General features: G+C 40.9%; 4 protein-coding genes across 7 annotated transcripts; all 4 read left to right on the top strand.

Annotated features, from left to right (window-relative positions):
• The first annotated feature begins 3003 nt into the window (after positions 1-3003).
• On the top strand, positions 3004-7560 carry LOC133456379 (octapeptide-repeat protein T2-like). Its single transcript, XM_061734858.1, has 2 exons — positions 3004-3576; positions 7438-7560. Exons 1-2 carry the CDS (start codon positions 3004-3006, stop codon positions 7558-7560), a joined length of 696 nt encoding a protein of 231 aa, XP_061590842.1.
• A 6782-nt stretch (positions 7561-14342) lies between these two features.
• On the top strand, positions 14343-35636 carry ahcyl1 (adenosylhomocysteinase-like 1). Of its 2 annotated transcripts, none has more exons than XM_061736280.1 (17): positions 14343-14819; positions 24933-25047; positions 25244-25387; positions 26247-26347; positions 27193-27295; positions 27716-27810; positions 27900-28006; positions 29125-29241; positions 29394-29457; positions 29560-29648; positions 29813-29883; positions 30154-30248; positions 32953-33051; positions 33212-33280; positions 33367-33445; positions 33682-33802; positions 33886-35636. In XM_061736280.1, exons 1-17 carry the CDS (start codon positions 14628-14630, stop codon positions 33890-33892), a joined length of 1668 nt encoding a protein of 555 aa, XP_061592264.1. In that variant the 5' UTR covers positions 14343-14627; the 3' UTR covers positions 33893-35636. The 2 variants fall into 2 exon arrangements, with proteins under 2 accessions (XP_061592264.1, XP_061592265.1); XM_061736281.1 differs by lacking the exon at positions 14343-14819 and adding an exon at positions 20857-20985 and having other exon boundaries at positions 33886-35634.
• A 1432-nt stretch (positions 35637-37068) lies between these two features.
• hspa1b (heat shock protein family A (Hsp70) member 1B) lies at positions 37069-39706 on the top strand. Its single transcript, XM_061736277.1, has 2 exons — positions 37069-37200; positions 37557-39706. Exon 2 carries the CDS (start codon positions 37578-37580, stop codon positions 39495-39497), a length of 1920 nt encoding a protein of 639 aa, XP_061592261.1. The 5' UTR covers positions 37069-37200; positions 37557-37577; the 3' UTR covers positions 39498-39706.
• Positions 39707-42588: 2882 nt separating this feature from the next.
• Positions 42589-70111, top strand: kcnc4 (potassium voltage-gated channel, Shaw-related subfamily, member 4). 3 transcript variants are annotated; one of them, XR_009783852.1, is made up of 5 exons: positions 42589-43828; positions 63215-64151; positions 65627-65803; positions 69084-69236; positions 69472-70111. XR_009783852.1 is itself a non-coding variant. In XM_061736278.1 (4 exons), the coding sequence occupies exons 1-4, from the start codon at positions 43217-43219 to the stop codon at positions 69149-69151; spliced, it is 1794 nt and encodes a 597-aa protein (XP_061592262.1). In that variant the 5' UTR covers positions 42589-43216; the 3' UTR covers positions 69152-70111. The 3 variants fall into 3 exon arrangements, 2 of the variants coding, with proteins under 2 accessions (XP_061592262.1, XP_061592263.1); XM_061736278.1 differs by having other exon boundaries at positions 69084-70111; XM_061736279.1 differs by lacking the exons at positions 69084-69236; positions 69472-70111 and adding an exon at positions 67914-68156.
• The last annotated feature ends 1633 nt before the right edge of the window (positions 70112-71744 follow it).

Raw genomic sequence — 71744 nt, 5'->3', positions numbered from 1 at the left:
TCACAGGATTGCTTTTAACTCTTTTAAAGGACCATTACAACACAAAATAGGCATTTTCACCTGCCAAAGATTGATTGAAGGCAAAATACAGTTAATGAAAAGTTGTTTCTGCCTAAATATGACTTTATCTCATTCTTTTTTTTTTGTATAGATATCTTTATTGAGGGCATAAAAAAAAAAGAAATAATATTTACAATAACAATATAATTATCAATATTTCTCCCCCCTTTTTTTTTTTTTTTACGTTTCATAACATTAATTAAACCAAAATAAATAAAGTATAATAATAATAAAAAAAACTTTATCTCATTCTTGAGCTTCATAATCTGAAAATCTGACGTTTTAGCACTATCGCTCAACGGGCTGCTGTGCGCGCTCCCGCGGCCAGAAATCAGATTCTGGCAGGCAATCACTTTTTGGCACGACACCGGTACTAGCAAGGTGTACCTAATAAAGTGGCCGATGAGTGTATATACCGTATGTATAGATGTATAATGCTAACTTACAAGCCATATAATTCAGAATTGTCAACAGAACTTACTACACCAGAAAAATTATGTTTAAAATTGGGTTTATGTCAGAGACCGTTCCATATTGCTCATAAAACACTCTTGACACACACACACACACACACACACACACACACACAAACACACATATATATATATATATATATATATATATATATATATATACATACATACATACATACATACATACATACATACATACATACATACATACATACATACATACATACATACATACACATACATACATACATACATACATACATACATACATACAGGTACAGGTGTTGAACTCCAGTCCTCAAGGGCACATGTCCCACATTTTTTATGTTTCCTTGCATCAATACACTTGATTCAAATTATTGGATCATAATCAGCTTACTACCAAGGTCTGCACAAGTCTATTAATGACACGGTCATTTGTATGAGGGTGCGTTAAAGCACGACCTCTACTCTAACCAAACACACTCCATCAACATTGACGGCTCCTCCATCCTCCCCTCCCCTCAGGATGTGAGTCATCCCTGACAGCACGCTATCATTTCAAGCTCACGTCAACAGCATCACCCGATCTGCTTATTTCCACCTCAGAAACATCAACTGACTGCATTCATCCCTTACTCCTCAGCCTTAAATTATAACTCGCACCTCTTTCATTGAACACATCACCCCTATTCTTCAACAGCTCCACTGGCTCCCATCGAAACACAGTATTCAAGATATCGCTTCTCACTTTTAAATGCATCCATATTTTGCCCCCTCCTTATGTCTCCGATTTGCTCCACATCACCACTCCCTCCTGTACTCTCAAGTCATACTCCTCCATTCATTACCTCTGCACGTCTCACCATTATTGGAAGCAGAGCCTTCATTCACTCTGGATCTTACTCCCATCTGAGCTTCAGAACATAGACTCTCTTCCATCATTCAAATCTGAACTAAAATCCCAACTGTTATAACTGGCCTGTTCACTTTGACCCTGCTAGATATCTTTTTTTTTATTATTAATTCCTTTTACTGCGTAAAGGTGACCATGTAAGTATAAAGGCGCCAATAAATAAAATGTATTATTATCATTATCATTGTAGATTTGCAAAGTATCAGCGCCATGTGCAATATGATAAAGTGATGAGAAAACAGCAGGGTGATTTCTCTCCTGTTTCTACATTTAATTTAATCATTATTGTTTTATGAACTTTATTGTAGATTAATCATGGAAAATGAAACACCTTGAACTCATTTATTTGTAGCGTGCCTCTCTATGACTCTGTGGTGGCGTCGGCCATCTTTTATGGTGTGGTCTGCTGGAGCAGCAGCATCACAGCAGCAGAGAGGAAGAGACTGGACAAAGTGGTGAGGAAAGCCGGCTCTGTCCTGGGCTGCAGTCTCCATCCTGTGGAGGTGGTGGGGGAGAGGAGGATGGTGACAAAACTGTGATCCATCATGGACAATGTCTCCCACCCATGCTCCCACCCCCTTCATGTCAAAACCCTGGAGAGCTCCATCAGCGACCGGCTTCGTCACCCGCGATGCGTCACTGAGAGGCATTGCAGGTCCTTCCTCCCCGCTGCCATCAGACTCCACCACCAGGCTGATCACAGTAGCAACGGACAATAACAACAAGATGTGCAATATCTGTCTACCTCATAAACCTTACCTGCTTTTTTGCACTGTTTTTCTTTCTTTCCCGTACTGCACTACTTTTTACTTTTCATTCCAATGTATATACTTTGTATATACTTTTTATATTTTGTAATTATATATTTTTTATTTTTTTCACCCTTTCCCTGCATGTGTATGTTGAGTGTACTGCTGCTGCACAAAGTGAATTTCCCCATTGAGGGAGAAATAAAGGACAATCTTATCTTATCTTATCTTATCTTATGCAAGAGAAAAGTAGTATAATATAAATTGGAATTAAGCATCCCTACTTCTCAAGACAGATTATAAAATGTGCATATTACATACTGTACTTTACAGGAGCAATGCTAAAATTACAAATGATGGTGTCAAACTCAGTCCATGCGTATGCATGCATATGTGTGTGTGTGAGAGAGAGAGAGTTGGTCAATCCTTCTGTCTTAGCCTAAGCCTCATAACCAGGGTGTTCTCATCCATATTGATAGATTTTAGTGAAGAACTACTGATTTTATATTTTGACTAACATATAATTTTGCACCCTAAATGCCTATGCCCAACAATACCTAAAAAAAAATTAGTTCTTTATATGCTTATGTTTGTGAAGGTAAGATGACCTAAGACGCAATGTAGTTGTGAAAAAAATTACTTTTTTATTTTTAATATCAAGCATCTTCTTTTACTTGCACAGGTTGGACCCATAATTCCACTGCCAATGAGGCCATGGAAACAAAAAATAATTACACTGCAACTCGCAACCTGTGATTTGTTGGAGAATTACAACAGCCAAGATGGAGCAACAGCCATAAAGCAACAGGCTGCACAAGACAGCACCATGGAAGGCGAAGTGAAGGCCGACACCAGAGAGAACCAAGATGGAGCAACAGCCATAAAGCAGGGGGAGCATGCAAGCAGTGTTGAGAGTCCTGTGGAGAAGGAAAGGACAACAGAGGGTGAGGTGGAGAAAGAAAGGACAACAGAGGGTGAGGTGGAGAAAGAAAGGACAACAGAGGGTGAGGTGGAGAAAGAAAGGACAACAGAGGGTGAGGTGGAGAAGGAAAGGACAACAGAGGGCGAGGTGGAGAAGGAAAGGACAACAGAGGGGGAGGTGGAGAAGGAAAGGACAACAGAGGGCGAGGTGGAGAAGGAAAGGACAACAGAGGGCGAGGTGGAGAAGGAAAGGACAACAGAGGGGGAGGTGGAGAAGGAAAGGACAACAGAGGGGGAGGTGGAGAAGGAAAGGACAACAGAGGGTGAGGTGGAGAAGGAAAGGACAACAGAGGGCGAGGTGGAGAAGGAAAGGACAACAGAGGGCGAGGTGGAGAAGGAAAGGACAACAGAAGGTGAGGTGGAGAAGGAAAGGACAACAGAGGGTGAGGTGGAGCAGGCGAGGACCTCTGAGAGCCCAGTACAGCAGGAGTTACCAAGGCTAAGTAATTTATAATTATACCGCTTGACCAATTGGTTACCATGCCATACAATCTGATAGTTATTTTCTCTACAAAGATTAAGGTCACGGTTGCACATTAGATCATTAATAACAGTATATGCATTGCTATGTGGGCATATACTGTATATTAGTAATAATCTGCATGACAAGTAAGTCTCACTTTGTATAATTATATGGATGGTATTTCTCCCAAGATCACTTTGATGTGTGAAGTAAGGAGGTTGGGCATGAAGCCATCCACACACCCAGTTCACTTCCAATCACTCTACTTCCTGAGACGCGGCTGCACCATACAAACTTGTAGCCAGTGTGTTGGGGTTTTTTACACAATGTATAAATCTGATTCAGGGCGGACATAAAAGAGAAAACAAAACATTAAAATAAAACAATCCAGTTTTAATGCAGTGAGTACGTTTAGTAGTATAACAATCCAAGGAAAGAATCTGATTATAGGTCTGATGGTGCAGCAGAAACTTACTTTCAAACTTTGAAGATGGGAGCATGGAAGACGGGCTGTTGTCCATTTAAGATTTTTTGCCCCCTTTTGATCTTCCTTTAGGTTTCTTCAGAGACAACTCACCTCCGATGTTCATTCTTCATATTTTGCTATTCATTTTTCTTCTCAAAACCCACAGATGTTTCCAGAAAATCAGCCATAGGAGCAGTTTTTAGGAGTTTTTTAAAGGAGCATGAGGCTCCTTTTAAGAAATGAGACTCATCAGCGCCACCCTTCGCCACGACGGCCGTTGGGGGTACTGCAGCCAACAGCGAAGCCGGCACGGGAGAACGGGGAGAACGCGCATGCAGCTTCATTTGACTTCACATCCGCAGGACAGCGCGGGAAATTCCAGTCACGATTGCAGCACATTTTGCAGCACACAGCCTGTTCAAGGCAACGGAGAGATACACTAGAGCAGTGGTCCCCAACCTTTTCTGAACCGCGGACCGGTTTAATGTCTGACAATATTTTCACGGCCCAATCTAAAGGTGTAGTTGATAAAAACTAAATAAAATGACAAGATCAGCATTAAAAACTGTGGTATTTTCTCTATAGTAATAATAATAATAATGAATAATAATAAAACATAATTTTCGAAAAAATAGAATAAAATAATGGAAATTGTAAATTACCTTTAATATGAGTATTTCTATAAATGTGTTTTTATGTTTTTATGTCTCATTAACGTTATTTAAAGCCAGGCTTTTATTTTATTTATTAAGGAGACCGATATTTAGTGCTTTTATTTTGAAGGCGTCTCGCCCGAGACATTGTAAACATCCGGTGCTTCGGACTTTAATGGTAAAAGTTTAACGGCAGTAGAAACTGTGTCTGAACGACTAAACTAGTGTCGGGAATGCTAAAGTGGTGGCCAACTGACACAAAAAGCACCTGGCTGATAAGGATTTGTTTTCTTTGCAAATGTTATGCCGTATGTACATATTGAGTTTGGCTGTCATTGTTACTCATGTATTGTGGTTAGCGGTAGGCCTGATTTATGGTTATGCGTTAAATCGACGGCGTAGCCTACGGCGTAGGAGCGCGGCGACGCACACCCTACGCCGTAGGCTCTGCGTAGTTTGAACGCGGAACCATAAATCAGGCTCTAGCTGTTATTACCGAGCGAGCAGCAGCTGTCGGTCTGTATTTAAGTTAAATGGGTTGGGGGTTGGGGACCACTGCGCTAGAGGGCTCATTCATTTTGGTTTGGAACGCTTCATCTGACATTATTACTAGAAAACTTAAAACTTTTTTTTCATAAATCCTGCCTCAATCCTGCCTCATGCACCTTTAAGTAGTAGATTAATTATTTTGACAATAACTCTTTCCATTTACAGTAGCATATTGGTCCAACAGAAGCTCTTATAGAATTGAATTAATTGAAATGAATATCAAATTACTTAGACCCCGTCCACACGTAGCCGGGTATTTTTAAAAACGAATATTTCCCCCCTCCGTTTATAAAAAAATTTGCATCCACATTACATCGTTTTAAAAAAAAAAACCCTTCCACACATAACCGAAGATCTGCTTTTTCGACCACATTCATAAGCATTCTAACCCGTAGATCATCTGCGGCTCCCGGGGAAGCTGCACCTCTGCGGCTCCGCGGGCTGCTCCGCGGGCCCTACGCCGTAGCCTGTGTCGGTGTAACGCAGTAAGCGGTGGTTAAGACCAGAGACCATTTATTTAATAAATAGCTTGGAGAACAGATGCTGGATCATCTGTAGTTCTGTAGTGAACAAAAGTCGCACGTCAGAGCACATTTGTTGTTGTTTTGGCGCATAATGTGACGTTCGAAAACGCAAAACTCCGGTTGTGTGTGTCTACACGCATCTACATAAACGGAGTTTTCAAAAATCTTCACTTTGCCCGGAGTTTATTTGCGTTTTCGTGTGGATGACAGGTCCAAACGTAGGAAAATATCTCCGGTTTAGCAGATATCCGCAGATATCCGGCTACGTGTGGACGGGGTCTTAGTGCTTATTAATGACTAATCATCGAATACTTACTTATTTACTTACTCAGGCTTCTAACAGTTCTTACATGTTCTTTTTCATAGACACACCAAGGCATACAGTCAAAAGGAAAAGGTCACTTATGAGTAAGTTTCTCCAATGATTTTTTTTAAACAGTACTACACCACAGGTTTTAGGAAATAAGTAAATATATACAACTGATTGGAATATTGTGAGTAATAAGCTGACAACATGAAACTGGTTAACACTCAACTTGCTCTAAAACTATGCAATGAGATAAAGCCCCCAAACACTTTGCCAAACTTCTGAGGTCTCCCCCTGCCATAAATCATACCCTTTTTTACTATCTAGTTGAAAAAACCTAGATTATCCTCAAAATGTATTTCTTGCTGGAAAAAGGAATGCTGTAACTGACACGTTGAAAGTCATTCACAGCATTTTTACAAAGGTTTTTCAGTTTCTAACGGCCTTATTTACAGTTTTGTGCCCATGAAGAACTCTTATTTAAGGCACGTCCACACTGACATTACCAATGATTTAAATAGAAGCTGACCTAAATCTTTAATATCCACTCTAGTTCCTACTGGATGGGCATTTCTGAGATCAGACCATATTGATGTGAAAGGATTTGGTTTTTGTGGCTTTTGATGATCAGTTTTATCTTCCTTAGTCCTGATGTTGCCATGGTTGTATTTATTTTCCTCTACTAATGCAAAAATATGTTCAACATGTTTTGATTTTACCACAGTTGTTTGGATTTTTCCAATCAGGAGTTTGACCACTGAACGAGTAAGAAAGGTCAGACAGATTTACACCAAATATAATGTTGTATTAAGACCTCACTTTGTTTTAGCAGACTTTTGGCTAGTTAATTTTCTCCTCCTTTCTTTGTTTCAGAATTGCAACAACCCATCTCATCAACAATCAGTGTCCTTGCTTCAAAAAGCGTTTCTTATACCAATCAGTCTGAATGTTGCCCTCACACGAGAGGATGCCCACCCCACCACACACACACACACACACACACACACACACACACACACACACACACACACACACACACACACACACACACACACACACACACACACACACACACACACACACACACACACACACACACACACACTTGACCCCTATCAGTTTGCTTACCGAGCAAACAGATCCACAGAGGACGCCATTGCCATAGCTCTGCATGCTGTGCTGAAACATCTGGAGCAACAACACAGCAATGCCAGGATCCTCTTTGTGGATTATACAGTAGCTTGGCATTCAACACCGTAATCCCTGACATATTAACACCTATCCTCCACCCGCACACTAAGCACCGGGTCACCACAGGGCTGCGTGCTGAGCCCCCTCCTGTATTGTCTCTACACCCACGACTCCAGCCGAGGCCACAAGAAGAACATCATCGTCAAATTTGCTGACGACACCACCGTGGTTGGACGGACTGTAGGCTGACGAGAGCTGCACTGAGGCAGACAAAGTGAGGCTTCAGAGGACAATCAGCACAGCACAGAGGATTGTTGGTTGTCCTCTCCCCTCCCTGATGGACATCTATTCCACCCAGTGCCTCAGCAGAGCTCGCAACATTACCAAGGACCGCTCACATCCGTGCCGTCTGGCAGGCGCTACGGAAACTTAAAAGCAAGATCAAACAGACTGAGGAAAAGTTTCTTTCCAAAAGCCATCAACATCCAGAACAAATACAAGATGCAAGATGTACAGTTACAATAACTTTTTAAAAACGTTATACTTTTTATTCTTATATTATTAGTTTGCATATCTGCACTTTGTACTTACTTTTTACTTTAATTGTTTTGCACTGAGCACAGGAAAAGCTCTACAATTCTGTTATACAATGTAGAATGACAATAAAAGACATTCATTCATTCAGTCATTCATTGATGGCCATGTCCATCACAAAGGTCGTTAGGTTTTGTCCTCACAGTTACATTTGTTAGTTTTGTTTGTGGTTTGTCATAGGACAATAGATTTGTTTTGAGTTTAGCATTTGTTATACATTATGACATCACACTGTATTCTGAGTGAAGCGCGCACATTTAGTTTACACTGTCATGTCTAGATAAATGGTTCATTTTCTTTTGTTTTCAGTTATTTTCAGTGGCAGTGGCACTTCTCCTCCTGTGGAGCAAGCCTAGGGACTTCCATCAAAGTGGACCAAACCACCATCTGCCATGTCATGGGGGGAATGAGCTTGATTGTGTTAGTTTCTGCTTATTTCCTGTGCTCTTCACCCTCCTTGTGTTTGGTGGGCTGATCAGCCACTATTTAAGTTCCCCTTTGTTTCATTTTGTAAGTTGTTTAAGTTAGTTTCCTGTTATATTACTAATTAGCTTAAGTATAGTTGTATTGCTTTGACCTCTTTTAAGGGGGCATTTTTTCCTACAGAACATGGAATGGCTGTAGATTGCAGCACTGCAGCAGACACGGTAAATCATGGCCACTCTAGTCGATGAAAATGGGACCGCCAGAGATGTTGACACCACTCATACTTTTCATTTTGAAAAGTATAGTACTAGAAATGAACAAGCAAAAAAAGGTGCAGCTATCATGTTTTCACAAGGAATGGAGACAGAACGCTTGCAGACAGAGCCGGATTAAATAAACTACACTAGGCAGATTGTGATTTTTGGGCCCCCCTCCATCGATGTTATTTATGAATTGAAATCTTAAACTTACCAAAGTTACTAATAAAAGTTAATTCACATTTTACATAGCATAGTCATAGTCAAGTTGGTTCTTTGTATTCCAAAATAATTCATGTGTTGTATATTAAACAGTCTATCAGACTATTTTTTGATTTTAATTATTTATACGTTATTACACTGCTCTATTAAATGCTTTTAAATTATCCTTATCTTATCGATTGCGAGTGTCATTGTTAAGGTATTAGTACCAGTAAATCACCAATAGGTGTCAGCATTGCTATGTAAACAGAGTAAAATAAGATAAATGTTTTAAGTTATTGCATTTTGCAGAAAATCTTAATTAATTGTGTTGATTAAATTGAATAGTTAAATAAGACGTCAAATCTACAAAGACCAATAAAATTTGCAGTACGTGTGCCTCCCTGTGTTCCTGCTTCCTGGATTGGCAGTGGATGTCACAGACCCGTTTGTCCCCCCCTATGCGTGTGTATGTGTATGCGTATGTATGCGTAGATATATGTATATATACTAAATATAGTATGCCTTAGGTTTTTACCGGCATGGTATCAACCATTAATATGTGAGCAGACAAAAAAAAATAAAAAATTTGTCCCTCTGTCTGGGCCCCTCCCCTGTCAATCAGCCCAGAGTCAGACATGTTTGAGTGACAAGTGTCTACTAACGTCTACAGCACCCCGACTTTGTCCAAAATGGTCTAGTTTGTTTGTTCTGCGTTAGTGCTGGTTTGTGCAAAAGAAAATCGTTTGTGCTGCTTTAGTTTTGAAGATATAACGGGTTAATTATGACACGATGACGTCACCCAATCCCCCCACTTTGTTTCTGTCCAGGTGAAGCGGTGGAGTGAGTGTCGTTGTTGTAAAGAAATTGTGACGTTCCTGCTTTGGAGCTACTGGGCCACGACATTATATGTTGAAACAGTAGCAATATCAGCTAAAATGACACACATTACTCTCAACTAAAACAGGTGAACTTAGAAAACTTGCACAGTCTCAAAACTGGAAAAAACACCTGAAGCAGGAACGTCACGTGATTCCTTCCAAAAATATAATTTCTACAGTTGAACAGTGAAGAGCATCATGACAAACTGAAAAAGTGTACTATGTTAACTGTACAGGTCATGGATTGAGCACAATATCATTTTTGCATTCCTCCTACACAACCGAACCTGTTACTTTTGAGTTAGCTGTCTGAAATAAGGTTCATGGCCTACATCATCTTCATGTTAGATGTAGACTTAAAAAGTATGGACCTGATGACAGCAGTCTAGTGGCAGAGACAACATAAAGGATCACCAACAGCCTCTTTTTCAATCAAGCACTGTAAATGATATGGTCTTGTTTCCAAGATCAGTGTTAGTACAGACCTTCTAGGCGCAACAGTGTGGCACGATGCCAAGACAGAAGACAGCTTCTATTTATTTATTTTCTGAAAATAAAATAAAAACTTCTTAACAAGTATGATTAAAACAAGCAGTACCAATGGGTTGACTGATGTGTGAAATAGACTCCAAGAGATATTGACAATCAATGATTTGTGTCTTGGTCAGTATACTGATTAAAGGGGTATGCATCAGATTATCATTGCATTCATTTCTTTGGTCCTATTAAATATTTCAGTTAATAAAATAATTAATTTCCCTCTAGTGATAAGTAAAGTTTCTCTTTATTTTTTAAATTCTACTCAGTCCAAGTCATTGGAAATGTTATCTACGGCAACAAGATTGATGTTTTCTTTACATTTTGCTACAATTATTTGTAGCAAATATTTCAAAATTAACAGTACATTTCATTGCTTTAATTTATCAAGTGTAAGTTGTGTTCTGTAATTATGAAGATGTGTTGATTCAGATATTGACCTGTAGCTGATGCTTCCCATCGCCCTCCACGCCTGCCCGTCGGTTTGGCTCCTCCCACGTGGCCTTTGTTAGAGTCTCCTCCAGCGCGTGAGCGTTTCCTCTCCTCAGATGTTTTCTGTGTGGTGAAGTTGAAAACCGCGAAGAACAAAACTTGGTCCTTCAGTGGAAACATAAATATCAAATGGATAAAAAGAAAAACAACAGAAAAAAAAAACAAACCCCAGCATACAGTTACTCACACAGAACATCACACAGAAATATTTAAAAATAACTTAAAAAATATAAGAATATGTTGTTGTTTTTTGCTCAGGTTTCTGTGATATTGAGGTCAAATATTTATTTCTGGTGCCATCCATCTCCCGTCTTGTCAGTGGGGATATTCATGATAACAGGCATGAATCAATACATTAAATAATGTGAATGTTTTACATAATAGTGTGGGTTGGGTTGGAAAAACTGTTTTGTTATTTTACTAAAAAAAGGGAAAGTTTGATACAGGCTATTTATAAGTGATCTGACCGACCGACCGACCGACCATCCATCCATCCAGACAGACAACCAGACGTACTCACACTCACAGCTACGGGCAATTTCAAATCATCAATTTACCTAGTATGCATCTTTTTGGACTGTGTGAGGAAGCCGCAGTACCCGGAGAGAACCCACGCAAGCACAAAGAGAACATGCAAACTCCCTGTCTTGACTATTCTTTTTTAAAAGCTGGTTAATGACGGCTGTTTTTAGGCACTGAGGAAAGACACCTAAAAGCAGAGATGTATTTACAATGTCTAGCATATCTGAGGACATATGGTGTGGAACACTTAAAAAACCCTGTTGGCAGAGTATCAAGGCAGCAAGTGGTGGAATTCAGGTGATGATAACGTCATCCAGGTTCTTATGAGTGATTGGACAAAACTGTGTCAAGGTTTCTCTCAGTGGACACAGAGGCAGCACATATCCTGCGTTTAGCATAGGAGCACTGACTGACTGACTGTGTCTTTGGACTGGTGCTCTTTAATGATATCTTTGCAGCTGTGTATTACAGCTAAACTCAAAATGCACAGACACAAAACGGGTCTGAACTGAGTGTACTCATAATGACCTCACAGAATGGCTGAAAATTTCCATCACAACTCTCTTTTTTTAGCTCTGACCCGTGCAGCATTTCTCTAGGGAGGTATCTTTTTAGCAGTGATCCCCTTAACCTTGGTGGGGAAAAAGTCTCAATAATATTAATAATTAGGTGTCCAGGGCCAAGGAGCAGTGGCGATGCAAGTGGATCTCGGTTTCCAGCACTGCAGTAGTTCTGGCCCCCTATTGTGTTTGTTTTGTTTTTTATTAGGGGTCTAGGTCCGCGGAACAGCGCAGGAACCAGCGATGCGAGTGCATTTTGGTTCCCAGCACTGAAGTGGTGCTGGAACCCTGTTCTTTTTGTTTTGTCTTTTATTATGGCTCCAAGCCCTCGGAGCAGCGCAGGAACCAGCGAGTGCATTGCAGTTCCCACCACTGCAGCGGTGCTAACACCCCATTATTTTTGTTCTTTTTTTTTATTATTCTTTTTCTTTCGCCCTTAAAAGTCATTGGGCAGCACAAACCGTAACAGTAGGGACAAAGTTATTCGCAGGGCTATAGACCATACCTGGAAGGAATCGCAGCCAGAAAAACTACACCTGTCAAAGACAAGGTGGCGCCAATCTTGACCTCACGTTTAGAGCATATTACACCGGTCATGAAATCACTACACTGGCTTCCAGCGAGTCAAAAGATAAAGTTTAAAATCTTACTGCTGGACTGAATGGTCTTGGACCAAAATCCATGCTTGATCTGTTAGTTCCTATGAAGCTCCCAGACCCCTGAGGTTCATCTGGATCTGGTTTGTTGTGGTTCCCAAGAACAAGAACCAAGCAAGGTGAGGCAGCGTTCAGTTATTCTGCTCCTCACCGGTGGAACAAACTTCCTGTAGACCTGAGGTCTGCTCCAACTGTCAGCTCCTTTAAATCAGGGTTAAAAACATTACTGTTTACTGAAGCGTACTCCTAAATTAAATACTTACCTGCTAGACTCTACTGCCCTTACTTTTTAACAACTTGTGCTTTTTATTATTTTACCTCTTTTCTTATCATTTCATTTGTTATTTACGGTTTAATTCCCGTAGACCTGAGGTCTGCTCCAACTGTCAGCTCCTTTAAATCAGGGTTAAAAACATTACTGTTTACTGAAGCATACTCCTAAATTAAACTTACCTGCTGTACTCTACTGCCCTTATTTTTAACAGCTTGTGCTTTTTATTATTTTACTTCTTTTCTTATCATCTTATTCAATCTTCTTATTTGTTATTTACTGTTTAATTATGTCGAATTATTTACTGTTTAATTGTGTCTTGCCGCTTTTAATGTTGATGTAAAGCACTCTGAATTACCTTGTGTTGAATTGTGCTATACAAATAAACTTGCTTCGTTGGCTTGGACCCCACCGTTTGAAGTTGTACTTTACTTTTTATGTTTAAGGTGCTTTACAAATAAAGTTTGATTTGATTTGATTTGATTTGATTTGATTTGATTTGATTTGATTTGATTTATATGGTGCCTCCGTGTGGTGGGTTTTTGCAACAACATTGAATGTTTACAATTTATTTCGTTTTCCCAATATTTGCCACTGGTTATGTTGAGGTTTTACCAGATTATATACCTTATATGATACAATAAATAATTTTGGTTACTTATTATTCTATTAATCTTAAAGTGACTCAATGGACCAGCACATTTAATATATGAAACGCTGTAAAAACAAAATAAATAAAGAAAAGTATCGTCCTTGAACAGGACCTCCCAGGTGTAGCTCCGCGATTAGCGTGCTCCACCAATCAGAAGCGGCGGATTGTGAGCGCCGTCATCAAGATCAGCCAATCACAGAGGAGGAGGCGGGACTTGGCACAGCCTCCCCAGGCAGTTTAAAGGCTGATTTATTGTCCCGCGTTACACCAACGCAGAGCCTACGCCGTAGGGTACGCGGCTACGGCGTAGGCTCTGCGTCGATTTAACGCGGAACCATAATTCAGGCTTTAACCAGCAATATTTATCTACGCTCGCACCACCTGATAAATAAGTAATGCAAGTAATAAGGCACATACTTAAATTACTCTTCTCATGTTACTCCTCCGCTGTCCTCCTTGAAGGCCGGCGGTGAAGATCACCGCCTACACACTGCTCACCACTCAAGGCTGATTTATGGTTCCGCGTTACACCAACGCAGGGGCCGCGGCGTACGGTGCGCGTCGCCGCGTGCCCTACGCCGTAGGCTACGTGCGTCGATTAAACGCAGACCATAACTCATGCTGCGTTCCATTTACCTCGGAAGTCGGAACTCGGAACTGGGAATGACATCACAGCCGAGTTATCAGCGTTCCAGTTACAAAGTAGGTAAACAAGTTTGTAGTTCGCATATACCACATGAAAAATGTCAATTACACTATAGCAGCATATATATGCCGAACAATACTTGTATACGACTGATTTAGTGTGACCCAAACTAGAAAGAAGTGCTACGAATTTTTACAGAGCTCTCTTCTACTGTTTACAACCGGGGCAGCCATCTTGGAATGTGAACTCGGGGGTGGTGAAGACTCTCCCACTTTCCCAGTGGGAAATCCCACTTCGAGGGGCGTTCCAGTTGAAAATTCCGACTGGGAACTGGGAAATCCCCACTTCCGAGGACAAATGGAACGCGGCATCCGGCTTCAGGTGACAGACCCCCTCCCACCGGGAGATGTTGCTGTCTGTGTCTGACACAACTAAACCCGCACGACTGAAACAAACCGCTTTGACAAAGTAGAGGAACGGAATCCCGAGAAAAGCACATTAGTGAGCCAAGCGAGTTGCGTGTTGACGCTGCGCTGCTGAACCGGAGCTGCGTCCCAATAAACTCATCAGGGAGCGTCTTTTTCTGCACCGACACCTCACTCACTCACTCTCTCGGATGCAATGACAGACTCGGTGGTGGACAGCAAAGGAGAGGTCAAACAAGCCACCAAATATGTCAAAGAGACCGAAAACGTGGCGGAGAAATACTCGGCGTTGACCGTGAGCAAGAACAGCAGCGACGTGAACATGAACGTGGGGGAGATGCCGTCCGCAGCCTTCACCGCGGTGCCCACGCTCAAGTCCGTCAAAAAGGTAGGAAAAAAAAGATGATGCTCGCCATCACCGCTCACACCAGTCCACACCAGTCCCCACCAGTGCCCTGGCCGGCTGGCTGGCTGTCTCCCGCCTGCAGGACCAATGCACGTCCTGCTGCAGTGAAGGAGAAGTGCAGCTGGACGGCCAAGGCACTGCGCACTTCTGCCAAACAGCCATGCTCACACAGGCCACTCATCTATTTTCAATGCAAACTTGCCTTCCTCTAAACTGCCATCCTTATTTCCTCGTAACCTAGATTTAACTGAATAATTTCTGCAAAGCTGTGCCTTATCTTGTTGCAGCTTTGAATAAATGATCACTAAGGTACAGTAACAGCATCATGGAAACAGCTGCATGCCAAGTTGAGCTCTGAAACCTTTTAGTCCGTGGGCCAGAGCAGTGGCGTCAATTCAGTGGAAGCTAAGGTATGGCAAGGTTACGAGTCACAGAACTTAACTAGAGTATCAATCAACACGTCCAACAAATACTCATCACAGAAGTCTGCTATGCAGCTTATCTGTGTGGTCAAGAAAATTGGAACTTTTTCAAATGCAGTCTCGCTCACTGCAAAAACTCAAAATCTTACCAGGAATATTTGTCTTATTTCTAGTTAAAATGTCTAATTTTTAGTCAAAAAATATCATTACACTTAAAACAAGAGTCATCACCAGAAAAAAATAACTAATTTGACAATTTTCACCTGTTTCAAGTAAATTTTCACTTGAAATAAGTAGAAAAATCTGCCAGTGGAACAAGATTTATCTTCTCATTACAAGCAAAAAAATCTTGTTCCACTGGCAGATTTTTCCACTTATTTTAGACATTAGACATTTTAACTAGAAATAAGACAAATATTCTTAAGATTTTGAATTTTTGCAGTGTATAATAACCAGTGAAATCGATCATGTTGTTCTTATTTGCATTTGTAGTTATTCCATAAATGTATTTAAAAATACAAACATTTACATTTAACCCTTGAAGCAAAGGTGTGGCGGCTGCCATACCTTGCCATACCCAATTGACGCCCCTGACTCAAGGTGACAAAACTTACTTATGATTTTTTGAAAGATCCGTCTCTATAGATTATATTTGGGAATGATAACCCTTCCTGAGTGGCAGCGAAATGTAATTTTCTGAAGGGGCTAGGTGACTTCATGAGCTGATAACTATGATACAGCTGCCACTCAGGAAGGGTTATCATACCAAAATATCATCTACAGACATGGATATTTTCAAAAATTATAAGTAAGTTTTGTCACCTTGAGTGGTGCTGACATCTGGTCTGGCATGGACTATTTTAAGGCCTCATCAAAGTGGAGAAATGAGCAGGTGGGATACCAGCATAAACTGCGGTAGCACAGCTTTTCTTTACAGAGGCTCAGGAAATGAAACTTGTTGTGCTCCTTCCCTTCTGTATTTACTGAACTCATCCCTTGTTGGCAAGATCAGCTCTGAAGACATTGAGGTGTGCAGTCAGGCCAGGGAGACTTTTGGAGAACACAGTGTCCCTGGGAGAGAACACTTCGCATTTCTTGTCCTTAGCACAAAGACGGGAAAAAAACATTGGGCCTTAATAGTTGTTGTAGGCTATTTGGCAACTACATCTAAAGAAAATGTATTTGATCTCAAACTGGTCCTTTTTCCATGTTGCCTGCATTTCGTGCTTGTAAACTTTGATCTGGGTTCATCCACCTTGCAGTGAACGAAGCATGAGCTTTACTCCATTAAATACTTCCATTAAATGGATGCTTGCAAAAATGTATTTCAGAGGACATAGTAAATGTATATATCAGTACATTTATTTAAACAATAGTAAACTGTACTGCAGTCATGATTCAAACCCACCAAACAATTGGACTAAATGACACTTAACTGGCAGGTCTCCATGTTGAAAACTCAGATGTATAAGTTGTCCCTTACTCTTATTACTTTGTTTTTGATGTATTATTGCTTTTGTTGCTTTTTATCATACCTCATAGAGTAATAATAAAACTTGTGCTGCAGACCACCCACTTACATTTTAGGTTAAAATGACACACTTGTAATAATAAAAACACAACGATTCTTATTCTCTCACGGCTCTGCACTTAAAAAAAAAAATAGCATTTATTACAATCTGAAAATAGATGGTCTCACTGTACACTTGGTCTGGTTGACCTTTTGTCAGTATATTGTATTTGTGGTTTGACTCCATCAAAGTAAGCATTTTATTAAACTTAAATATGTCGGCATAAGCTGGAAAGCACGATCTGAGTAAAAGAAACATCTATTTTCCCAGCAGCAGTGCTCACAGACGTCATAATATTAGCTCAGACCCCTGTCTGTCAGATAATAATATGTGGACTGTCAGCCACCCCAGGGAGCCCGGTTCAAAAACATATTGGATGCTAGGAATGCACACTGCGCTTATGAAAACAAAGCAGTGGGTTACGAATAAACACGAGAACCGAGCATCAAACTGAGACACCAGTTTACAGGACAAAACGAATGAGCAGGGCGGCTACATTAATCGAACATAAATCTAATTAATACCTCGGAAAAGACTGGGGAATTAAAGGAAAAAAAAAGTAAAGCTGGGTGGTTATTGAGGATAGGAGGCATTTGTCACAGAATCAAAAATATGCATGAGTAAACACAATCAATGCTACGGATTAGATGTGAGGGTAATGAAAGGTGAGTCAAAGTAACACTACTCTGCCTCCTCCCTCTCTCTGAATCCATCCAGCAGTTATGCAACACGCCCCCCTGGGAATGAGACTCGCTCACTCTGGATTTGTCTCATGCATCATCATTTTTTTATCCATATCCGTCCGTGTGGGCTGCTGTGCATAAAGTTGTTCACTATTTCATCATGTTTGTATGTCGATCTAATGGCAGAGAATCACATCTGACGAAGTCAGAGTTTTTCTCTCTCTCTGTTTTTTCTCCTTGCAAGATTAAAAGATCGCCCAGGAGTTAAAACAATCCTACTGTAGGTCTATAATAAGATGGTAAACAAGTGCAAACTTTTGTTAAGAGTCAGAACCACATGGATTGAAGCAGTTCTGAGTGAGAACAAATTAATGTTTTGGGGGAATCAACTTGGAATAAAATAAATACATTTGAAGCCATCTGACAAGACTCAAGAATGCCATTACACCTAAGTGGTACTGGGGGAATGATCTCTCTACAGACAAACCAAAGTCATTTCACTAAAATAGACAAGTGTTAGAAGCAGAAGCTCTGGCTGAGTTTTTCCAAGTAGAAAGCTCTGTTTGTGGGCAAAGGTACTAGTCGTTTTGTTTTATTACCCGCCGGGCCGCCCAGGAGCTGGATGCATAACAATACATATTATTGCTAAAATAAGAAAGAATATTCACAGTTATGTCTATATTCATAGCTCAGAAGTCAAGACAGTGCTAAAGAAGTAGCTTTAGTGATGTCACTTTAAAGCTTTGATTAGGGCTGGGCGATATATCGAGATTTTAATATATATCGATATATTTTCAAACACGATATGGTACAAGACAATATCGTTTATATCGATTTAATTATTTTTTTTTAATTTAAATTTTTTTTTTTTTTTTTTTTTTACATTTTTTTTTTAAATGATTTTGATATAGCTTATTTTGTAACAAATTGACTTGAATGTTTTATTTGAGATTTGCACAAATGTTTTGTTATTTGCACAACTGTCAACCTCAGTGGAAAATTCTGCCTGTTACTGTCTACATTGTATTAATTTCACAGTGTATTTTAATTTAATTGTTATGCAGGAAAGGGATATTTGTTTTATTTTATTCAAGAAGCATTTTTATTCTATGCAGGCAGTTTATTTTTATTTCATTTGTTTTATACATTTTGATATTGTGCAGACCTCTGTTAATAAAGGAACCTGTGTGACATTTAGCACGTGGCTTTGTATTAAAACTGACTGTTTTTTTAAGGGTTTGATCAGAAAAAAATGAAGCTAACAGAGATGCTATGCTATAATGCTTTGGGGGAAACCCCAATTAAGGCACAGAAAAAATATCGAGATATATATCGAGTATCGTCATTTAGCTAGAAAATATCGAGATATGACTTTTGGTCCATATCGCCCAGCCCTAGCTTTGATATGATTTTACTTGACGACAGACAAACATTCACCCCCTGTACATGGGTCATGGAAGTGAAATTAAGCTGTGGAGACCAAAACTATTTTTTGAACAATGCTGAAATTTGGACATGACTTGCCCTTGGAGCCAACCCCTAGTGGCCATTCAGCGAACTACACGTTTGTATTACTGCCATGTAGGTGGGAGCTCTCAAAACTACATGTTGCCCCTTGGTTATCACTCAGAATTGCTTGGATTCACGTCACTTTGGTTCCGAATAAAAAGTTACATTAGCAAGCATCCAAACACAGACATAGGCTTGTTTTAACACCGGCATGTTCCTGTATCTGAAAATGTGGAAACTTGTAGAAAGTGAAACGGGAGTGGACCATTAAAACCCAAAACTAATCCAGAAACTCTTTGATCCAAAGGTGGAATTCGTAGCCCAAGCAATATGTGTGGTGTTGGATGAGGTTTGAGATAACAGATCACAAATGTTGTCGACACAGTAGAATCTGAGCTGCAGGAAATAAGAAAAGGTCATAATCTCAAACCATTTTATTGATAAGATAAACCCCCCACAATGCACTGTGGAAATATTAGTACTGTTATGCAAATATTTATTCTCATTTCATTTCACCCGTACATTATTAGCCTAACAACAATAATTTAATTATGCGTACATGATTGATAAACAAGTAATTGCTTGTTGAGCAGTACGACTAATGAACATGGAAGTATTGTGTACAAGTGAACGTCTGTGTCTGTACAGCAGTTATTATCACTGGTGGGAAAGTCACCTTACACGGAGAAATCTAAACACATCCACGCAGTTTTGTTTTGCCCTTTTTCTAACTTTTGTACATGATATTTACTCCCTGGTTAAAAACCTTTTAAGACCTTCCACATGTGCCATTATCAATCCTGTTTATTGAGCTGAATCTTCTCAAGATTAATAGTCACTCTTGATACTCTTGTATCATCTCTGAGTGGGGTAAATGCATGTTTTTTTTTGTATCGCTAATGGATAACTTGATTGATCTCATGTCTATGAGTCGGGGCTCGGGTTAGGCTGCGGGCAAATGCATTAGCTTTGCATTCCATCGTGTTTGTGTATGAAATCTGGTTGTACATTGCCTGTCACATTGTCCTTGGATTTACACGCAGTATGTTATTTTTCACAACATTGTAATCGCTCATACATGTGTTCATCTAAACAGGCACTTCTCCAGACTTGGAGGAATGCACTGACTTAAATGCTGCACCTTGATTTCACTTGCTCGACTCGGGTCCTGCTTTACGTGCACCAGCTACACTTCAGACTGTGTCTTTGACTTGTTGAATGCAGCCGCTGTGAGTCGGCGGTATCAATGATCTTTGTGGATTACAGTTAGGTGGTGCTGTAGAGCGCAAGCGGTGCCTGGTTAAGTAGTTAGTGTTGCCTTAAGTCGGGCCCACGCTGGGAGCTTACGCCACTGACCGTCAGTCACACTCTGCAGCTTAAGACTGTGACCTGGCCGAGTGTCTAAGAGAGAAAGGGTATTTTTAGCTGTAGAATGGCACCAGAGGGATGCCTATTGATGCAGCAGAAGGCTAACGAAGACAGGATTTACCTCCTCCTTTCAATCCCCTTGCATTTAGTGGTTCAAATTGGATGCGGGCGCAGAAACCTGCCATGTTTCTTGATTTTGTGCACACAATTTAAAAACATTTCTTGTCTGTATGGTCCTCAGCACTTCAAGCCTTAAAAATAAAATCCTCTGACATTAACAGTTGGTTGCCAAGGGCAAGACAGAGCCAGAGAGACTGAAAGGGCCAGAGGGAGCGACTGGGACGGAGTCAGCCTCCCCTCGCTGTCCAGGCCTCTCTTTTCCTGCCTTCCTCTGTGTCCAGGTTGGCCATTTGAAATCATAATAGGTGGGAACCTCCCCCTTGCTCTGTCTGGGAGTGTTCTGGGATAATAGCTTCAGGGACACCTGGTACCATCACACTGAGGACACAGAGGCTCAGGGAGGGAGGCTGGAAACCCGGAGAGCGGTTAGACACAGGCAGCTATGGCACACAATCATGGGCACGGGAGAGAACGGGTGAGTAGCTGCTTATGCATCACAGGAACTCATCATAGACACTTTTTTTTTAGTCCCAAGATCCTACTTTTATTACAGATGGATCATATCAAATTATTCATGGCAAGTTTTGTGTCTTCCTTGTTGGCATTATATTCAATTTCTTTGACAAGCATCAACATTTTCAGCTGGAGTGAGGCCAGAGACACGCAGCTCAACTTTCGGAGAAACTTCAGTGTTGCCCAGTCTTCAGTGAAACTGGGTTACTCATTATTAATTAGATTATCCTCGTGTTTTCCTGAGCGCCGTAACTACGAGGGAAGGACTCTCTGATTTGGATGTCTACAAAGTGAGAAAGAAGTAAAAAGCAGAAGTCTGAAATATCTGCCGAAGCCACAATTGCATGAACTGATGCAAAGCAAACATGAATGCACTCTCCTCTGAGCGCGTGAGCCGGGCCTCTCTCTCTCTCAGTTGTGGACAGGGAGACATGCAGAGATCTGCTCCGTTCACCCCGTCTCCCAAGCGTCTTCAGTTTCTCTTCACTCACATAATAGGTGTGAGAAGCCCAGGTGTTGCTGGTCATGCAAAGCGGGGTTGAGAGGTCTAAACATTTAGAGAATAAAGTTACTGCTGTTCCAGGAGTTTCTGCCTGAAGATCTTTTTTTTTTTTTTTTAAATACATCCTCCTGAAGACATGAACATTAATTAATTCCCCTGGTCATCATAACTGATGTCAGTTTCCTTCAGCTTTGCTTACTGCATGAGCAGGGAAGCAACTTCTACTCGTCTGTAATGATTGAAAGCTGTGTTATTACCGCTCAGTGCCAAAACCATTAAAGCCCCTTTCACTTTACAGTTCTAGGTCAGCGCATGTGCTGCTGTGCACATTAAACTCAAATGTTACCTGGTTGTTGTTGGTCCGGCGGCCTGGTGTTCTCTGATGCGTCCTCTGTGTGTTGTGTCAACTTTGTCGTCCCGTTTGTTTTTACTCCAAACAGATGGTTATGGACATTACAAATAGGCCACCCAGGGAACCCTGCAGCATTTTCACAATGAATGAAGACATTTGAAACTGAAGCGACTGTACTGTATCTGGAACTCTGCGAGTGTGAAGTCGTATTTCGGCGCCACTGTGAGATGACTCTGAGATGTCAAATGGTCAGAAACTGAAGAGGACACGGGGAAGGAGCTGCAGGGCTTCCTGTATGGAGAATAAGTGTGATGTCATAACATTGTATCATGTTATGACATCAAACATAACTGTCTGCAACACACGAGACACATCAAAGCGTGAGCAGGGATTTAGCCACAAGCTGCCAAGATCTGGGTAGGAATTCTTGGAAAGGGGCACGGAGAGATTGTACAAGTCTCTGCAGAATAGCTGAACTTTTAGCGGTGCTGAGATCTGTCGTTTTTAGTCTTTCTTTACAGAACATGGCTTTTAGGGCTGTGCGATTAATCGATTTTAAATCTAAATCGGATTTATTAATCAAAATCGATGTTAAAAAAGGAAAATCGGAAAATCGATTTTCCTTTTTTGCAGCTGGCTGCATTACAGACAGAGCTCGTCTAGTCATCTTTGGTCAAGAAAATTGTAAATGTTGTCACTTTACTAAACTCAAGGAGGATTTACAGTACCGTATTTTCGCGACCATATGGCGCACTGTGTGGAAAGGCGCACCCTCAGTTTTGTGTGTCATTTTTGGTTTTAAAACACACATACGGCGCACCGACCCAAAAGGCGCCGTCTACGGAGACGGACCTGCACACACACGCGCTGCAGAACACACACGCGCTAAAAATACAGCGGAAGCAAAACTTAGTTTGATATTTTATTTCACTTTTCACATCAATCAAACCCTTCAAAGGTTCATATTCTGTTTCTGCATTAAAGAATTTAAAAAAACCACCGGGTTGCTGCACATAAACCTGTCTCAGCCACTGATCATCTCCTCATCCATCCAGCCCTTCATTTCACTCTGGCTGGAAAAGTCTCTTTAGGGAACGCTTTTCTTTTAAAAATCCCGACCGCGGCGGTCCCGGGTCCCGCTCCCCGTCTGCTCCCTCGCGCTGGACCGGGTCCGCTCCCCGTCTGCTTCCTCGCGCTGGACCGGGTCCGCTCCCCGTCTGCTTCCTCGCGCTGGACCGGGTCCGCTCCCCGTCTGCTCCCTCGCGCTGGACCGGGTCCCGGGTCCCGGTCCGCCCCCCCCCCCGCGCTGGTAGACCCGCTCACACACGCGCTGTCGGGGAGCCGGTACCGGGGTTTGTATCCGACTGAGCTCCGTTAATTCAGCTGCGCCAGTCCGAATTTCCAAACCTGTCTCAGCTTGTTGATCATCATCCCTTCATGCAGCCCCCTCTTTTCATTCGTCCTTATAATGACTCCGGCTGGAAACGTCTTATGTAAAGTTTTTCTTTTAAAAATCACCATACAGTTTCTGTCCATCAGCTGCGCCAGGCCAGCACCACATAAACCAGTAAGTGTGTGTCGCGCCGCGCCGCGAACACACCCGCGCATGTCGGGATCCGGTACCGGGTTTGTAACCGACAGATTTGGCTGCAAATTTCGGAGGGTGAAGCTGATCCAACCTAAGACGTACTCCAGAAATCTCTGCTCCCAAAGCGGCCAGGAACCAGGTCGATCGGACCGCTTTGGGAACCAGGAAGTCGGCTGCAGCAGCGCCCATCACCGCGCTGCTCCAGCCGCTGCTTTAGAACACTCACACACAAGAACACTCACACACAAGTGTGCTTATTTAAATAGAGCGGAGCAAAACTTAGTTTGATTGTATTTTATTTCACTTTACACATCAAGCAAATCCTTAAAAGTCTTCATCATCTGTTTCGCATTAAACAGCTCAGTGGAGTCTCATTCACGTCGTAACTCACGGGGGCTTCACCCGCCCCCTTCTCCCTTTACCGTTCTCATGGTGGCCGGCCTGACATTACCGTAATTCAGGTAATAGACACGGCGCACCGTTTCTTAAGGCGCCCGGCACATTAAAGAAAAAAAAAAAAAAAAAAAGTTGCGCCTTATGGTCGCGAAAATACGGTATCTTTCAATTGCACTTCATTCCCAATAGGGAAATTTGTTTGCTATTTTTCTTTAAAAATAAAGATAAAATATTTTAAACAATTTATTCCATAGTCTTTTGTAGTTTTACCAAAAAAATCGAAATCGAAATCGAAAATCGGGTTTTCAGAGAGAAAAATCGGGATTTTATTTTTTTCCAAAATCGCCCAGCCCTAATGGCTTTATTTCATCATCTAAGTCTTCCTTATGGAAAGGTTCTGTTTATGAAAATAGGATTTAAAAGGAACCATCACAAGGTCGCTGATAGGCACCTGCAGCCTTACTGTTTCTCTAAAGCGCCGAGTAATTGAGTTATCGGTGTTCTGCTGTTCTTTTTGAAAGTTATAGATTCTTCTTTGGTTTGATGCGGTAACCCCACAGACTGAGCAGCTAGGTTTTTTATTAAATGCTAGGATAGCAAACCGTTTTCTGATCCAATTTATGTGTTCCCAGGTCTTTGATCGCGGGTGCTTTTGAAGGGTTGGGTTGACACGATGAATTACGACCAACAACAACTCAAGCCTGTGTGTTTGAACAAAGGATAAATCACAGAGCAGGAGAGAACATCTAAAAATAGGCCCACGGCTTCCTTCCTCCTGATCCACCTGTTATTTACTCCAACAAGCTGATTTCCTTTTATAAAAAGATAGTTTTGTGGCTGGAGAAGCACAGTGAGAGCAAATGTAAACAGCTGTTAGGGCAAGCATCACTGTTCATGAGTGATGATGGAGATGATGATGATGATGATGATGATGATGATGATATTTTTTTGTTCCGATTTCACTGTTGACACTTAAAACAGTTCCTACAGAGCAAAGTCCAAACAGTAAGTCGGTAACCGTCTGCATACTGTAGCTTTATGTTCCGCTCCCTTTCTCCCGGTTCTGTCCAGATTCAGTTTGCGAACGCAGAGGACAAGCAGGAGTTCAGCAAATTCCCGACCAAGGCCGGTCGGCGCTCCCTCTCCAGGTCCATCTCGCAGTCGTCCACAGACAGCTACAGCTCAGGTATCTGAACGTCTTTTCAAAGCGCACATGGGCCTTGGGTCCGTATCCAAGGTCACAAACACGCACAGGTACACCATGCTGGAAATGCACCGGCTTCAACCTCTCGCACACAATAGGTCTGAAGTATTTGTTTCAAGAATTGTCTCCTTTGTGTGCTTTGCCACAAAAGTGACCTTTTGTGCTCGCTGTTTCCCAGCTGCATCTTACACCGACAGCTCCGACGATGAAACCTCCCCCCGGGACAAAGCCCAGGTCAACACCCACGGCAGCAGCGACTTCTGCGTGAAGAACATCAAACAGGCTGAATTTGGCCGCCGAGAAATAGAGATAGCAGAGCAAGGTATTTGTGACCTCCCGTTTAGCGAGTGCACCTTCGGGACGATCACATTCCTGATTTTGAAGTAGTAGAGAAAATAAAAGCGCTGCATTTTGCTTAGATTGGGTCTGCAGTTTTAGTTTGATTTCTTGCAAGTGGTGGTTTTTGAGTAAATTGCAGCCTCACACTTTTTCTGTCATTGTACTGTGGCTCAGCGAGGATAATAATCGCTCTACCTTTACCATTTATGCAAAAAAGAGCTCCGAGCTACCTGTTGTGCCTGCGTTCCCAAATATGTATCCCACGGCATGAAATCTGCTCCTTGGACACGACTTGAGAAAAGTTGTCTCCTCCGTATTTCACAACAGTACTCCAAGTGGTGTCGGTGTTATTCTGGAAACATGATCACCGCTCTTTCTTTGAGCTTTGTTCGCTTTCCCCTCCGTTCTCTTCTTAAGAATGAGGGTTTTGGTGGAGTCTCGTTTCTCTGCTGTTTTTCTGCTCATTCTTGTTGACCGTGTGAGCGATAAGTGTTCTTCAGGTTAAAAACCCAGAGTGCGGCAGCTGTTACTGGAAGGGTTGTTAAATCAGTCTCCCGTTTTTACTGCCCTTTACTGCATAACCACCCTGAAGAGAGGGATTGTTTTTGTGAACCTTGAAAGGGTCTATCGCTCTTTTGCTCACCCGATGCAAAAGCCGACTCTTATCACGGGGCTTTCATTAGAAAGCTGGTTGGTTTTCAATCATGTACTCACTTTTTTTGTGTGCAAGTTCTGAGAATAGTATTTATTTCCCATTTATTTAAGTTTGTTTTGAATGAGGACCAAACTGAACATCTAATGTCTATTTACTGTTAATTGGTGTTCTGTCTGTCTCCCCCCAGACATGTCTGCACTGATTTCCTTGAGGAAGAGAGCCCAGGGGGAGAAACCGCTGGCGGGAGCAAAGATAGTGGGCTGTACTCACATCACTGCTCAGACAGCCGTACGTACGCTCATCCGTGCTGCTGTTATGTGTTTGAGGCGTTTCCCCTCATTCTGTTGTGTCTGCGTCTAGGGCTGGGGATCGATTCTATTCCGATTCTTAAGATTCAGAATCGATTATCAAGATTTGATTCGATCCGATCCGATTCGATTCCGATATTGATTTGGGTTAGTGTTATGAAAACTGTTTTTTGAGCTGTTGCATGAATTATATGACTGTAGTTATGCAAAATATTACTACTAGTATTATATTGAGATTAAACAGCAAGTATTGGCAGCTAATGTTGCTGTAAGGACCAATCAGCTCCCAGAATGCTGATAGAACTGCTTTCAGAAACATCATGTTGCAGAATTACCAAACAGATCCAGAGCAGCAAAGAGAGACGGATGAAATCGGTTTTATTTTTTCCCACATTCTGTTTTTATTTGTTCCATTTTCGGTCTATTTTGGTTTTTAATTTTTGAGCATTTGGTTTTTAGCATTTTTTGCAAATGTAACCCCAAGACAGTATATAAAGTAATGAAATATAGACAATTTATGCAATTATAACCTAACACTTTAACGTTTTCATACATATTTAAAGGCAAAAACATGGCACCAGTTATTCTCGTGTGCAACAAAACATTCCTTTTTTGGGGATAAACAAAAAAATAACCAAAAGTTGTAATGTAATGATGAAAAAAAAAAACGTAAATGAATAAATAACCCCCCCCCAAAAAAAAAAAATTAAAAAAAAAATCGATCTTTAGACATATGAATCGATTTTTTAGGAATTAATATGAGAATCGATTTAGAATTGGGAAATCGATTTTTTCAACACAGCGTCTACCACGGTCCCCTCTTAGGTCCTGATCGAAACCCTGGTGGCCCTCGGGGCCCAGTGTCGCTGGACTGCCTGCAACATCTACTCCACTCAGAACGAGGTGGCCGCTGCTCTCGCTGAAACGGGTGAGCTCCTCCCCCGTCTGCCACTCGGATCATTCGTGAGAGTTTTTGCTCTAACTTGGCTGCTTGAAACTAAATATCTTAAGAAAGTCCGCTCAGAACCTTGTGGTAATACAACACCAAGAACAAAGTGTAAAGTACACGACGTCAGATGAAAGAGGGTTAAGTGGAAAAACAAGACAACTTCACAATTTAGAGATTTCCATGTTTCCAACTTCCTAGTTTGTAGGCTTAAAGAATGATTTGCTCTTTGCAGTGTTTTGATTTGCAAATGAAACTTTATATAAAAAGTGCAATTTACATAGTTAAAACACTTTATATTAAGTAAACTACTACAAAACAAGTAGAGGATGGTGAATTAGCTTATATTTACCAATGTTTGTAACGATAACTAAAGCACCTGTTGTGTTTCGCTTCCTGCAGGCATTTCTGTGTTTGCTTGGAAAGGAGAATCGGAGGATGATTTCTGGTGGTGCATTGATCGCTGTGTCAACACTGCAGGGTGGCAGGCCAACATGGTATCTCCAGGATACTATACATTTAACACCAACCTCTGTATGTTGACATTTTTGAGACCGTCTTTCGGACTCTGATTTGTTTCTCTCAGATTTTGGATGACGGTGGAGATTTAACCCACTGGGTGTACAAGAAGTATCCCAGCGTCTTCAAAAAAGTCAGAGGCATTGTTGAGGAAAGTGTCACTGGTGTTCACAGGTGAATTAACACTGAGACTTCGGGGGGGGGGCACAACGATCATGTCTGATCCAGTAAAAAACCATGACCAAGACCCAGGTTGTGACCTATTCAACTGCTTATATTGACTCATGTTGTAGATTCTCAGTTTGTACACATTCATAATGTTTTCTGACATCATACAGATTTTGCAACTGTAGGGGTCATTTCATGCTTTTGGATATTACTGAGTCCTAATTCTGAAAACTCCACAACTGCTCCTTTAACACTAAAATAAGATAAAAACGGCCAAAATTTATAAAATACCAAGTACGTCTTGCATAAGGATGTAAGATTCTATCAAAATAAATGTGGATTATGGTAAATATACAGTAGAAAAAGACTTAATCTGCATTTAAATGACCTTGTCATAAAATCTGCCTTGTAATTAAAGGTTGTATTTGCTTAGAAAACAAATATCAAAACATACTAAACACAAACGAAATACCCAGCGGAAGTAAAACGGCTGCCACACTCAAATTAGTTGCTAAGTAGTTGGTGATTTGATTTTCTGGTTACTGTTGCTCTTCTATCTGTGAAGCTTTTACCTGCACTTTGATTATCTTTAAAATGTTTTACTTTACACGCTTTTGTGATGTCTTTGTTATGGGCTTGACGTAACATAATTGTGCTATTCACATGTCATCCAACAACTAGGTCACTTAAAGGCCGCCTTTTCAGAACGACATATTGAGCGAGATGTCTTTCAAAGTACTGCGCGGTGCTTTTCTTCACAGTAATTTGCCGTTTCGACGGAGCCGAATCTGAAGCAGACCGCGGTCACACTCATGCAGCAACTGGCCAACGACGGTCTGAGTGCTGTGCCGCTAGAGAAGCGGCCTGCAGCACGGTTCAATAAGTCATGTTAGGATTGATCCACATGGATGATGGGGATTGAAAGGAATAGTGCCGTCTGATTTGACTCGAGGCTGTTTGAGAAACATCCCCGAGCTCGTAACACCAGCCCTCAAAAGACTTAATTAGCCACATGGAAAGTGCAGGTCATGCAGGAGTACATGTCACTTTTCTTTCCTTTTTCCTGCACATGTGCATGTTCATGTGTGTGCTGATCTGCCCGAACATGTTCCACGTGCTCCCAGATTGTACCAGTTGTCTAAGGCTGGCAAGTTGTGTGTCCCTGCGATGAACGTGAACGACTCGGTTACCAAGCAGAAGTTTGACAACCTTTACTGCTGCCGTGAATCCATCCTGGATGGGTGAGGAGATCGAATCATTTTAATCACTGATATTTCTTGCAAACAATGACACTATTTCACATTTGTTGTAATTTTGTGATAAACTGAGTGTCACGGGAGTGTGAAGATGCTCCCCGTTGATCAGGATTTGTTATTTTGCTCGTCTCTGCCAGCTTGAAGAGGACCACAGATATTATGTTTGGAGGAAAACAGGTGGTTGTGTGTGGTTATGGGGAGGTGAGTCATTCCTTATTTTGAGAAATGTGTACTTTAAACGGAGTAAGTGGATTTTCACTGGTGCAGCAGGCCTTTTCATTGCACACTCTCGTGGCTCTGTAGGTGGGGAAGGGCTGCTGCACCGCTCTCAAAGCCCTTGGAGCCATTGTGTGCATCACAGAGATTGACCCCATCTGTGCCCTGCAGGCTTGGTGAGTCACCACCCATTAGCATTCAGTGCTACTCCATCAACAACAACAACCAAAAAAAGAAAAAGAAAAGAAGTGCTACTCTCGCTTCTGAGTATGTGTTGTGGATTGAATTGGCTGTGACAGTAAGTAAACAGATTAATCCAAATGTACGTGTGTCCACACAGCATGGACGGATTCCGAGTGGTCAAGCTGAGCGAGGTCATTCGGCAGATGGACGTGGTGATAACTTGCACTGGTAATGCGCTCCATGCCGTGACAGCCATTACTTCTGCTTTGATGATCGTCATATTCTCAGCTCACCAATATGTGTCTCATCTAAATACTTCTAGCGAGGTTTCTGGACGAAAACAGACCTTTTCATCTGAATGCTGAAACGGATTTAAGTCTTGGATGACTTGATTTAGATGCCGTTCTGAATTAGGATGTTAAAACCAAAACACGCTCACGCTCTACAGTCAGTGATAGTTTACGGCTCATCGCTGTTCTTTTCTCTTCTTAATTACAGGCAACAAGAACGTAATTACCAGAGAGCAACTTGACCGAATGAAAAATGGCTGCATCGTCTGCAATATGGGACATTCAAATACTGAGATAGATGTGGTAATGTAACTATGCATAACTGTGTGTGTGTGTGTATTAGGTCAAGGCCTTTGTCTTGGAATTTCTTATCATTTCTTTAGCTTCGAGGTTCTAAAAGAAAATTGAAAGACTTAAAATGGAAATGGTCTAAAAAAAAAACAGAAAAAAGTATGGTGAAAAACTCTTACATCTCAGAAAGGATAAAAGTTTTATATGCTTTATTGGAAACAAAGGCATGTATAACACACGAAAAAAGCTGGCACGCTCACACACATAAAGAAAATCCTGTTTTTGTTCTTTGTGATCACACCTAATCCTGTAAAATCCACAAAAATGCCTTCATGTCAAATTCTGAATTTAAACTTCTCAGGATTTAACTTCCTGACTTTACTAAGCCAGGGTGCCTTGGCCATTTAAGAGCAACTTCTTTCATCTTCCCCTCAAATACAAGAGGAAATATGTACAACTTGGCCATTAACTGGCCTATTTTTGTTTCTTTGCTCAATTTTATTTCATTTTTTTCTTATCTTCCAATCTTATACACAAATACGTTTAAAAGTTACCAAGCAATCATCCTGAATAACAGTCTCACAGATGAGTCATCCAGCCGTCACAGTGAATACTAAATGTTGCTTGTCTTGTGTTTCAGCCATTGCTTTACTTGCTGTCAGTCACTGAAAACATGTCACTCATAGACTAAATAGTGGAAAAAATACTCTCTGAACAATGGCGCCTCTTCCTCTCGTGTGCATCGTGAACTGAAACCCGTAACGTTAGAGGATACAGCAGTCTGGCTATCGTGACACCATCAGGGGCTGTCTAGGCATTTAGGGCACATGTCATTACGATAAAGTCACAGCTCTTGCTTTTCACTCACAATATTCTTAATTTGAATGTTTTAATTTATTTAAATGAAAGGTTTTGCACATTTAACAGTATCCATGTAATGTACAGTATATGCCAAATATTTTGAAAGAACAATATCTTTGATGTGGACACCAACCAGCAACAAACCCACTGATACATGAACATAATCTTGTACAAATGCAACGTTCTGCTTTGAAACCTCAGCTCCTGGCATTCATATGGATTTTACTTTTACACTTGACACCCCTCTGAACTGTTGTTGCAGACTCATTAAACCCTTTAATGGCCATGCTATTCTCTGACATTAGTGACCTCACCAATTAGGACGATGCTTATCACACTGCGAAATCTGGCTTGGTAGGGCTCAAAGATCACAAGAGTCCAGACTACTGGCCAGACTTTAATAGTCCCCAGATCTTAATCAGATTGAGTATGCGTGAGGGCGCTACTACGCCACCCTAAGGATCTGCTGTCCTGCGCCTCCCTGCACCAGGCCCCACAAGAGGTTTATCATCTGACTTGTGCCATTTGTTCTTTTGGCACAAGGTTAAAGGGGTACACTGATATTTTTGGCATTAGTTTAGTTGCCATCAATGCAAGAGTTTAATAAGAAGGTATACTACGTCTTCGTATCCGATAACCACGCCTAACAAAATCAAAATTAACGTTGTTGTTGTAAGTGACAAGATAGACTCCCTGGTAACTCCAAAATGTCCTTTACTGCATGTTGTAACTAGTACACTTATCTACAGGACTGTCTCAGAAAATTTGAATATTGTGATCAAGTTCTTTATTTTCTGTAATGCAATTTAAAAAAACAAAATTGTCATACATTCTGGATTCATTACAAATTAACTGAAATATTGCAAGCCTTTTATTACTTTAATATTGCTGATTACGGTTTACAGTTTAAGATTAAGATTCCCAGAATATTCAAATTTTTTGAGATAGGATATTTGAGTTTTCTTAAACTGTAAGCCATGATCAGCAATATTAAAATAATAAAAGGCTTGCAATATTTCAGTTGATTTGTAATGAATCCAGAATGTATGACATTTTTGTTTTTGTAATTGCATTACAGAAAATCACAATATTCTAATGTTCTGAGACAGTCCTGTAAAGTAGAAGTAACTACGTATGTTAAATTTTTGTGTCACACAACTCGAATATTTGTGAAGGACCACAACCTGGTTGCAGTCATCGCCTCCAGTAGCATTGTTAGACACAATATGTGAGCGCCGCATTTTTATGACCTGATTATAATCACTTTCTTGATAAGGTCTGATCAGCATTGGACCTTTTTTTGTTTTTATTATTATAGTTGATCACACAGCAATCCAGGATGCATATTTGAAAAGATTACTGTGGTTATGATGCAGAGTTTTTGCCCTGTCTTCTGCAGATATGTGTTTACTATATGGGAATAACCTTGCCAGTGAGGGCAGGGCTATTCCCATTATCTGCTGGAGCAAAGACGTGTGTTTGACAAATAGAATATATGTTTCACAAATCACTGACCGTGTTTTTTTTTACATATTAATTCAATCGAAAAGATAATTCAATCCAAGTTTGAGAAAAGGATCAAAAGCCAACTTTAGCATTGTGGTTTAAATGTTTCTCATCCTGACAGATTTTGATCACTTAGGCCACATTTATCAGCCCAGTTCCAGCGACTGTGCTAATCTATGGCAGTGGGGCCTTTTTTAAGACTATTAGATGCACAGAGATGGTTATGTTCTATTATCAAACTCTGCGGTTGACATATGGGGTTGTATCCCTGCAAGGTAGTTGTCGATCAATTTAAATGTTCCCTCTTATTTTAAGTCCTTTCATGGGTTTTTACCTCTTACCTTCTCAGGCAAGCCTGCGCAGCCCCGAGCTGACCTGGGAGAGGGTTCGCTCTCAGGTTGACCACATCATCTGGCCCGATGGAAAGAGAGTCATCCTGCTGGCGGAGGTACGGGCTTTTCACCTTTAGGAGGAATCCTAAAAAAAATCTTTTTCAATCCAAAAAAATAAGACACATGTAATTTGTGAGAAACCATATTTTAATCTCACCACAGTTTGAGTGCAAGATCTACAGTCCACTTAACGTACGTGCACTCTGGTTATTTCAGGGTCGCCTGTTAAACTTGAGCTGCTCCACAGTGCCTACGTTTGTGTTGTCCATCACTGCCACCACTCAGGTGAGTAGCTCTGGACTGCAGGAACATGTCGTTTAAGGCCCCACTTGTGAGATTTGTCACCATGACATGTTCTGTGTTGGGAACAGGCCCTGGCCTTGATTGAGTTGTTCAATGCTCCAGAGGGACGTTACAAGCAAGATGTGTATCTTCTGCCCAAGAAAATGGGTAAGAGGGAATTATTGTTCATAACTTTGGTACATGAATTATTTATCCTGTGAACAGTATGTATTAAAAGAGGCTAGTTGCAGTTTGTGTCTGTAAACACTTCACTACTTCCGCTAAATGTTGCTCACTGCTGCCACCTAGTGACTTTACCGAATATCTACATCAGGTTAAAAACCAGAGGGCGTACGTTTCCACTGTCAAAACCTTGAGGATTACAATCAAGTCTTTGTTCCCAGATGAATACGTGGCCAGTCTGCACCTGCCAAACTTTGATGCCCACCTGACAGAGATGTCTGACGAGCAGGCCAAGTACATGGGCCTCAACAAGAACGGTCCTTTCAAGCCCAATTACTACAGGTCAGTCCCAGCCGGATTTGTTGTGCTATCTCCCATGAATGCCTGCGTTTTAGTGTCACAAAAACACTGTACTTTGTTCACAGGTATTGATGTGGACACTCAGCACGAAGTTGCCCTGGGATAAACAGAGATGTCTATTTTATTTTCTCAACTGCTACAAAAAAAAGGAGGAATTATTTTACTTATGCTGAATGTAACTTATTAATAGCACCTCAGAAGTAGTGTTAAATATTACAGAATAATATATGTAGAGAATATATAATATATATAATCAACTAACGTCTTGTCGTGTGTTTAAAGAAAAGCTACTTGCATGCGTTGATGTTCAATCTGTACGATTTTAATTACCGCTGATTATATAACTAGATTACGGAGCTGTTGATTTGTTTGTTTACTCTATTTACGCACAGTGCCAAATAATGGCCGTATGTCTGAAACAGAACATAGCCTTTTATGTTTTATTTGTGAGTGGCATTAAGACTTTATGGCTACAGTACGTTCCATTGGGCTGAGCCAAAACAAACTGTGCTAGTATTCACATTATTTTAGAAATGTTTGTTTTGTGTGCATGAAATACTTTCATCGAATGGTGTCCGCATACATGCCCTAAAAGGTAACGTCCAGTCATCCTTGAGAAATGATACCAGAAATACAAACTGAATGTTGTTTATTTTAGGATTTTTATAATACTCAATGTGTATTTAAGTATGTTTTAAATTTGATCTGTGGAGACCAACGCTCTCCCGGAAGTGATCATCAAATACTTTTATTGTGCTAAAAACAGATAAAGATGTTATATTGCGTCTCGGCACATGAGATGTCAAGGACATCATACCTCACGTCTTTTAAAAGAAGAAAGTTGTAGAAGCTTGAGACAGAGCAGCATTTTCTAGCGACCAAGTTTCCATTCGCTCGCTTACATTCCACCTGGTGATCTGTGTCACGGAGGAGCCTTCTGACTGGATGACGCCTTTTAAGGCCATGGTATGAACGTGCCTTTTTCATCATTTACAACTCTGTTTTCAAAGAACCTGGGACAGTGTATAAATGTAAATCACTGAGAGTGGTACAAAGAGACCAAAATGAGTGCTGAGACACATACATTTCATTGTAATAAAAAAAACTAATTTGGAATGTGGTCAAGAAGAAAGTTGGCGCACATTTTTACAACCGAAAACAATAAACCACAGGGGTTGAATCTGCCAAAAATGGATGTTAGATGGCAGGTGTTTTTTATATTAGGTGGAACCGAGGGGCGTAGGGGGTCTGGTTTGGTGGTTTCATGATTTATTTTACAGATGTTGTTAACTTTATCAAGCTGCAGTCTTCAAGTTGTTCTGGAGCAGATCTCAGCTGAGTGTGAATCAGCACCTCCCAATCTGAGGCCGAGGATCTTAGTTGGAACGGGCTCCCCGGGTTTGGCATGAGGTGTTTAAGTATCTCAGGGTGGGGTTCATGAGTGGTGGAGGAGTGGAGAGGGAGCAGATGCTGATGTGATCCATTGTGGTGAAAAGAACTGAGCCAAATGACAAGGCCCTCTGTTAACTGGTCAGTCCACGTTCTGACCTTCCTCACAGTGACAAATGGTTAGTAGTGACCAAAAGAATGAAATCACGTGTACAACACTGCAAAAACTCAAAATCTTACCAGGAACATTTTTTACTTATTTCTAGTTAAAATGTCTAATTTTTAGTCAAAAAATCTCATTACACTTAAAACAAGAGTCATCACCAGATAAATAACTTATTTGACAATTTTCACCTGTTTCAAGTAAATTTTCTCTTGAAATAAGTAGAAAAATCTGAGATTTAGATTTATCTTCTCATTACAAGCAAAAAAATCTATTTCCACCTGCAGATTTTTCTACTTATTTTAAGTGAAAATCTACTTGAAACAGGTGAAAATTGTTGTTTTTTCCAGTGATGAGTCTTGTTTTAAGTGTAATGAGATTTTTTTTACTAAAAATGAGACATTTTAACTAGAAATAAGAAATATTCTTGTTAAGATTTTGAGTTTTTGCAGTGAATTGTTTGAAATAAGGTTGTTCTGCAGGTCCCTCCCTTAGAGATAGGGTAAGGAGCTCCAACACTCGGGAAGGATGCTGCTCCTCCACATCAAGGGAAGCCATTTCAGGTGGTCCAGGCATCTGGAGAGAATCTGGGGCCTAGGACCTGGACATGCCCTCTCTATGGAGGTCTCAGGGTCCTGGAGGTCCCAGGACACACTGGAGAGATTATATCTCTAGGCTGGTATTCCCCTTGAGGAGCTTGAGGAGGTGGCTGAGGAGAGGGAGGTCTGCCCCCCTTACCTTGGACTGTTGCCTCCTACAACCCAAATTCACATTTGCAGAGATGGATGGATGGTGTTTCGTATTTCAGCCAGATATTGACAAACCACTTTGTATATTTTAGCAGCATTACTCTGAAGTGACAAAGTTGCTTATGAAATACGAACTGTTGAGCGGCTGAGATCCAAATTGAAGAACGAAAAAATATTAACAAATATTTCAATCCTCAATTATATAAAAAGAAGAGTTGATACAACACATGGTTCATTCAAACTTTTAAAGTATATCCAGCATTAAATTAGAAATGAGCATATGCTTATATACTTTCAACAAAATTTTCATCGTTTTTTAAATTTTAAATGTATTTCTATAATTTTCAGTAGGGATCAAATGTTTTACACATCACTGCAATTAAATTTTCATGTGTAATCAACACTGTCTCCCAACTTCTTTAGAAACAGGGTTGTACGTCGGATAAACATCAGCGCTGACCTTAATTAAATTTCTCATTCCTTTTTGTAAAACTTCATTTATTTGTGTTACATCTAATGTTTTCTTTCCAATGCTTTTATTTTTAATTATGTCTCTAATGTTTGACAAAAATACTAGAGTTATATTTGGTGTATGATTGTCACTGTCCTAATCTGACTCATCAGGGCCTTCTTCAGTAACATTTCATGTGATCAAGACGACATAGGTGTATGCTATGTATGTAAATGGATGCATTAAATCAGCAATAAAGTCTTTTTAACAGATCTAACAGTTTCACATATCTCCTTGAATATCCCTATGGGACACTCTCCACATTGTTCTCCCTCGCACTCATCGGTGTTGGCTGGGCATCAAGCTGCTGGGCCTCTCCAGAATATTCACCGACCCTCGCGCGCCACGCCAGCTGCATTCATTTCTAATATTAACAGCTCAGTCACTCCGTTTGGAGGAGGAGGAGGGGACTGGGAATGTTCTGGTAACCGGGCAGTAACTATATAAGCAACAGGCCCGAGTCAACTCCCGGCATGAGTTTCCGAGGAAACACGCACGAGCAGAAGCTGAGACGGAGGAACCACTCAGGGAAGCTCTTCCCCACTGCCAAACAGAAAGATCACTGAAAGTAAGTAGCGACAATTAAAATCTTTTTTTTTTGCAAGAAATCACATCTTTAGTCAAGATAAATGATGAAAGCATGTGTTTGGCTTGAGGTTTTAGAATTTTTCAGTTCATAAATTGTTAATTTCAAGAGATACAGAATTGGAGTAAACTGAAGAAGAGTCCTCGATGCCATAACTAGCTACCAGAGGTCAAAATCAGCCAATGTTTTTTTATTACTTGGTAGTCTCCTTGTAATATATAGCTGATGAGTAAATGGACTAGTTAATGTCTGTTTTTTTTTTTTTTTTTGTTAATTTTGGATGATTTCATCGAAGGTTCCTTGACACTGAAACTCCAATGTCTTCTGAAATTGTCTAGGTACTTTAAGTCAAACGAAAGATGTCCTCACCTAAGGGATTGTCCATTGGCATCGATTTGGGCACCACCTACTCTTGTGTTGGGGTTTTCCAGCATGGTAAAGTGGAAATCATCGCCAATGACCAAGGCAACCGGACCACTCCCAGTTACGTTGCCTTCACCGACACAGAGAGGCTCATTGGAGATGCTGCCAAAAACCAGGTTGCCATGAACCCCACCAACACGATCTTTGATGCCAAACGCCTCATTGGGAGGAAGTTTAACGACGCAGTGGTCCAGTCTGACATGAAGCTCTGGCCTTTCAAGGTAATCAATGATGGCGGGAAGCCCAAAGTCCAGGTGGATTATAAAGGAGAGAACAAGGCATTTTATCCTGAAGAGATCTCCTCCATGGTCCTGGTAAAAATGAAAGAGATTGCTGAGGCCTACCTGGGACAGAGGGTGTCAAACGCAGTCATCACAGTCCCAGCTTATTTCAATGACTCACAGAGGCAAGCCACCAAGGATGCTGGCGTTATCTCAGGACTTCATATTTTGAGGATCATCAATGAGCCCACGGCAGCGGCCATCGCATACGGCCTGGATAAAGGTAAAAGAGGAGAGCGAAACGTCCTCATCTTTGACCTTGGTGGTGGCACCTTTGATGTGTCCATACTGACAATTGAGGATGGCATCTTTGAAGTGAAAGCCACTGCAGGGGACACGCACCTCGGCGGGGAGGACTTTGACAACCGAATGGTCAACCACTTTGTGGAGGAATTCAAAAGAAAACACAAGAAAGATATCAGCCAGAATAAGAGAGCCGTGAGGAGGTTACGCACAGCTTGTGAAAGAGCAAAGAGGACCTTGTCTTCCAGCTCTCAGGCTAGCATTGAGATTGACTCGTTGTTTGAGGGAATTGATTTTTACACCTCGATCACACGGGCACGTTTTGAGGAGCTGAACTCTGAGCTCTTCAGGGGCACGCTGGAGCCGGTGGAGAAGGCTCTGCAAGATGCTAAAATGGATAAGTCAAAGATCAATGATATTGTCCTGGTTGGCGGCTCCACAAGAATCCCCAAAATCCAGAAACTCTTACAGGACTTCTTTAACGGCAGAGAACTGAACAAGAGCATCAACCCCGATGAAGCAGTGGCCTATGGCGCAGCAGTCCAGGCTGCTATCCTCATGGGTGACACCTCAGAGAACGTCCAAGACCTGCTGCTGCTGGACGTGGCACCGCTGTCTCTGGGCATCGAAACCGTAGGCGGAGTCATGACCCCCCTTATCAAACGAAATACCACAATTCCCTCAAAGCAGACTCAGATCTTCTCCACATACGCGGATAACCAGCCAGGAGTGCTGATTCAGGTGTACGAAGGTGAGAGAGCCATGACCAAAGACAACAATCTCCTGGGGAAGTTTGACCTCGCAGGTATCCCCCCTGCTCCCAGAGGTGTGCCACAAATAGAAGTAACCTTTGACATTGACGCCAACGGCATCCTGAACGTGTCTGCGGTTGACAAGAGCACTGGCAAAGAAAACAAAATCACCATCACCAATGACAAAGGACGCCTCAGCAAAGAGGAGATTGAGCGGATGGTACAGGATGCAGAAAAGTACAAGGGAGAGGATGAAGTGCAGAGAGAGAAGATTGCGGCGAAGAACATGCTGGAATCCTACGCCTACCAGATGAAGAGTTCAGTGGAAGATGACAACATGAAAGGAAAGATTAGTGAGGAGGATAGAAAGAAGGTTATTGACAAGTGCAACCAGAAAATTTCCTGGCTGGAGAACAACCAGCTAGCCGAGAAGGACGAGTACGAGCATCAGCAGAGCGAGCTAGAGAAGGTGTGCAAGCCAATTGTGACAAAGTTGTACCAAGGAGCAGCGCCGTCGGGAAGCTGCGGCAGCCAGGCGGGAGGCAGCTCTCAGGGTCCCACCATCGAGGAAGTGGATTAAAAACACACATTTCAGTCTTTATGTTAATGGGATGACCTATCAGTGCTTAGTTCAACGAATCATATGATTTCAATGTAAAAACATTGTTAAAATACAATCAATCTTCAATAATATTCGATTTCTTAAAGTCTTAAGTCTTAAATGTCAAGAACTAAAAATTAAATGAATGACACCAAAGCACTTACAATGTATTGATTATTTACACTTTGAAGAGAAATACTGTAAGTTTTGCTACATTATTTGTTAACATTTCTTAATAAAGACTTCCAAAAACCAAACATGGATTTTTCACTGTTTCTTAATAATTATCTGATAACACGTATGGTGGATGGATATTTACCAGAAACTGGAAACCAAACGAGATAATAAGAATGATTTCAGGGTCAGTCACCAAAACAAAACGTACAATAAAACAAAAAAACTGAGGAAACCCTGGTCTTTTGGAGTGTGCAGAGCACTTCTGGAAGCTATTTATGACACGGTGAAGGGCCAGCTGTGTCTTCTGGACTCTGAAGCAGGTGAGTGAGAGAAGGATGTTGGCCCAGTGGTCAACATCATAAATAACCATTGCCCCTCTCTGCAAGAGACAATGGAGGAATTAGGTAACTCTTTCTGCCAAAGACTGCTGCACCCACGGTAGAAGGAGCTCTACTGGAGGTCATTTGTCCCCACAGAGTCTTTAACGTCTTGGCACTCCTGACACACTGGTGTCCACCCTACTCGTTCTTTGGACACTGTGTGTCACGGTGCCTTAAAGGGAAAGTTCGTTTTTTTACAACCTGGACCTTATTTCTGGCATTTTTTATGGTCGTATACTCACCCAGGCAAGTTTGGTGTCATTTGGAGTCCTTCGGAAGATATTAGGGTTTTTTTTGCGAGCCACTTCTCCATATAACGTTAGTGAATGGGGCACAGCGGGACACAGACGATGCAGCGTCTAAATAACACATTATTGCCGCAAAACTCTTCATTTATTTTATGAATCACTAGATCTGCTTCTGTGCAGGACCTGTTGTCTACATCCGGGGCTGTGTGTGTAACAAATAAATCAGTTTGTAAACAAGACCTCTGAACTCATGACGTCATCTCTGTGTGTGCATCCCAGACACAGCTCTGTCTACAGCTGGAGTTCGCTACTGTTAGTTTACTGTTAGTTATTTGAAACATGTCTGAATATTTGTCAAATTCTGAGGTTGTGGACGACGACTTTGAATATGATGGAAGTCCTTACCGTTTTGAGCCAGAGTATACGGCTGAAGAGCTCACTGAACGGAGGACAGAGTGCGCGCACAGAGATGACGTCATGAGTTCAGAGGTCTTGTTTACAAACTGATTTCTTTGTTACACACACAGCCCCGGATGTAGACAACAGGTCCTGGAAGATGCCCAGAAGCAGATGTAGTGATTCATAAAAGAAATGAAGAGTTTCGCGGCAATCATGTGTTATTTAGACGCTGCATCGTCTGTGTCCCGCTGTGCCCCATTCACTACCGTTATATGGAGAAGCGGCTCGCAAAAAAAACCCTAATATCTTCCGAAGGACTCCAAATGACACCAAACTTGCCTGGGTGAGTATACGACCATAAAAAATGCCAGAAATAAGGTCCAGGTTGTAAAAAACCGAACTTTCCCTTTAAGGTTTGTTGCTGGTTGTAAAGCCCTCACTCACCACTGCACCTTATATGCTCGGGTTGAGTGGCCGTCTCTGGCATCACGCTGCCTTATACATTTGCCTTTTTTTTTTAATCTATAAAGCTATCTTGGGTCTGCTCCCCGACTATTAATCCAAATCACAAGGTAAATTCTGAAATTGGTAAGCACTGCTTTAAGTACGCTGCCCCTGCTGCTTGGAATGCATTGCTGAAAACTCTAAAGTTAAAGGAGCTCATCAACCTTGTATCTACAAACCTGTGTGAGAGAAATTGGAGCAGCTTCATACAGCACTTGCTCTTGTTTTAATGTGAATCCATATCCGTGTGATGGTGGGAGACAAAAATGTTAGAAACAACTATTTCAATCTTCACCACTGTATGTCAAGCCTTAGCAGAGGCAGAGAGTAGTCCAGTCGTTTCATTTCCTAGTATTCTTCTGGGTTGATGTCGTGGCATATCTGCTCTGACGAACTGACAAACAGCTGGTCAATCAGGTGCTTTAAACATGTAAACTGTGCAATTGTACATCTGAAAGCCTGCCAAAACACCTTCCTGTCATTTCAGTTGGCTTTACAGCCCAGGTCTCCCCCACAAAAGACACCCATTTTGGACCCATGCCCACTCAATACCCAGGTCCCTGAACATGAGCAGCATTATTTTCACCCCATATGTATCTCAAATGAACCCCAAATACATATCCTGGCTGGGATTTAACAGCCTTTGTTTTAAACAAAGTACATTCACATGAGTATTTAATTAGAGTCTTAATATGCTCCCACATTCCGTTATTAGTCACCAAAATTATAATCTGAACGGAACATTTATTTGAGCTCCTTTTAACATGTTGTTCACTAAATACGCCACGAGATGGAAACCTGGAGGTGTTATTATTATTTTTTGATACACATTAAAGGCCAAACGGATACCTGTTGGATGTTGGTATATAACTACCCAACAGTAATGACAAGCACTTGCCGCAGGCAATAATAACATCATTCATGATCATTCATTAAAGAGAGCTATTATATCTAGGATACGTTTAAAAATACGCTTAGAAACGCTTAAAAATAAAAATCCTGGTGCCAAAGTCCAAATGGGTCTGATTCGATGATGTTTCAGGAATAGAAGAGATAAACAGCCTTAACAGCTGGGTTCATTGCTGTCGCCGCTCTCTGTCACGCAACAACTGTCTCCATCAGTCTCTTCTCCTCTAATTAAGGCTGATTTATGGTACCGCGTTACACCAACGCAGAGCCGACGGCGTAGGTTACGCGTCGCTGCGTTCCCGTCGCCGTACCATACGGCGTAGGGTCTGCGTCGATTTGACGCGGAACCATAATTCAGGCTTTAGAGGGAGTGGTTCAACAGTGCGCCAACCCTCAGCACGTGAAGGGTTAACCCGGAGAGACTATTGTTCAGCGCAACATCCAACCGGGCTGTGTAGCGAGGGGATGATCAGGTATTTGAGGAGAAGCAACAAATCCCCAGATCCACCTCACATCTGGCGCGCGAGAAGTAGTGGAAGCTTTCCCCTGCGTTGGTCAAACGGAGTTGGACCTTTTTTTGTCCAGGTTATATCGTTGTGAATGAGGGAGGATAAAAGTTGCCAGGGAGAGTTGTGGATTTTCCTCTCTTTTTTTGGGAGAATCTGGGTAAGATTTGGCAGAATTGTGCGTAGGTCACCTCTGACAGCGCCTCATCCAAGCGTGCGTAAAACACCATCAAGCTCGCTTTCATGGGCTTGTAATTTACTCCAACAGCTTTGAGATGGTTCAAAATCTGGAGTAATCGATCTAAATCACGTAAAACTATTTCGATGAAAATATCTGAAGAGTCAAACCACCTGTGTTCACGACAGCGGACTGAGTTTTCATACAGGTGGTTACTTCACACCTCACTTTGGCGCTGCCACAACCTCCGTCGCTTTTGACATCCCAAAATATGCTTCATGGGGCATCATACACAAGGATTAATATGAGTGTGTATGTTGCATTATTGGTGTAATTGGTTGTTTTTTTGTCTAACTGGACCGCGGTTTGAAGCAGGAGAGCGAGAGTCTGCCTCTAGATGATAAGCTCGGTGTGCGTTTCGACTTACCGAGGGCGCAAGTCGGGCAACAAACCTCCGTCTAAATCATGTCTGAAGGAGGAGATGGCCAGAGGCGAGGACTCGGACAAAATCATCATTAACGTGGGCGGAACCAGGCATGAGACCTACAAGAGCACCCTCAGGACGCTGCCGGGGACGCGCCTGGCGTGGCTGGCGGAGCCGGACCCGCAGCTCGCCGAGGCGGACACGGCGGATCCTCCTCCGGGAAACGCCGAGTTCTTCTTCGACAGACACCCGGGCATCTTCGCCTACGTGCTCAACTACTACCGCACCGGCAAGCTGCACTGCCCGGCCGACGTGTGCGGGCCCCTGTTCGAGGAGGAGCTCGCCTTCTGGGGGATAGACGAGACGGACGTGGAGCCGTGCTGCTGGATGAGCTACCGGCAGCACCGCGACGCGGAGGAGGCGCTGGAGATCTTCGAGCCGCCCGACCCGGAGGACGCGGACGACGACGCGCCGAGGCGCTTCGGCATCGAGGAGGGCGGCGACAGGTCGAGGGGCTGGAGAGAAGTCTGGCAGCCCAAGATCTGGGCCTTGTTCGATGACCCTTACACCTCCAGAGCAGCCAGGGTGAGTGGAAGATGCTCTTGTCTCCTGGAGAGTCTGTGAGATGGTTTCTTTACAGGAAAAACCTGTGCGTAATGTCCAAAATCATCAGGTGTCTCCATGAGGTTTGGTCAGTCGCTCATGCTGCAAAAGCTGCAGCGTTTTCATGGTTTATAAAATGATAATAAATAATTAAAAATACATTTTCCCTTAGTAATCCCACAATGGGGACATTCTTTCTCTGCATTTACAGGGTTTCCGCGGGGTTTTAAAAAGTATTAAAAAGTGATAAATGAAAATTGCCAAATTTAAGGCCATTAAAAGTGTTAAATTCACTGTCAGAGGTATTTTTTTTAAAAATTGGTATTATTTTTTACCTTTTACATTTTAAGCAGTCTATTTTATTGTCATTCACAAAGTGAAATAAATGTGAAACATCTGGTCAACATCAATGAGTCTATAAATCTGTTCTGTATAGTGTTCTATAGGTCAAAATCTGTATTAATGTTAAAAGGTCCGTGATTAACACTTAATGTTGTGACAGTTTTTAAAAAAAATCTGAAGGTAGTGAAAAAGGTATTAAATTGGTATTAAATTTAACATAAGGATTGCTGTATAAGCCCTGATTTAACCCATTTTCTAGTCGAACTAGTAGCAGTGGTGTGCCATGCAAAGGCACGGCGCCTTGGGAGCAGTAAGGGTTAAGGGCCTTGCTCAGGGGCCCTAAGTGGTTGACCTCGGTTGCAATCCTCCAGACTCCAGCCCTTCTCTGTAACCACTAGGCTACCACTCCCCAGAAGAATCGTGTACACTACCAAGGTTGTGACTGGGGGAATATTAAAGATGAGGATCTTTTTGAGCTAGCCAGGAGTTGAACCTAGAATCTTCTGATCCGTACTCAGACGAGTTATCCATTGCACCACTAGTTTATATAAACATAGAACATAATAATGTCCTTATTTGAAAGATCCTTGTGTTCGTTTGTCTGGTGCACCATAAGAAAAACCAGTGAACAGAAATGTTAATACAAGCTTTTATTATATCATGCACAATGTTTTCCAGCCGGAGGTTCACTTTTCTCAAACCACATAGGTAGGAGAGAAGTGCACACTATGGTCATCAATCCAGTCATATTTACACTGAAAAGGGGAGGTGTTTTGTACGTTATAGGAGCCGATGTTGAACCTTATCTGGGAGGCCAACTGCAGGGAAATAAACTTAAACATGTCACACTTTCAGCCATATATTTTCTGTTGTCTATAAGTCTGGCAGCCCAAGATCTGGGCCTTGTTCGATGACCCTTACACCTCCAGAGCAGCCAGGGTGAGTGAAAGATGCTCTTGTCTCCTGGAGAGTCTGTGAGATGGTTTCTTTAGAGGAAAACCTGTGCATAATGTCCAAAATCATCAGGTGTCTCCAGGAGGTTCAGTCAGTCGGTCATGCTGCAAAAAAGCTGCAGCGTTTTGGTTTATATCAACATAGAACATAATGATGCACTTAAAATATATTTGAAAGATCCTCATGTTCGTTTTTGTCTGGTGCACCATAAGAAAACCAGTGAACAGCATCAAATGTTAATACAAGCTTTTATTATATCATGCACAATGTTTTCCAGCCGGAGGTAAACTTTTCCTCAAACCACAGAGGTAGGAGAGAAATACACAGTGGTCATTGATCCAGCCATATTTATACTAAAAAGAGAGGTGTTTTGTACGTTGTAGGAGCCAATTTTTAACCTTATCTGGGAGTCCAACTGCAGGGAAATAAACTTAAACATGTCACACTTTCAGCTATATATTTTCTGTTGTCTATCTCTAATCTGACATGCCAACCCAGCAAAGATCTACGACAACCAAAACCCAGAGAAAAACAGGAGGGGAACCATCAATCTTAAACATCCGTTCCTCTTCACCGTCCTCACCTAAAGAATAGCAGCTAATCAGTCTGGTCATAAAAACAGGAGGTGGTTCTGCACTGAGAGCAACCATCAGTGTACAATCTTCTAGAAAAAAACCCTCGTGCTTTTAACAATTTCACAAAATCCTAACATATTCAATAATGACATCAGCCTGTTTCATACAGTGGGTTTCAGTTTGGGAGCGTGATATTGTGCTTTTTTTGGCGTTAAATCGAAGAAAGAGTCAGATTTGAACTCAGTCCAGTTGGTGTGAAGGACTCCACTGATTGTAGTGGCAACTTGTAGTTTCATATTGCACTTCGTTTTGACCAGAAAAGTAGCTATTGGCTCTCCTAAAAGTCGCTTAATGATGCCATTGCATCATTTGCATAATTTAGCATTGGTAAATAATTGTAATGGATGCTGAAAGAGAAAGGAATAAAGTGGTGGGAGAGATAAAACGGAAGTTGAAAAAGCAGCACATGCTTAGAACTACTAATGAACTTTTTCTTTAAATGTCATAATTCTAACCCACTTCCTTTATCCCATGGGTCAATACAGTGTCATTAAATAATTATTAAAATAATTACATTAATTAGAAAGATATATTGATAATGTCCTGTTCTAAAATAATTCATGCTTTCATTTACAATCATTGATGTCTATGCAACTCTTGATATTGAGCAACTTTGCATTTTTTATTATATATATTTAATTATTTATTGGTCGTTATGTTTTTATTGTTTAAAACAGGGTTTTTTTTTTTAATAAACCCCCTGTCTCTATGAGATGAATCCTTATGTATAAATAAATAATGAAAAAAAAAAGCTCTGACCCAGAGCTTTTTTTTTAAGTTGTGATGTGATTTAAGTTTTTTTAAGTTGTGATGCAGGTCCTCGCTTGACCACTAGAGGCCAAACGTGAGTCAATCTCCATTGATCATGTTTAAATGACCAATTTTACAGTAGAAATAAACATTTACTGGGGGGGTTGTACCACTCCATGAAAGTTTATATCAAGCAAAAAATGTATTTCTAATATGATTGATTGACAGTCAACTCAGCCAATCGCTATCTGTTATCACTTCTTCTTCCGTAATTGTCATGCTACTGCGCTTCATGAAGCAACCACCTGCTTGTACGAACCCAGCGTCGGCTCAATGTGACGATTATTTTTGATCTCGCTGTCAAGTCAACATGTTAAAAGGTTAAATTATATTCTGTTGTAAATCTTTGACGGCAGCTCTGCAGATATTTCGTCGGGGTTCGGCTGAAGGAGCTTGGAGCACCAGCGTCTCGCTGAGAAACGACTAAAAAACGATACGTGCTTTCACACTAGAATCACCAAAACTCTCCATTCAGACCAGCAAAAGTCACTAGATTTGTTGCGAGTCACTTAAGAAAAAAAGAGTTGCTTCAGAGATGTGAAATATATAGATAAAGTCGCTAAGTTGGCAACACTGCTTTGGACCCATGACTCCCACGCAACGGTGGCTATTAATTTAACTTAACTCTAGGTACAGTACCTTCCAAAGTATTCGTCTTTTGATATCCTATGAAGTTGTCTGGAGAGAGTGTGTTCGAAGACATCTCAGCTTTCTGGCCACGCTTCATGTTTTCACATCTGTTTCATTTCCTCTCACAGATAATGTGGAAATTCTCAACACTTAAAAGCGTCCTCCAAAGCCAGACTCCAACCTTAAACTCCAACATGAAGCCTTTTCAACTGTTAGTCAGGCTTTATTGCTTAACTTTTGTGTCTAAGCTCCAGGTTGAGAGTTGGAAACTATGTACTCAAGCGTCATACCATTTTTATTTTTAACTACGCTTCACACACAGATATACATTTAATAATTTACTTGGCAGCAATGATTCGGACAACACCCCCATGCTGCAAATGTGTTACATGTCTGTGAAGTTAATTGAATTTTAAACGTGATATTAATTTAGCCAAAAATGTTTAGGGGTTTATTTGAGCAGCTCTGCCGGCATTTGCTTAGTTAGCCTGAATCGTTTCATTCAGTCTGGAATTTGATTCATTTGATGTGGACATTTCAACATTTTTAGAAGTGCAACATGCTTCAAATGTAAGTGGATCGTTGTTTTAAAGTAATCATGATTTCACTGTTGACTAAAATAATTGTGGCTGGGACTGTTCAATAAAAAAACACAACTATCTATTATGCAAGATATTAATTAGTTTAGTTAGCATAAAGAAGTGATTATTGTATGGCATTGTATCATATTCTGTATTTTGTTTAGCTCTTACACATGGGAAGTATCCTGAGGTGATTTGGTGATAAGGATCCCAATGCATTTGCTCCCTTATTAAAATAAATAATTTATTACACAGTAATTCACTTACCTCCACAGGTACAAGACCTGCACTTTCACGAATGTCTCTTCATCATATGCATTAAGATGTTTCAGTTTTCAGTTAAAAATTTTGTAAAATTGTGAAGAATTAAGCTAAAAATAGAGAAATTTCCATGTGAATGTAATTTCACGACTGCGAACAGAGAACTGAAGTGTTGCTACACATCCTCTTCAAGGTTTTACACTCAGACGTCCTCGGAGGATGAGCCGTCTGAAAGTGAAATAAGCAGTCACACCTTCTATTCCTCTGAAAAGCTGTTTCGATATACAAATAAGCAAGAAAAACATAATAGATGATTGACTGATCAAGTTAATACTTTATTTTTCAAATCTCCAATGGGGATATGGTTGGAATTATTAATCTATATCAATTGTATGAAATTTAGTTGTTAATAGATTTAATTGAAACTGTTTGTGTAAGTGATACTTTATACAGAGATATTGTGCATTTTTTTGTATTACTAATAACATATCGCCTATACATAACATGATTTTCTCATGATGACTAAGAGAACAGTTGTTTATTTTGGAGATGAAATAGATATCAGTGTATTGTAAATTGAACTTAAAATTCCTTTCATTTCCAGTTGTAAGCGTTTACGCTATATGCCTAATGGCTCGGGAACAAAAGCAGAGGAGTGCTTATTCAAGTAAAAGTGAAAGCAAGTATCAAATGTCACCAGCACGAGCTGTCGGGCGAAGGGCCAGAAATGGAAAAAAAAAATTTTTAGCGGAGAATGATAATGGCTCAGCCTCCCTGTATGTTTTGTCTCATCGTGAAGATGAATGGTCTATTCACACGTTCACAAGTGTGATATTCTTATTGAATGCAAGTAAGACTACAGATACTGTGTCTGTTTTGAATATTATTGTTTTTTTCCAAGCTTTTGGTCCGGCAGGTGGCATTTACAGGCTGTTACCGTAGTTCATCAGACATCTCTGAGTCACAGCTGCCACGGCGACGGTGTCACGTCAGGATGACCTGAGCTTTGCGTGCCAATTAATTATGTGTGTCTATCACCACCGATTTACTGAGAATCAGCAACGTGTAGGTGAATCTTACATGAAGTAAGGTCTGCATTGATCCATCTGTTTTGTTTCCAGGCTTTTACGTACGTATGTTTTCTCTGTGTAGATTTGTGAGAGTGTGCTCTCTGAAGGCATGCAGGGATGCATTTTAAGGGAGTCACGTTACCTTTATGGCCTTTTTATTTTAGAAAGCCTCTGAGCTGGAGTCAAGTAATGCGATTCTGAAAGCTGTCGGGACGCTAATCTGTCCGTCATTAAAGCAAAATCCTCTTCAAGATCAATCAAGATTATTGATGCAGCCGTGCTAAGTCAGCGCATGAAGCCACGTTTCTGATGTTGACCTCGCCATATCAAAGATCTGACTGGCTCAGTTTCCAAAACAGTCCAGTTAGAGCAAAATGCGCTGGAGCAGTGATGTTTCTGGACGTAAAAATGAAACCCTGACTGTGACTTTGAAGTGCAGATTCTCAGTTTTAATTTTAGGGTATTTACCTTCACATCAATTGAACTTTATTTAAAATATAGCTGCAAGCAGTTCAACGAGGCACAGTTGCTATGGCAACTTGGTCTCATATAATGTCAAGCGGCTGTAAGTAGGGCTGTCACAATTATATGTTTAATTGCCTGGTCTGTGTTATTTTGTATGAGCTTAGTTAACGTGCACAACTGTTGTAATAGTCTCTGCTCCACTTTTGAAAGACAGCCTGAAGAAAGTGACAGAAAACATCACATTTCCATCAGTATTTTCACATAGTTTTCTTTGTGCCTGAATAATTGCCTAATTGGAATTATTTGGTTTTCCAATGATCAATTTGCATAATCTTTATGTTTTTTATGTTTCTATTCACTTATTTATAAAGCAGCTGAACCAAACTACCAGATATTTACATTATTTTTTAGTGTAGTTTAGCCTTGAACTTGTTTGCCTTGGTTAGTTTTCAGTTTCAGTTTCAGTTTCAGTACGACCACGACAGTAGTTGTATCATGAAGAGAAAAAGCCATTTTTCCACCATGCTGTTTCTTTTTGGGACATCATCAGGATCCTGAGTGACAGCTCTTGAAGTCTTTGGTGGGATACATTTGAAAGCTTTGCCGCCGTTTCCCAGTCAGCATGTCCACATGGGGCCTATCTGGATTGAGAGTGGGGTACAGAGTGGGCTTGGGCTTGAAAAGGGGATATGGTTGCAGTATTATGGGCATCAAATGGGAAAACTATATGGTCCAAATATACGGGGCATAAGTGGACTTGCTGGCGTTGGCCCCGCCTAAAATCCAGATAGATCCCATTCAGACTCCAAATGAGCCAATATGGGCGGGGCCAACATGAAATTTAACTGGACAAGCCCACATAGAACCCATTTTTCAGCCAACTTTTACTGTAGCTCCTGTGGGACTTGCATATAAATGCTGGCTGTGTTGCTTTGAGGGAAGGTGATATCGCCAGAACATTGTACCACACCAGTGTTCAGTGGAAAACAATGGTATAAGCCTCTGTATTTTCAGTTAATATTTGCTTTTACTCTCATAATATTGATGAAAGCACAATAGATAACGTGATATTTGCATTTTGCCTGTTTTCAGCCTCGTCATTAGGGCTGGGGATCGATTCAAATATCAAGAATCGATTCGATTCCGATTCTTAAGATTCAGAATCGATTATCACGATCCGATTCGATCCGATTCGATCCGATATTGATTTGGGTTACTGTTAATAAAACAGTTTTTTCAGCTGTTGCATGAATTATATGACTGTCTAGTTATGCAACATATTAATGCTAGTATTATATTGAGATTCAACAGCAAGTATTGGCAGCTAATGATGCTGTAAGGACCAATCACCTCCCAGAATGCTGATAGAACTGCTTTCAGAAACATCGTGGGTCAGAATTATCAAACAGATCCAGGTAGGAAACAGAGACGGATGAAATCACTTTTATTTTTTCCCCATTTATGAGAATTTGGTTTTTAACATTTATGCAAATGTACCCCAAGACAGTATATAAAGCAAAGAAATATAGACAATGTATGCAATTATAACTGAAAAGTTTGTTTGTTTTTATGTTTTTATACCTTTAAACATATTTAAAGGCAAAAACATGGCACCAGTTATTCTCGTGTCCAACAAAATATTCCTTTTTTGGGCATAAACAAAAAAGTAAAGTGTAATGTAATGATGAAAAAAAAAAAAAAAAAAATTTAAATCGATCTTTAGACATATGAATCGATTTTTAGGAATTAATATGAGAATCGATTTAAAATCGGAGAATCGATTTTTTCAACACAGGCCTACTCGTCATCCGTCAAAATGTTTGCTTTCTCTTCTACTATCATGATGGGAATTATACCTAAATTCAGTTTAACTTTTTTTCTGTCTGATATCTGTCAACATAGATAGTCACTGAAATAATACTTTTTAATTCTTTGATATCAGTTTTTCTTACTGACCCTAGGTGATCGCCACTCTGAAAATAGAAGACTAAGCCGTTAGTAAAAGTTGAACTTTCCAGCATGTTTGTGGCTGCACAGATTCAAAACACATGGCAATATTAGAAATAGGTACCGTTGATGAGCAACATTGGGTTTATTCCAGTGAGTAACTGGAGGATTTCCAGTTTAAATTCCCAGAGAGAATGACACTGACACAGCAATGAGCTCTGCAATCTCACTCTCTTTTGCGTCATTTTGGCTTGACATGAACATTAACTCTAACGCAGCATTTTATTACTTCCCAGCCCTGCTGCTTGTAATTAATCCGTGCTGTTGTAATGAGCTTTGACTTTTTGTTTCTATCAGTGGTGAGCAATTAAAACTTTTGTTCCCACTAAAAAGAGCCACACATTTCAACTCAAACAGAGGAGCAGATCAATGTTCTTCTTTTTAAGACCAAAGTTTTGACAGATGGGCAATCAGAGGTATGAAGTAACCCCAACAACACATCTATTTGATAGAATTTTCATACATGATTTATTGATGTAATATTTCTAATTTTAAAGAAAAGAAATGTTAAAAAATAGTCATACATATGTCAAAAATAAAATAAATAACATAAGAAATGCTTATTTAACCTTATTGCTACTTCTGTTGTTGAGTTTATCCTCATTACTGATTTTGAAACAAATTAAGCAGGTATAGATAATGTATTGATAAATGATTCGGAAACATCCTTTTTCATTTTTTTGCACATCATCAAGGGGAAACTTTTATCATACGAGAATCTCAGTAAAACATTCAGTATTTATTGTGCTCAGTTCTAACTTGAGAAAAGTTTTCAAGTTGCAGTCTTTGTTTTCCAGAAAAATAATAAAATTGTATAAGCACATTACTAACAGCTAAAAGTTTCCTATTTCATCTAACTAAGAGAGCAACATAATCATGTGGATTACTGGGATTTGTTCATCAGATTTTCTCTGAATCAACGTATCTGTCAGTGAAGGTCAGAAACATATTACAAGGACTGAAGAGAGTGTGGGAAACCGAGTTCTCGTTTCTCCCAATTTAATTTCATTGACAAGTGCTGTGCTGTTGTAATTAAATGAAGTGTCTGGAGCCAATGTTAGAGATCTGTAGGTGTTTTTTAATTAACTCTTGGTTAAAAGTTCTAATTTTAGAAGAGAGATCTTCATCGACATCATGGTTAGTTATCGCTGACTGGATTTTTAGGCTATGAGCCACTGGACATGTTAGGAAGGCCTGGCAGTGTTGAACTTGCTTCGTGGTACGCACCTTCGCTCCCAGACGGCCCTGTCTTCAGGGAAGAGATATGAGGGTGGTGTATGATGCTGTGTCGAAGGCTGCAGCACTGAACCCATAGAGGATACCACTGAGCTTCATGTGGTGGCTGCTGTTGCTACTGTTAAGGATTCTTATCGTTATTCAGTAGCTTGCAGGACCATATTTAGAAGCAAGAACTTGAAATATTAATTTTCTGTATGACGTTATCAGTCCCTCACATAGGTGTAGAGGACGTTTAACTCACTCGTCTTTATAAAGGAGCTTTGAGAATTGTGGCCATCTGTTCATGCGGAAAATCTCGTATGGATCTGTTATAACATTTTAACAGGATTAACGATTGTACTTTTACTTAGCCAACCCAAACCAATGGTTCTTCACTAACTTTGAATTGTTTAAAATATTATATTTGAATAACAGTATTTATGAACAGCTCAATGGATTTTCTTCTTCTGTGGCTCCTCCGTCTCATGGGGGTACCCCAGGGGTGCAATTTGGGCCCCTTGCTATTGTTCTTAGTACATGCTCCCCTTGGTTTTCGTATTCGATAATCGATTACATTCGTATTAATTCCAGCCCTTATTCAGCCACGACCGTGATCTGAAGAACTGATTGGACCAGAACTTTCTCCCTCTTAATGAAAGTAAGACAAATTGTTGTGTTTGGTCTTTCTGACCAACTAATAAACTGTGTAACTACTCTTGACCCTTTGAGGTGATTTAAATCTGCCTAAGATTTTTGAGAAAACATTTAAATTCACAAGCAGATCAGTTATTTTGTCAACGCCAGCTTCTTCAAGTTAGACTGTTGACATAAGTTAAGCCGTATCTGTTTGATGATAATTTTAAAATAGTCATACCTGTTTTTATAACCATGTGGTGATTATTGTAATCTTTCTTCATGTGAGAGCTCTTCATCAGCTCTAGTCAGGCAAAACGCTGCTGCTGGGCTCTTGGGGCGAAAAAGACATAAGGCAAGGCAAGTCTATTTATACAGCACAATTCAATACAAGGTAATTCAAAGTGCTTTACATCAACATTAAAAGCGGCAAGACACAATTAAAACATAAATAACAAGTAAAGAAGTAAAAGTATGCTTAAATAACAAATAAAATGAAATAAAATGATAAGAGTTGTTAAAAAATACAAAAAGTATTTCATTTAAGAGTACGCTTAGATAACAAATAAAATGAAATAAAATGATGAGAAAAGAGGTAAAATAATAAAAAGCACAAGTTGTTAAAAAATAAGGGCAGTAGAGTACAGCAGGTAAGTATTTAATTTAGGAGTACGCTTCAGTAAATTTAGGCCTGATTTAAAGGAGCTGACAGTTGGAGCAGACCTCAGGTCTACAGGAAGTTTGTTTGTTCCACAGGTGAGGAGCAGAACTGAGCATATCACTCCAGTTGTGGCATTGCTGAGCTGGCCTTCCTGTCTGCTTCAGGATAGTATTTTACAATTTTTACTTGTTTTTAATCCTTTGAATGGGTTGGTGTCAATTTTTTTGTCAGCTTCATCATATTTATACTCCTGTCAGAACAATGAGGTCAGCCAGTGAGATGGTCTTTGGTATTCCCAGAACTAGACTCAGAAACAGGTGAATGTTTTTTTTTTTCCAAGTTTCTGCCCCACTTTCTGGAAAAGCTTACATATATAAATAAGAACTATTTTTCCAACTGCACATTGATCAATCCTGGTTGTTTTTAAATGTGTTTAATAAATAAACTGCATCTTGGCCATGACCTGTATCAGGTACTCTGTTGTAGTCTTGCTGGCATGCCTGAGATTTTTCTCTTTTGCATGACGCTGCTTTCGTCAAGTTTTAGCTGTTAGTCAAATGGCCTTGTATTTGACTCGATATTTCTTGGTTGACCTAATGACCGCAAGGTGACCAGGTCCTGTAGCTGCCAAACAGGCACTATTATTACTTCTACGCCACCATACTTGACAACAGCGGATGTTCTTCATTTATGTTCTGGTTCAGTATGGGACTATATCAGTACATTACCATCACAGATGTAAAGACTCCACTTTGGTCTTATCTGTCCAAAGTAGTTTGTTCCAAACGTTTTGTGGTTCATTCAGATACAGCTTTACTAGGGCTGCACCCAAATACTGGTATATGCAGACATTTGTTACTGTAGGTGGATAAATTCATTCCCCAACACCTTTATTGGCATCTGTTTTGGATGCTGTTTGCTTGTGAATGATCTCTGTAGGTTTAACTCATCGTAATTGTTGCTGATGATCAACAGCAATTGCTTCTCTAAGATCACTGCTGATGTTTTTCCTCTTTGGCATTGTGTTAACAGACACCACAATTCTCCAAGCCAGAAAACTGGCAAAATCTTAGCTTTTATAAACCTCGTCACACGTGTTGGTGATTGATTAATCAAGTGCATTTTACTGGCAGCCCTCGGCTTCTGCTTAGCCTCTCAACTCTGACACAAACAGTAAAAATGTTCTTAGTTTTTCACATGCTCCTTCCGTGTTTTTGTTAAGGTTATATTTTATGAAATGTTTTTCATCTTTGATTATCGTTAACTGATTTTAAAAACGTGCTCAGAAGCAGATGATTTTTCATTGCACCCAGATACGTAGGGTCTACTCTCTTTTTCACATGACTATAGATGATGATCATCATTTTTCCTGATATTTTTGGATCTCTGAATCCATGAAATATAAATGTCTGATAATGAAGTACCACTCCAAAGATACCCAGGAGAAAAATGGCAGACAGGGCGAGTCGTGGAGATTAATTCTCCATCCTCAGGTGCACCAACTCTCAGGCATGAATCAGTGTTAAATGTATTCTGGGAAAATCAGCAGTCGGCGCACTTATTGCCTCCACAGAGTGCTCTGTCGTTGGTGTTCTGAAGCAAAACATGTCCATACTGGGAACACAGCAACATGCTCAACAGCTTGAGGCGATGACTGTGATGGGGCTCTCCAGCTGCTGTACACTGTTGCACAGCCTGCTGCGTGTCACGCCTCCTGCTTCACGTCACCCTGCTTTGATTTTCCCAGCTGGGACCAAGCTGCCGCTCCCTTTGGGGACCTCTACTTTGTTGGCATACTGACACCTTTTGACACCGGAAATTATGTGTTTTTTTTTTTTTTTTTTGTTCAATAAGTATGAGATTTAATCAAAGGTGTGACTACAGTCTGCTGTGGAAGACAGATTAAAGATCCTGTTCTTGAGGCAACGGAAATACTGTAAATAGGTTTTGATCAGAATGGATCAACTGATTTGTAAACGATGTCATGGTGACTATAGACTATATAAACATTGACAGTGGTCACCATACTGTTACCTATTGGTTTGTGGGCTTTCATTTGAAGCATCGCATACAGCATTTAGCCTTTGGATGTTTGCAGCCAGAAGTGATGTAAAAGAGATGGATGTCACTGAGACCTGAAGAACATACAGTACATTAAGCTATTTTAATGATCTGAAGTAACAGAAGTAATTAATTTATCTAATATGCATTATCTATTTATTTAACATGGACATTTAATTGTATATTAAAGGTTTTGCAGGCCTGACATATAGGGATGATACATACAGTATTACACTGATGATGGCCCTGAAAGGGCTGCAAAGAAAGACTGTTTGAAGCGCCACAGAAATATTTGAGATGGATTTTTTTTTTGCGTTTCTGGCAAATGAAATTAAGCTCAAGAGACAAAATCTTAAATATCCGTTTGGTCTGAAATTAATTAAAACTCAAAATACACTGATACACTCCCAGGACAAGACGTTTTTTGTCTTCAACTTGACCTCACAAGGATTGTTGCTCGTTGAATATCAACAGGGTTAAAAGACAAACAGTCCTTTTGCAGCCAGTGGCATCCAGACCTTTAATGCCGGAGGCTTTTCCCAGGGAGAGAAAGGTTGGTTTCAGCCTCTGCTCTTTTTTCATTTCCACTGAAGTCAAAGAGTAAAGAGTAGATTAGGAAAATGAAGTCAACTAAAATGGGAAATGGTCCTGCTACAAAGCAGTCAAACCAGGAAGTGTGCGTCATCTGCAGTACAGTTGCAGTTGAGTGTATTGTAGCTGAAATTACTACTGTTTTCTGATGATATCACATAAAGTGATTGATTGAATCAGACATCTGCACTTGGATACATCTTTAGTCAAGCACCTGAGGTCATGAGGGGTTTTGGGTTTTGAACTCAGAGGCCCTCTCCCGAGCGACCCGACCAGGATCGGTCAATTCCCGGCACTCCTTCCTCTCATGATCCACAGCCATCTCGGGGCCTTTCCTTCAGCTTGGGCGCCCTTATTGAGGGCTTTCTTTTTGCATGCTCCAGTGATGCCCAGGGTGATGTAGACTTTGCAGCGTGATCTGCCCGGTACGTCATTTCAGAACCAAATCCGCTCCTACAGCGCAACTTGCAGCTCACAATGCAGTTTCCACGTTTCCACCGCTGCCGTTGCAACTCCTCCAATCAGAGCCAGAGGGCGTGTTTAAAGATGGCCAATCACACACTCCAGACAGCCCCTTCCCCTCTAGCTCCACTCTTCAAGTAAACACTGGATGCGAATTGGTTGTCCAAGGTTTATTATTTATCAAATGTATTTACCACCATTTCTTCCGTTATTGATTTACTCTCAAGGGCCTCAGTTTCTGTAGTAACGTAGCTCAGATGCACGTGCTTAGGCGAGCACGGTGCACTCCTTGACTCCAGGGGAAAGGGGGAGGGAGACTGGTCTGGAGTTCATCGGAAAGGTTCGGAGGAGCCTGAACCACTTACAGGGTTTTCAGGAAGCTCCCAACTGCAGCTTTAACACTAAATCTGTTAATACTGCATATTTCTTTGGCTTTTCAGGTGTTTTTGTGTCCTTTTTGCATTCACTGTGAAACAGGTGAATATTTATTACTAATATCAACTTCTTGTCTCTGTTGGAGCTGGCTGCACATTCCTCTCAGAGCTCACTTGGCCACCAGGTTCGCAGTGCATGCTTTGGTTTTCCAGCTGACTGAAGAGCAAATGAATCTCTCAGTTTGAATGTTATGATTAAAATTCACGTGGTGCAACTTAGAAACACATCTTACAAGCTATGTAGTAGAAATGATGACGGAGAAGTCATTAGAAATGTTTTATGGAAAAGTTGAGAAAAAGACCCCTTTGGTGGACCCTACCCTTTGTAAAGGATTCCTGTAACGTAAAGAATGAAGTGAGATTCCTCCGACACTGTAACTGTGTTTTAAACTTGTACTGGTGAGCTTTAAACATGATGTCGTGGTCTCCCTGTGTGTCAAGCCTTAAACGAACCACACAGACGTATTTACTGAAAATGCTGCGTGATTTTATTTTTCCACCAAGACAACTAATCACATTCACAAAGACACATCATGAAGATGTAAACAATAAGAGAAACAAAGACTTTTCGTCAGTTTGTAAGCTAAGTGGCAGTGATGCATCCACCTGCAGACACGTACAGGTGTGATGTTAGTGGACAAACAGTCAGCGTCTGCCAGGACTTCCAGCAGGTTGATACCCACACACCCAGCTCATAAACCCTTCAGCGTTTCAGTAAACTCGCCACTGTCGGGATCTGTTAAGCTCCTCGCATGCTTCTGAACTGTAGTGACTGTAGTGGCTGCCGCTCTGCTGTTTTTCCAGAAGTCACTGCAGGACTCTTTCATGTGTCACAGGTTCTTTGTCAAAACAAAAAGCCGAGAGACAATGTTTGTGTATACTTACCAAACAATTTATGTCCTAGATGAAATCCATCATTAGCAATTGTGTGAGCCCACTATACAACTCTGACTGTTGATGAAACATCTTTTCTTTTTTCACTAAATAATTATTTTGTTAAAAGCGTAACAAGTAAGGAGTTAAATAAAAGAGTACAATGATAGAGAAGCCCAGTCACATGAACATATCAGGTCAGCAGATGGAAACCAGTATGTTGAAGCTGGTGAAAACACTATTTCCCAGGATCAATGTTGCTGCATCTTGGGCTTACAGCCTCCCAACATTCACACTGAAAACTAAATAACTTGTATAAGTTAATTATTACTCTTTAAGGAATAATTCTGGTTTGTTTCAACTCATATTTCCATTACTGTAGCTGCTGGGACTTGTACGTGGAGGTGTGACCACTCATCTAGATTATTTGTCTTGTTAGTTGTGTTTACTTTGAGTGGATACAGGCTGCTTAATGTTTGCCAAATTTATACTGCATCTGTTTTTACAGTTTTATGTGTTCCATAAAATACCAGTGACTCACAGAAGCCCAGGTTGAACCTCAGTGCTGGTATCTAGATCCTGGATGAAGCTACCGGGTAATAAAAGACGCCACAAAACTCCACAAATATCACAGCCTCAAGCTCAGACATTTCTCTTTTAGGCCGTACTGTATATCCCACAGTTGAAGCAGATGAAGGACCATGCAACAGAAGATTTGATGAAACACGGTCTGAGTTTTTTTTTTAATCGACCATCAGGTGACTGGGCAGGTGGCCAAGTGGTTAGTACTGTTGCCTCACAGCAAAAAGGTTCCTGGTTCGACTCCCCTGTAGGGTCTTTCTGTGTGCAGTTTGCATGCTCTCCCCGTGCTTGCGTGGGTTCCCTCCAGTTACTCTGGTGTCCTTGCACAGTCCAAAAACATGTATTAATTGATTGATAACTCCAGATTTCCCATAAGTGTGTAGGTGAGTGTGAATAGTTTTCTCCCCATACTTGCAGGGCTGCATTAGGAAGGGCATCGGGCCAAATCGATATGCGAACTATGATCTGCTGTGGCACCCCCTCTGCAGAAGGGATTTAAGCCAAAATGGTTGATGACCATCAGATGAATGCTTATGCTTAAGCTTCCAGTTAACTACTATAGCTAATTTGTAGTTTGATTGTTTTCTTATTAAAAAAACAACTTTTGTAGGGCTTTTTCTTCTTTTCACATCAGAGACAAGTATGTGCTATAATTAGCATCCTTAATTAAAAAAGGTTGAAATCTGGTGTTCTCTTTGAACACACTTGTACTCACTTATAACCAAACATGTGCCAGCAAATAAATATCTCTCAAAAATAGAAAATAAAGTCATATTCTTTGTCAGGGGTTTTGTTTGCTGAAGCGATGGCTCCAGGTGGGATTCTGTAACGAAAACTGCTGCATCACTGCCCCGTCTCTGAAAGTCCTTCGACCAATCTGAATATACAGAGTTATTTGATATCATCAAGTTATGTGTAGACTTTGTAAAAAATGCCTGTTTTTTTAAAAATGAATAACTTGTGTTGTTTAAAATGTACCTTGAGTCACACCCGGCCCTGAGGCCATGTTTTTCCAAATTGTGCTGTAGACGTATGAGCCGGATGGCAGGTGAAAAGAAGGGATTGATTACTTTAAGTTTCTTAAATGTGTCGAAAGTTTCAAAAGTTGGTTTTGTGTGGAAGCCATTCAAAATGCATTACATTGACGTCAAAACCAACTCATTGGAATGTTTTTTTGTTGCTTTTTTTGTTCATGCTTGCATGGTTGATAGATATTCGACAAATAATCAATTCTTGCAAGAGCTTTTCAAAACAGTTCTCAGTTTTCCCTTTGATATTGACAGAAGTATTTGTATGCTGCTTGGGTATGATTTACGAACGTAGGGGGTTGAGCCTTTCCTTTTGTTTGATGTGTTGATTCAACAATTTATTGACGTCCAAGAAAATACATTTTTAGAAATTTAAGAAAAAGAAAAAAATAACTAACTACAACCAAAAATGGTGAATAAACAGCAAAATGTGTTATACCAAAACAAAAGAATGGAGCTGGCAATCAATAAAAGATTACATCTTTATTATTATTGCCCAGATTGTGACCAGCCAATCCAAATAAATGCAGAATTATCAGGCAGTGATTAACTTCAGCAAACCCTTCAGCTTGTTTTTAACAATCCACCATTGGTGTGTGGGTGCCGCTGGAGTGCATACAGTTCTCTGTGGCTTGATCAAAAGGATCTCAAGTGGGGTTCAGTTCAATTTATCTACTGTAACTAATAAACACATTCTACAAAAGTCCGTCCATATTAAAGTTAATTTAAATATATATATATGTTTATATTTTTTTATTTTGAAATAAAGTAAAAAAAATTGTTGATAATACATATCTATCCTATGTCCATTTAGATGTAAGCAGTGTTTGTGTTTGGAGTTTTTTTAAGCCCACAAACAAAATCTTCTTTAGGGCCACCAAAATCTTAGGACCGGCCCTGTGTAGCTGTGCGTGTTTGTGCTGATAGTGTCACTGCTGGTAAATCAATACTTAATTTCTCCAAATAAAGAGCTCAATGAAGGAGTTTTTAAGATCTAGACATACTGTAGATATTGTTTGTTTTGAATGAAAGAAATTATAAAATACTTCATACTTGTAGTCCTCTTCCACCAATATGGGTTAAATTACTGTGCCTCAGTTCTGCATCTGTTTGTCTTTTCATTATATCTCCTGTGACTCGTCTTGGTAATGTTCAGGGACACTGTGTACATGTAACGGGGGAGACGCTAAGCCCCCAGGGACACTGTTTACGCAAGGCTTTCCCTCTCGTGGCACAGCCCAGTCTTCATCTTCACCAGGGTCCAAAACCGTTGCCATGGTTGATATCTTCAAATCATTCACACTACAGAGACATGACGATGATGCTGCTGTTTCAATCACCATCCTCGAACACCCAGTTTCTATTATTCCAACTCACTTGACTCCATTAACGGAGCGGTCCCTATTCATTTTGTTTGTCCCCCTGTGAATCAGCGTGCCTTCCGGGCCTCACATGCTTCATTTCTTTTTTGTAATCACAGATCAAAAAAAAAACCCTGAAGCCAAATGATATTTGAGTCCCTGCGGGACAGAAAGGCTAAGTGCACTGCACAGCCGTTGCAGGTACATATTTATCCAGCTGCAAGATCAGAAAGGTGGGAGAGCCATTTCACAATTAGCCCAGGCTTCAGTAAACAATAGATACAGGCCACGTCTGAGTCAGCAGCAGCACTGACACTAACATGGACGGCCGCTGCTAATGTGATGGATCAGCTAAATAGCTCTCAGCCACATTGTTCAGTTATGCTTTCAGGAGTTAGATGAGCTGTTTAATTGATTTATCTTGTATTATATTTTATTTCTATTTAACAGGATTATTAGAGCAGAAAAGATGTATGTGTCAAAACATGTCTGATAAACTGTCTGCCTGTACCTTTCTAATTTGTGTAAAGACTGCTTGATTTTTTTTTTTCTTTTTTTTTTTACTCCCAATTTTTCCCCAAACGTAGTTTTTAAATTAATCCAAAAAGTTTGTAAAAAGTGATTTCTTCCTCATGTTTGAAAGCACGGCCCACGCAGCGGCCCCGTGGTGGTGTTGAGCGCCCCCTGCTGTCTGTGAGGAGAACATCTCATTAATGAAACCACGTTTTCTCCCAGCGAGAGTTCAAGTCTGTGTCAATTCAATTCATTCAGTTCGAAATCCTTTATTAATCTCTGAGGGGAAGTTGACCATTTTCTTCACTTGCTTGTAGATAAAGTGTATTTCCAGAAAGGAAGATAAATCTTTACTCGTCTTCAAATCAGAGTTGTAGTGGGCAATCAGAGCAGTTAATTTTTATTTTATTTTTTATGGCAGGCAATAATAGTGTGTCTTGAGGAGCCGCAGTGGGCGTAAAGTAAGTAGAGCGTGTTTGATGTTTTCGGTTTTCAATTTATCTTCATAACTAGCAACCTCAAGTGGAATTTGTGCTCATCATGATGTGTGGTTTCATTAATTTATCTGTATTTACTTTATACACAAGTGTCAAATCACAAAGCCGCAGCCATTAGTTTATTTAAGTCCCGTCTTACTATGATTTTGAGTGAATTTAATAGTGATCTGTAAAGATGACATAAAGTTATTATGGCTTAAAATTGAACTAGAGCTCTAAACCTAAGCCTCAAGCTGGCCAACCCATAATACAGTCATAATTTAGATCTTCTCTTTTTTTTAACACCGTCTTCAGTTCTTTGTTCCCACCTTACTCGCTGATGCATTCATCTGATGATGGTCAATATCTTTTTTTTTCCAAGGGAGACCAATTTTGAAGAAAAATACTTATTTTTTAAGGTAACAGTGTGTTTTTTTCTTTGTTCTGCTGGTTTCTGTGCACAGTCAGTACCCAGCCTTGTTATCTTCCCTCTTCTTCACCACATATAAATCTTCTATGCAGACCAACTTTGCAGATATTGATCAATCAGTAAAGTTTAATGCCTACTTTGAAGGTGTAAGTTTGTTTCTCATTAAATGTCTGTTGCTTTTAAGAGGTTACTTGCATATTGATGTCTTCTCATGACTGTTTAAAGATACAAGAAGCCGGATAATATGAATGCATAGTATTGTGCTAATGGGAATTATCTGTTTCGTTCAGGGAGTGGCATTGATCTCTCTCTTCTTCATCCTGGTGTCCATCACCACCTTCTGCCTGGAGACCCATGAAGCCTTTAATGAGTTTCGTAATTGGACGGAGCAGGTTTCCAAAGACAACGTCACATTTGAAGTGAAGAGGAGCGAGATTGTGACCAGCCCGGCCCTCTTCATGGTGGAGGGCATCTGCGTGGTCTGGTTCACGTTTGAGTTCTTGGTCCGGATCATCTGCTGCCCAGACAAGCTGGTCTTCGTCAAGAACACACTCAACATTATTGACTTTGTGGCTATCCTGCCGTTCTACTTGGAGATGGGCCTGAGTGGTCTGTCGTCCAAAGCTGCGAGCAGGGTGCTCAGTTTCCTCCGCGTGGTGCGGTTTGTGAGAATCCTCCGGATCTTCAAGCTGACACGGCACTTTGTAGGCCTGCGTGTCCTGGGTCACACGCTGAGGGCGAGCGTCAATGAGTTCCTCCTGCTCATCATTTTTTTGGCATTGGGAGTGCTCATCTTCGCCACGATGATTTATTACGCTGAGCGCATTGGAGCCAAATCCGATGACCCCACAGGCTCTTCCCACACGCACTTCAAAAACATCCCCATCAGCTTCTGGTGGGCAGTGGTCACCATGACGACGCTGGGTTATGGGGACATGTATCCGCAAACTTGGCTGGGCATGATGGTGGGTGCGCTGTGCGCGCTGGCCGGTGTGCTGACCATCGCCATGCCGGTCCCAGTCATCGTCAATAACTTTGGCATGTACTATTCTCTGGCAATGGCAAAGCAGAAGCTGCCGAAAAAGAAGAAGAAGCATACCCCGAATCCGGACGTCCCGACCGACTCGGCCTCGTTCGGGAAGTCGGAAACGAACTCGCACTTAGACAGCACTCAGAGCGACACGTGTCCGCTGGCCGCGGAGGAGAGTGGCAGCAGAAACCGCTCAGGTAAGAACGTCGTAATAAAGGAGCGCGTACACCAAGTAGGGCTGTTCGATTTTGCCCAAAAATAAAATCTCGATTTTTTTTCTCTCAAAATCCGATTTTCGATTACGATTACGATTATTTTGTCAATTGACAAAAGGCAAAGAAATGATTTCAAATATGCTGTTTTTTTATTGAACATTTGCCCCATTGGGCTTTAAGTGCAAACTTTGCTCTTATTAAACCAAAAATGAATGAATAAAGTGCAAAACTCTGTAAAATAAGTTGAAAAAAAGTTTTAAAAAATATAATAAAATATAAAGTTTTATCTCTGAAAAAAAAATCAGCAAATCAGCACTTGCAAACATACAGTATTTATATATACTTATATATTTATATATATTTATGATATTTCCAATTAAATAAAACAAGACATTTTCTAATTAAACTAAACTGGGTCTTTGCATGCTAAATAATAATGCAACCCATGAAGGAGGTAGAGGTGTGTAATGTCAGTCATTACATTTGCTGTTCACATTTGCAAGTTTTTTGCAAGGAACACGAGCCGGTCTACCGCATCTGGCTTGAGGGATGCCCGGTGGCATGTTCCAACGCCCCCTCCTACACTAAAGAGCCTCTCCGATGGGGCACTTGTCGCAGGTATTGAGAGGTATTTCCATCAATCATTAATATGGTATCAATCATTAATATGTGTGCAGACAAGGTTAAAAAAAAAAAAAAAAAGTGAAAAATCGATTTTACGATTTTCACGTTTTAACATCGTTCTAATTACATAATCGCGATTACGATTTAAAATCGATTAATCGAACAGCCCTAACACCAAGACACTGATACTAGACAACTCCACGTTCTCTTCTGTCGCCCTCCTGATCCCCTCGACCCTTCCTCTCCCTGCTGGCCCTCTTAACCGAGTGATAAAAGGTGGTAGCTGAAACTGCTTCAGGAACGCAGCATCAGTAGTTACTGATGATTTTCAAATAAAGTTTGTGCCAGAGATCAACATTCCTCCTTCGAGGAGGTCAGATCACTTGTCTCTCGTGTGTGCAGCTTAATTATTTACATAATTATTATGTAAAGTAGAAGAACTGTATCTTTAATTCAAACAGTAACATTTACTTTACTGATTTGGTTTTTGACTGTTGTGTGTATCATGTTCTGATTGGATCTTCTATCCCGTAGATCCGATGTGATAAATATCAGAGTTATACCGAGCCCTCTAATAGGGCTACCAGGTTTCATGTCTTATGGATTCGGAGACGTAGAGTTTGTCTGACGGATGAGCTGCATTTAGTCAAAAAGACAGCAACACACTATCATCAGATTACTCCTCATAACGTCTCAGTTAAATTGAATTTCATCACCAAAAAAAACCAAGTTGATTTTATGCAGTATACCTCTGCCTTTGTCTGGGTCCTCGGGGGAGCCTCAGTAAAAGCTTTGGCATTTATGTGGCAGTGGTGTTTTTGTCTTCCTGTCAGACTCCAAACAGAACGGGGATGCAAATGTGGCTCTTTCAGACGAGGAAGGCTGCAGCCTGACCCAGCCGCTGTCGCCCAGCGAGAAGTGGTCCCAGCGGTGCTCCCGAGGACGCGTCAAGAACAAGAAAGAGGGCACCTGCTTCCTCCTAACATCTGGAGATCCCAGAATCCACATCGGTGAGTTACATTCATATCAGTTCACAAGGGGTTTTGCCGTTACCTGAAATATTTGGACGTAGCCAACAGTCTTTAGCTTGTGGATTTGCTGCGAGGAACGGAGAAGCTCTCGTTCCAGGCCAGCTTTTTTATTTTTTTTTGATCGTGCAAAACCATCATAAAACACAATTTGAACTTGGTTTACTGGCTTGAGCACTATCCAGACTGCCCATCCATCCATTTACTGACATTTATCAGAATTAAGGTTGTGGTGGCAACAAGCTAAGCAGAGAGGCCGAGACCTTCCTCTCATCAGCCACCTCCTCCAGCTCTTCGGGGGGAATATTGAGGCGTTCCCGGGCCAGTGGAAAGAAATAATCCTCAGCTGCTTGTCCTGGGTCTGCTGTGGGGCATGTTTGAACATGGCTGAAACACCTCCCATGGGAGGCGTCCAGGGGACATCCTCGGCAGATGCCCAACCCACCTCACAGCAGACCCGCGCTAAAAACGGCATGATAATTGTAATTTAACTTTGCACAAACACTTTGAAAAGAGGGAAAATCTCTGACGTTTTCCAGTGAAACTTAAGTGTGAACATCTTTGACGTCACTGTTATTGTGATGAATGTCACAATTTTGCTTTGTTGGGATTTTTCGGATGGAATCTGCGTCGTTGAAGCCAGTCACCTCGCGGCCCACCGCTCCTGGCTGCAGATTCCTCACCCGACACGTCTCGATACAGACATTGAGGCCATGGCTCCACAGATGGCCATTGATATTGGTAAAAAGATCAGAATTCAACAACAAGACCTGCAGTGTGAAGGTACAGAAGAGCCGGCTGGTCCACCTGAGCCACCCATGTTCCCACGGCAACCCATCCTGGCAGTCTGTTAGAACTGTAACCTGCACAACAAACACCACATTTTTAATTGATGAGCATTCAGTTGGTTAAATGCACAACTCCCCTCCAAGATGCCGCTAAAAGCCTATACATTGCCGCTTTAAGATCTAAACCCTGAGAACGTATGCACTCAGACTCTTAGCAGGTGGGATTGATTTCAGCCTAAGCATGGGAAGTGTTTATTTGTGTTTTAAGTCCTCTATCACTTTAACTGACTGCAGGCAAAGCTTAGCCATCATTCACCGTTGCAATCAATTGAAAATCAATAGGAGAGCTTTCTAGCACTAATTGCATCATCTGTCCGTAGGTGCGCTCGATAAAAGGCTTTCCTGAGAATTGATGTCAGGTTTGACTTAGTAGCAACACAAGTCACCAAACAACTTCTTTTGTCTTAAAAAGAAAAATCTTCACAAAACAAAGAACCAACGTTCAGGATTCATTTAGGCAACATACAGTGGGGCAAAAAAGTATTTAGTCACACACCAATTGTGCAAGTTCTCCTACTTAAAAAGATGAGAGAGACTTGTCATTTTCACCATAGGTACACTTCAACTATGAGAGACAGAATGGGGGGAAGGAATCCAGGAAATCAAATTGTAGGATTTTTACTGAATTAATTGGTAAATTCCTTGGTAAAAAAAAAAAGTATTTGGGCACCTACAAACAAGCAAGACTTCTGGCTTTCACAGACCTGTAACTTCAGCAAACCTCGATTCGTTCCTTGCATTTTGAGCGCAGGTCCCACCCCTTTGTAGAGGAGATGGCATGTTTCCTGACTCTTGTCCGCAAGGCCAGCAGCACTGAAGGCATTTTCCAGCGAAACCGCACAAAGATGCTTTTCAGTGCCACAGTTCATTAGCACTTTGCTAAAAAAGACTCCTAAATGGACCACTTACAGCAGTCTGGATCCTGTGAGAATATACTTGCCCTATTGTTTTGTTCTTTTTTCAACGGTCCATTACATAAATGGTACTTGTACTTATTTCCTGAAAGCCTCGTCAACCCCTCAGTGTGCCTATTGATGTGATTTTGTACTTGGTAGTAGCATGTTATCACATGCAGATAAAAAAAACAAAAACCCAACAAATCGCCCTCGGTTAAAGCTGCTGGACAAATGAGAGGAGTGGACGGTTGTGCAGATGTAATTGCCATGGGAGGAAGTAATCTGCCAGAAGGGAAATTTACAGCCTCGCAGTTACAATTGGAAGTTTTCTAATGACGATCTTGTCAGCTCATTAGATCGCTGTACAAGCCTTGTTGTGATAAGACTGGAAAAACTGATGGGAAGCTGAGCAAAGCCAGAACACCTCAAAACTAATCTATGAGGGACAGAGGAGGGGGTAATTCAATCCTGAGCATTATATCTGGTGAGTATGTGCATAACAACATCCCATTCAGAGTATAACACATACATGACACATTTTAGTGCATATTTGCCACAAAAAAGCGTTAAAGAGGGCCTTAAAAAACCTGTTGTGGAAGAATTCAAAATCTCAAGCTCTCGTCTTGTCCGGCGTGTAAAAGGTTGCCTCCGTAATTGCAGCTGTTTTTGAGCGGGTTCGATTTAAATAGATTATGACTCAGTGGCTCTGCTCTTTAGAGCTGTGCCCATAGGGGATGGAGATGTTTGTTAATTCCAGAGTTGCAGGGTGTAAAAGGTATGGATAATATTTCACTGAGGCGTTATGGCAGGAAACAGAGTAAAGGCGAGCTGGATGGAGGTCTGAGGATGCTCTCTGATTGTTATCAGTGGCAGGAAATGGTTGCTTGCGGCGGTGGGAAAAGGATGGTGTTGGGGTGATTAAGATCATCACACGCAGCCTGTTTGACACTTGGAGTTACAGTTTATACATTAGCACATCACTGTAAAACAAACACTGTTTAAATGACGGCCGGACCGCAGCATAACGTGCGCGAAGGCGATGAAATAACAAAACAGCAGATGGATACACGGACAAGAAGTTTGCCATGCTCTGATAAGCCTACGCATTCCCAAGAGAGTCCTCTGGATACATTTCACTAATAGGTTTCTATTAGCAATTTAAAATTCAAAGCAAATACTTGACCTCCAAAGTTAATTTTTGCAGGATTTTTCAGTCTGTGCTTGTGTGATAGTGATAAAATTAAAACCTTTCTGTTAACTAATTGGTCATTAATTTATACTTTTCTAGGTGATTAACAAATGATGAGGGTATTCTAGTTGCTGTTGTGTTTCCTGTTAAACTCTTGTGCATTAACTCAAAAAAGTTGCTATTAAAGGTTTAAATAAAAGAGAAAAACAGCTCCATCGGTTAGACCACAGCTGAATTCGGTCTTTCGTTAGTTTAATAAGTGTGTTTTTAGTTCCTCCTGTTATAAAATCTCTCTCTTACATTTTCTTTCTGTCTTTGTTTTCCAACAGAGAGCTGCAAAGACATCCTCGGTACCACTGGAAACCACGCACAGCCGGAGGTCACCACTCTGACCTGATGAAGACGCCCTAAAGAGGAAAGGCTGTCATTGTTCCTGCTATGTTTTCTTGGATACCTGGGTTTTTTTTTCTATTCTACTGTAGGTGACTACAAATTTAATTCCGTCTGTCCGTTTTGTTCCTATATCTAAAACTCTGTACAACACCAGTTAGATATGATTTATGTTCAATCAGCTCACTCACATGCTCTGAAACATTTAGCATGTATTGCATGATCTAGCATTTTATGGTGCGCTAATTTAAATAAAAAGTTGCATTTATATGCTTTTCATTTAGTGGACATGTAAATGTACTTTTTTTTCTTTTTTTTCCCATCCAGCTGGTACAAACACGTAAACACCACACAGATGTTCATAAACAGTCAACTCGGTTTGGAAAGTGTAATCTTGAACTTTCAGGTGCACCGATCCGGATTTAGGAGCAAATCCATTATTCTGTTTATCGCTGATCAGTGTCAAACATATACAGTCCTGTGATGTCCTGGTGCGGCACACAATCTTCAACATTCAACAGAGACATACATGAGACGCCCTCTTCGGGAGGTGTTCAGTCACGTCTTGTACAGCGTCATATTCTCGCTCAGATGTGCCGTCTCACCCGTCGGTCTCGCCGCTGCTCTTAAAATCCCACCTCCTCCCCAGCTCCACCTCTCCGGAGAGAGTTCAATTATGTCACCTCCACTATCGCTTCCTGTGTCAGATCAGACCCCACACACCTGTCGTCACTTCTCTTCTTCACTGCGAGGGTCGACAACTTTTTTCATAACATTTTTAATGTTTTGTTTTTTTTTACCACTTGGTTTCAGTCTTTAAAACTTGCACACCATCACACACACTGTTGTCAAGGAGATTAAAGCCAACGGATATATTGACTAAACACCCTTGTGAACGTTGATTTGTACAGAAAAGAAAAAGTTACTCAAGTAGACCCAGTGGACAATTTGAAATTTTTGTTTAATCCTCAATAAAAACAGACCCAGATTTTCTGCGGAGAGAGCTCTCTGTCTTGCGTCGTGCCGCTATCTTGCGACATCAGCTGCAGAGATAGCGTCCTGTACATGCTGTTCAAGCAAGGCATTGTTTTCTAAATGCTTGTACTAGAAGACATTCAGCAAAAACAAAAAAAAAAAAAAAAGGAAAGAAAAATCGATGGAACAGTATTGTTCGTCTATTACATTAGCTGGATGCAGTTGATGCATCATTACTGGTTGAGTCTGGAACAAATGCAGACTCTATTAGATTACATGGTATTTCAGTACATGTTAGTAAAAAATGAAAAATAGAAAAACCACGTACAGTAAGCTACAATGCCATCGGTTCCAGCTGTGCCTCATCGTGAGTAATGGAGTTTAAATGTTTGCAGTAACGTAAGTGGATTAGTTTCATGCCAACTTTGCTTGTGTTGACTGTAGAAACCTCCAAGCAGAAGAAAAGTTAATTCTGTCGTGATATAATGGACTACCATAGTGGCCTTATGTTTAATATACAAATGGTAAGTTATTGTAATTACATTAGCTCGACATTGATCCAGATGTCTGTAATCATGTGTAAGCACAGATGTTTGAATGTAGCGCAGTACTAACATGATTATAGATCAGTATATGATGTGTACACACCATGGATAGCTGTTCACCAGCAGCTATCAGATTTATCAAAATCATCCCCCTTTTCAACCTTCTGTTTTCCCTGTTGTATATTATCAATGTTATTAGACAAACAGCACTGATGTGTTCAATATTTTCTAACCGTGGACTGTGTTGGAGAGAGTGTCTGTCTCCGTCATATCATGTAGGCATGCGTGTCTATGCAGATATTCAAATAAAACCCATTTCTTCCCTGACGATGAAAATAAGTTGGTTTGATCTTTGTTTTTGCTTTTATTCCGAGTATTGTTTTATGTTCACTGGAGAGTCTGCAGGTGTACGCCGCCACTGCTCTGTTATCTATTGTGCAGCTATTTAAAGATCAGACGCCAGACTGCACGTTGTGCCGGCTCAGAGTGCTGTAACGGCAGTCACAGCTGCGCCTCCGTGATTATGTGCCAAAGGTGTACATGGCATACAGAACACGTCTCCATGGAGATTTGTGAGGACATTCAACACTAATTAATGCTCATCTGCCTCCATCTTCGTCTCCTCTGATTGTCACATGCATTGAAACCCTGCATGCTCTCGCTCTCTGTGACACACACCCTCACAGACACACTCGCTCTCACTCTCACAATTATCATTCATGTTGTTCATGTGGGAAACCTTTTGATGTTTAGGGATGCATGGTGGCGCTGAGGGAGGGGGGTGTTGGTGGGGAGATGGTTAACCATCAGAACTGAACAAATGTGAACGACAGCATGTGTTGATGCCAGAGACAATCAGAGAGACATGATCACCACATCTCCATAGATTGGAAAGTTAAGAGTATTAGAGTGTTCTGCAGATGACATGACTCTGAGTTGTGCAAGAAGTGGTGTGTTACAATAATAATAATAAAAAAAAAATAAATCACGTCCATCTCCCCCCACTGAATTTGACCAGTGGCCCTAAACAGTTTTATAATTGAATCAATTTGCAATTTCATTGCATCTGGCATACAGGGA

Source organism: Cololabis saira, chromosome 12 (assembly GCF_033807715.1).
Source record: "Cololabis saira isolate AMF1-May2022 chromosome 12, fColSai1.1, whole genome shotgun sequence".
Classification (NCBI taxonomy): Eukaryota; Metazoa; Chordata; class Actinopteri; order Beloniformes; family Belonidae; genus Cololabis; species Cololabis saira.
Note: the sequence above shows the minus strand (reverse complement) of the source record. Positions and strands in the feature narration are given on the sequence as shown.

What these genes read in the sequence shown, in the direction of transcription:
- LOC133456379 (XM_061734858.1), top strand. Translation starts at nt 3,004, where the DNA reads ATGGAAGGCGAAGTGAAGGCCGACACCAGAGAGAACCAAGATGGAGCA. An exon ending in CGAGGACCTCTGAGAGCCCA is followed by an intron (nt 3,577 to 7,437) that starts GTACAGCAGGAG and finishes GGGTCACCACAG; the next exon opens with GGCTGCGTGCTGAGCCCCCT.
- ahcyl1 (XM_061736280.1), top strand. Translation starts at nt 14,628, where the DNA reads ATGACAGACTCGGTGGTGGACAGCAAAGGAGAGGTCAAACAAGCCACC. An exon ending in CACAGACAGCTACAGCTCAG is followed by an intron (nt 25,048 to 25,243) that starts GTATCTGAACGT and finishes GCTGTTTCCCAG; the next exon opens with CTGCATCTTACACCGACAGC. An exon ending in TTGTGTGTGGTTATGGGGAG is followed by an intron (nt 29,458 to 29,559) that starts GTGAGTCATTCC and finishes GTGGCTCTGTAG; the next exon opens with GTGGGGAAGGGCTGCTGCAC.
- hspa1b (XM_061736277.1), top strand. Translation starts at nt 37,578, where the DNA reads ATGTCCTCACCTAAGGGATTGTCCATTGGCATCGATTTGGGCACCACC.
- kcnc4 (XM_061736278.1), top strand. Translation starts at nt 43,217, where the DNA reads ATGATAAGCTCGGTGTGCGTTTCGACTTACCGAGGGCGCAAGTCGGGC. An exon ending in TGGCAGCAGAAACCGCTCAG is followed by an intron (nt 64,152 to 65,626) that starts GTAAGAACGTCG and finishes TCTTCCTGTCAG; the next exon opens with ACTCCAAACAGAACGGGGAT. An exon ending in AGATCCCAGAATCCACATCG is followed by an intron (nt 65,804 to 69,083) that starts GTGAGTTACATT and finishes GTTTTCCAACAG; the next exon opens with AGAGCTGCAAAGACATCCTC.